This window comes from Microchirus variegatus, assembly GCF_963457635.1.
Source record: "Microchirus variegatus genome assembly, chromosome: 15".
Lineage (NCBI taxonomy): Eukaryota > Metazoa > Chordata > Actinopteri > Pleuronectiformes > Soleidae > Microchirus > Microchirus variegatus.
In genome coordinates this window covers 3,361,581-3,433,669 of record NC_139816.1, presented here as the reverse complement: position 1 = coordinate 3,433,669, position 72,089 = coordinate 3,361,581, and the positions used below count along the sequence as shown (strand labels likewise).

The 72,089-nt window shown below is 41.1% G+C and overlaps 1 protein-coding gene across 1 annotated transcript; it reads right to left on the bottom strand.

Moving 5' to 3' along the window:
• Nucleotides 1-28,965: 28,965 nt before the first annotated feature.
• Nucleotides 28,966-67,070, bottom strand: adgrg2a (adhesion G protein-coupled receptor G2a; the record flags this gene model as incomplete). Its single annotated transcript, XM_083901473.1, has 22 exons — nucleotides 28,966-29,066; nucleotides 31,086-31,196; nucleotides 31,342-31,443; nucleotides 31,522-31,808; nucleotides 33,133-33,232; nucleotides 33,332-33,600; nucleotides 34,338-34,462; nucleotides 34,572-34,678; nucleotides 34,767-34,812; nucleotides 34,914-35,036; nucleotides 35,672-35,830; nucleotides 35,912-36,083; nucleotides 36,183-36,319; nucleotides 51,199-51,272; nucleotides 51,375-51,436; nucleotides 51,555-51,663; nucleotides 55,516-55,655; nucleotides 55,748-55,785; nucleotides 59,603-59,676; nucleotides 63,537-63,798; nucleotides 64,988-65,316; nucleotides 66,980-67,070. 22 exons carry the CDS (start codon nucleotides 67,068-67,070, stop codon nucleotides 28,966-28,968), a joined length of 3,018 nt encoding a protein of 1,005 aa, XP_083757599.1.
• Between the last annotated feature and the right edge of the window lie 5,019 nt (nucleotides 67,071-72,089).

Sequence of the window (72,089 nt, the reverse complement as noted above, 5' to 3'; positions counted from 1 at the left end):
GGTTTTGATGGACGTGACCATGAGCCAGAACTATAACTACAACACAACTATGCAATTTCATTTTTAATAAAGTACCTTTTTCTGGGTGATGAAGCCGCTTTGACGATGGAGTGATACGATAAAGGATGTGTTCCTTGTTTTTTGACAGAAAAATGACAGATTAGTCCAGATTAAAGGTGCATTATGTAATAAATCTAAAGCAACTGAACCATAAAAATCCTCCTAATATGTCACAGAGACTCAGGAATAATGTTCATATAACAAACTGAACTCACCAACAACAACAGTACAGACAAAATATTTGCATTAAAAAAAAATATTTTGCAGACTGCAAAATGTTTATATTTTGAAATCATGTTTTGGCGTCATGTGGCGCTACCTACCGCCGTCTACCAATCGATGCAGTCGGTAGAGTCTCCGCTGCCGAGCAACCACGGGTTGCCAATTACGTGAGGAAACGAAACCCTCAAAGACCTCGGTATTTTGAATTTGAATGTAGTAACCGTTTTTGGCCACATTCTTACATATGGCTCCTTTAACGGTGATTGAGATGATTTGTACGAGGGGAAAATAAGGTTAAAAATGACTTTATACAAGTGTACAAGTAAGAAAGTTGGCAACCCTACTATGGATGTTCCTCTCTGACTGCAGTAAAAGGTCCAGAGCATGAGAATTTAAGGTAACATTGCATAAGAAATGTATTATATTATAAGTGTAAAAGGAGAAAAGGCTAACCTTGCAATATTGCACTTATTGAAAAGATACGGCCTGAGGTCAAAGTGCAAATCTTTGCATTTGTTGAAGTAGTCGCCGCAGAAATTAAAGAAGGAACATTGTCACGGTTCAAGGACATAACCAGACGTTGTACAGCAAGACGTTTTTTTTTTTATCTAAAAACACACTTGTCCTTCACTGTCGTTCGTCGTGAAAAGTCAACCTTGGTTTTTTTTACGAAGCTGCTGCAGCTCAGGAGGTTCAACGGGTCACAGGTGGTTTTGATGGACGCGACCATGAGCCAGAACTATAACTACAACACAACTGTGCAATTTCATTTTTAAAAAAGTACCTTTTTCTGGGTTTGTTATTTAAAGACTGACTTGAGGGAAGAGTTAGTAAACCACCCAGCGTCCTCATTTACATTTATTTAGCTGGACTACTTTAGAAAAACAGAGGAATGTATTCTCCCCTTAAGCTTTTTTTAGGTCCAGCGGTTTCTTCGCGAGGGGGAACTACAGATGCAGGAGGGCTAGGATTTACAGCGCAGACAACGAAAACAACAACATCTGCGCCCTGCGGCCGTTGCCGGCGAGTGTCAAAAGATTAACCAAACACCCACTTAATTCACTCCTCGGCAGCTCGGCCGATTTATCTCGGTGTTTCAAAAGACGCTCGGAGTTCTACAGAGATGCTCCGACACACGGCGTTCGGAAAACACAAGCCCGAATTGTTGTTGCAACGCGGAGTCGTCTTGGAATCAAAGTTCAAATACATGTAAATCTAGTGTTAAAAAAAAAACAAAAAAACTGTGTTATTGTTCATGGAATCACTGCAGATAAAATACAGCAGATATTTTTTTTTGATTAATCAAACTCATGCAACTAATTAAACCAAAATGTTCAAGATTTCCTTTCGTTTGTGACGCGCGCGTAACGCGTAGGCTGCGCGTGCGGCCCAGATTTTGGCGTTAGGTGCGCGTGACTGAACTCAACTTCCAGCCCAAGTTATTGCATCGAAACCTTAGTTATACAAATACTAACGTTTCATACACAATATTAGAGATGGTAAAAATGTGCATTAAAGCTGCATTATGTAATAAATGTAAAGCAACTGGCCGTAAAATCCTCCTAATATGTCACAGAGACTCAGGAATAATGTTCATATAACAAACTGAACTCACCAACAACAACAGTACAGACAAAATAAAATTGCATTAAAAAAAAAAAATTTTGCAGACTGCAAATCATGTTTATGTTTTGGCGTCAAGTGGCGCCACCTACCGCCGTCTACCAATCATTGCAGTCAGTAGAGTCTCAGCTGCCGCGCGACCACGGGTTGCCAGTTATGTCAGACAGAATGACACCTAAAAGACCTCTGTATTTTGAATTTGAATGTAGTAACCGTTTTTGGCCACATTCTTACATATGGCGCCTTTAAAGGGACAATGTGTAGTATTTATGGGTTTATATAACCCAAAATCCACTTTTTTATACATATTATGTGCTCCTGCATTGTCTAGTCGCTGTATAATATTCTTTGTTTCATTTTCGTAGTGTTTCAAAAAGTCATGTAAAATAACATGGTCGCGGGGCCGCGGTTGCATAGCCACTGTTAGCAGCGAGACGCCATGTTTCTACAGGAGCCTGTAAGGACAAACGCGAGAGAACAAATCAAGCGTCTCTTTACTTGTAGCGGAAGTCCCGCCTCCTCTCGCTCTGCTTCGTCTGCTACGGCCGCGGTAGCTCCGCCCTCTCCCTCACCTCACGAACCTCATCTGCTGACACGGAGAAAGACGACGAGGACGACATTTGACCGTCTGAGGACACCGTAGCGCTCAGGGAAGGGAGGGGGTGAGCAGAGGAGCAGTTCTTTGTTGTAAATTTCAGCCTCTCCTCTAGATGGCACTATAAACTACTTATTTCACCTTTAAGTCCCACATATTTGCGACATTTTAACCGAATAATCCGGCTTTACCTCGTCGTTACGCAGCCTTTTCTGACCATAAACTAAACTGAAATCTTTTTTTCAGTTTTCCTGCTCCACACAGAAACTCCTTCTCAAAGCCAGTGATTTTCGCCTCCCAGAACACAAAAGTGTTCTCTCCGTGATTAGAACCATCAATACAACAGCTACTCCACCGGTCCTTCAAGGTAAAAAAAAAAAAATTGTTGTTTTGGTTAATGGAGTCTGGTGCAGGGGAGTGAGCGGTTTACAAAAGTGACCAAAAAAACTTTGGACACCGTCTTCATTTTCCATGTTGGAAACTGCAGCTGCTATAAAACACACAATAAGCCTTAATGATCATCATATTAAAGGTGAAGTAAGTAGTTTATAGTGCCATCTAGAGGAGAGGCTGACATTTACAACAAAGAACTGCTCCTCTGCTCACCCCCTCCCTTCCCTGAGCGCTACGGTGTCCTCAGCCGGTCAAATGTCGTCCTCGTCGTCTTTCTCCGTGTCAGCAGATGAGGTTCGTGAGGCGAAGGGAGAGGGCGGAGCTACCGCGGCCGTAGCAGATGAAGCGGAGAGAGAGGAGGCGGGACTTCCTGCTACAAGTAAAGAGACGCTTGATTTGTTCTCTCGCGTTTGTCCTTACAGGCTCCTGTAGAAACATGGCGTCTCCCCGCTAACAGTGGCTATGCGACCGCGGCCCGTGACCATGTTATTTTACATGACTTTTTGAAACACATTATACAGCGACTAGACAATGCAGGAGCACATACTATGTATAAAAAAGTGGATTTTGGGTCATATAAACCCATAAATACTACACATTGTCCCGTTAAAAGGCGTTTTGGTCCACATTGATGAAGTCATTTCACAGGAATCGATGGAATTCAGTTTATAACATTTATATATCTGCATATGAGCAGCATTTATTATCACTGTTCAATTAAAGCAGCCTGTATTTTAGCTTCCCGCACGCTCTGTGTTAAACTCAGCATCACAGATTAATATTTTCATCCGTTGCCTCGAGCCTTATAGACATTTTTCTCCCCACAATGTTGCACAAAAGATAATAAAAAAGCCCACACGGATGTTTGAAAGCCGGTGGCACCGTCCTGTTAAGTGTAGCTTCAACAAATGCACATGCATTTTTCAATCCAATTTAAAAAAAAAAAAAAAAAAAAAAAGGAGCCAGAGTTTACAGCTCTCCACTGAGGTTTATTTCACTCAGACAAATTGAATATTTTTCCGTCTTCGCCGCCATTATAAAACTCTCCTGGGTAAGTGATAGTAAAGGGTTTGCTATATTGGTGTTTTGCTGCAGTCTGCGAAACCATAAAATGAAGTTATTCGCTAAATAAACGACTCGCAGACAAAAGCGACCGTACGTCTGTACGCCTCCTCGCGGGAATAAGAGGAACTCCGAGAAATCTCAATGAATGTGACAACGGCAACGAGGGAGAAACGGGCATACGTGGGTTTTAGCGAAAGGAAAAATAAAACGGAAACCAAAATGCATTCGGTGCAAAAAGATAAATGATGAACATATTTGAGGTTTCATGAATTCTGCACACTGAGTTACATGGTTATATAGAAACCTCGAGTGGGCTCACATCATCACATTTTTTGAGTATCATACTGTAAGGTGCAGAGGTGTTTCTAGAGTCTGTAGGGGCCCGAAGCAAAAGTTCCCAGGGGCCCCTTCCTTAATCTGACACCAACAAAATATGTATGAGTTCAGAATTTTTTTTTTTTTCAAAATGAATGAAATAACATGGAAAAACCTTGTAATTAAAAAGTATGTGGAAATTTAAATGTAAAGAACAATAAAATACTGTAAATAGCTTTAAAAAAAACTATATAAACTTAGTAAAAAAAATACATTACACAGTAAAGAACCCACATTATAAAACAATATAAATATATTGAACAATAAAATACTGTAAATAACTGAAAAAAACATATATAAACCGAGTAAAAAAGATATGCATTACACTGTAAATAATCCTCTACATTTTCAAACTTGCAGAACGATAACTTCACACAGGTTAAAGTGAGGTGGGGCCCCTTTAGGGGGGGTTTCCTACTGAGATGGCATTGAAAATCGGGCATTGTTTTTTTTTGAGGGGGGACGGGGAGGCGGCTGCTCACTGCACATTTCAGTAAAAACAGTGTCGGGGGGGCCCCCTATCAGCTCGGGGCCCTAAGCAGCCTGTTCACAAGCTGCGCCTCTGGTAAGGCGAGTTTCCATCTGCCTTCTTTTCCCTCATGCACTTGATAAATTTGCCCATGAAAAAATGAACGAAACACAGAGGATTTGACAACAGGGTCTCCGCAGGTTTCAACAAGTCAAATTTAAGACTTTTTAAGACTTTTTTAAGACCATAATGAATACAATTTAATACCCATTTCACATCTATACTGCCAAAAAAGTACAAAATACATGAAGGAAAATTGGTGCCACAAATCGTTGAAATTGCACGTACCCATCTTGTGCAAGCAATTCGGCTCAGCTGTGGGCTTTCTGTTACGTTTTCTCCGCTGCTATGCTAAGCTGTAACACACCGCGGCGCGCGCACACGGCACACTAGCTAGCGGTGCTCGATAAATTTTTCACCGGGGAACACAGGTGACCTACTTTAGTTCCGTGTTGTAGTTCTGTTATCGCGTCCTCAAGAATAGAAACATTTCAAAGCGAGACTGAAGTTTATGCACGTTGTAAATAAAAGTAACGTTAATAGATTTTTAAGACCTTTCAAAATTGTATTAAAGACTTTTTTTGAGATTTTAGGAGAATTTAAGACATTTTAAAGGGACTCTGTGTAGTATTGATGGGTTTATATAACCCAAAATCCACTTTTTTATACATATTATGTGCTCCTGCATTGTCTAGTCGCTGTATAATAGTTTTTGACAAAGTCTTGAAACATCGCAGACAATTTTTTTGTTTGTTTGAGCGACTCCAAGCCCAAAACTCGGTAGCCAATCAGCAGGCAGCTTCCTAAGGCCCGCCCACAAACAAACAAACAAACAAACCATGGCACAAAGAACAAATCAGGGAGCCCCAAGAAATGCATAATGTGTATTTTCAAACAATGATTAAATCAATATTTTAGTTGCTTCTTAAAAAAGTGTCATATCTGCATCTTATGATAGGGAAAAACAACAGTTTCGCTGATGACACACTTCTGTTGACACGTCGTGAACCAGACTCCCCGACAGAACACGTGACGCTCGGTGACATTTCATTCTTCTTCTTCTTCTTCAAAAAAAAAAACAATCATAAAACCCTATTCTCATGACGCCATTGGGAGAAAATGTCAGGGACACCAAAGACATTAGGATTTATCCATGATTGTAAAAAAATGTGAAAAACATCATCACGATCCTTCCAGGTTGGTGCGAAAAGGTCAACGCGAGCCACGAAGGAGGCGTCGTGAGAATTCAACGTAATGCAGGAAATCTTTGTTTAAAAAAAAAAAAAGCCGCATCTGTAACTAAAACCTTCTGCTGCTTCAGCCTCAGCTCTGAGCCTCGAGGACTTTAAACAAAAGAGGAAAAACCCAGAGATAATTGTGGTCTCGGTAATTAAAAGGCTGCGCTGGGGTTGATGTATTGGAAAATGCCTTTGCACCAGCGGCGGCGGCTGCTGCTGCTCGTTTAACCAATCCATAGCACAGGAAATGCAAATGTGTCCCGTCTCGCTGCGGAGAAACTGAAGGAAACTGAAGTGAGCGGATCCTTTTCAGCTACATCTGATTTCTTTTTATTAAAGCTCACATAGAGTGGTCCTGTTGCACATATATGTTAGTTATGGAGGTCTACTTACATACATTCACTTGTTTTTATGCTCAAAAACCTCCTAGTTGCTGTAAACTAGCCGATAGAAATCTGTCTTTTCTGAAGCTGTTTCCCAGCCGCGATATTTCAGACTCAACTCTCGCACCTAGAAGACAGAACTGTCTTGTGATTGGCCAGTACCTGGAAGTGACATATTCAGCACACTCTCGCTCTCAGAAGCACAGCTCCCCCCTCTGGAACGGTGGATGCACTGCTACTCATTATCAAAACGTTGTTTTAACAGTGTTTAAAAAATAGCTTCTTCACGACTCCCCGCCGCAGTCACTTTGACGACCTTTGACCCAGAGTCAGAAGACACTGTCGCTCGTGAAACACCTCCACAACGGACGTTATTCTTCTTCTTCTGCGGTTCAATGTACGCAACCGGATGTGCCCGGACTAGTGCCCGAACTAGTGACCGGAGCAGGAGGATCTGCTGTTCAGGAGAACCACTGTTTACGTAACCGGACCGGGTTTTTTCAGAGATCTCGCTGAGCCCGAGATTACAATAAAACACAGCGTTCTCAGCAGTGGCTGAACTGTTTGTTTAGAACCTTCAGGGCTTCTTAAACAAGGTAATGACGCAGATACACACTAAAAAACAGCGTTAATTGGAACTTCCGGTCTAGGTCCGCTTTATTAATAATAATAATAATAATAAAAGAGGACAGGCCTCGCTTTATGAGACTCAATCTTATTCATAAAGCTATTACAGAGTCAAAAGTGCGGCGCTATTTACAAATGCTACCTCAGTGAAGTTTCAGCGGTGACGGAAACTGCTCTTGAAAGAAAACGAGCTCCAGGGCTGCATACTTTTCCCTTTTTTTTTTAACAAAAAAATCCACACTGAAAAGCCGTACAGAAGTACAATGCCTAATAAGTCGTCAGAAGAAAACTCCCGCGTTATATCCGTGACGTTTGAAGCGTCTCTGCCCCCCCTGGTGTCTGCTTTGTTTGCCTCGGTTACGAACGCAGCCCCCGCGTTCAAACCCGTCGCTGCCGCTCTGTGATGTCTGACCGAACGCTCGACGTAACGCAACCTGTCATCGGCGCTAATTAAAATGAATAAAAATGCTCGAGAATCTCTCTTGTACGCGGCGAGTAACGAGTGGAGCGGTGAAAGGCAGAGAGAGAATGGAGTTCAAAGCGTCGAACTGAAGGTGACTCGCGCTCAGGTTTGAATTCAAAGGAAGAAGAAAAAATCCACGTGGAAATCCTGAGAACCGTGAAGCGTGAATAACCTCACACGTCTGTTTTCATCGTCTGTTTATCTGTTGACGCGTGTGATCGCAACCGTGTCTGCTTTGGTCTTTAATTAACAAAACAACAACAACAACAACAGCATGATAATAAACCTGTGGGCCGTGGTCTGTGCAGCAGCATCAGAGTGAAACATTTAAAGGTGCATTATGTAATAAATCTAAATCAACTGGCCGTAAAATCCTCCTAATATGTCACAGAGACTCAGGAATAATGTTCATATAACAAACTGAACTCACCAACAACAACAGTACAGACAAAATATTTGCATTAAAAAAATATTTTGCAGACTGCAAATCATGTTTATGTCATGTGGCGCCACCTACCGCCATCTACCAGTCATCGCAGTCGGTAGAGTCTCAGCTGCCGAGCGACCACGGGTTGCCAGTTAAGTCAAAACCTAAAAGACCTCTGTATTTTGAATTTGAATGTAGTAACTGTTTTTGGCCACATTCTTACATATGGCAGCTTTAACAATATTACTGGGGGGGAAATGGATCAGGCAAACATGGGGTTTAGTCATGAACGTTTTAAAGCAGGCGATGACCAAATATTTCTCCTTGGAAGGTCAAAATTTGAACTTGATATTGTATTATATTATGTAAGCAGGGAGTGGGACGCCAGGCTTCTCATGCCTATGCCTCAAAATGTCAATTTTGCCTATTTTAACCAGAAAAGGACCAGAAAATGATCCTGTGAGTAAGTGATTTTTGCCCATTTTTCCAGAATAACAAGAAAAACAGAAAGATTTGAGGAAAAAAACACTGTAGTCGTACATGAACACCAGATTGTGTGTGTTAAATTTGAAATGTGTATAGTATAAAACATACTTGAAATAACACTTAAACAGGTCAAAAAAAGAGGAAACTATGCTAACTAATAATTCCGATAGCACAAACTGTCGCTTAATTACAGAAATGCAAAAATGTGCTTACACAAACGTGTCGTCTTCAAAACTCTCTTGAAAATCAAATACTCTTTAAGCTTTAAAATACTTAAACAAGAGCACTCACCGCAGTGTTGCTAACTTATTTTCTCACAATGCCACATATTAACAGTTTCTACAGTATTTTTGACTGATTTTGGTCCATTTAAATTGTTAACGTAGATTATATACAATAATAAAATTGGACCAGAAAGGTCCCAAGGCCGGATAATCCAATCCAATCCAATCCAAACTTTATTTGTAAAGCACTTTAAAACAACCACAGTGAACCAAAACACACATTAAATAAAAGACATAATAGCTCACAGGAGGCGATAAGATGCATCTAAAACGACTAAAAGTAAATGAAGAGACATAAACGAGAATTTTTGAAGTTCTAAACGTACTTTACTCACTTTTTGTCTCTCCCAAAGTGTCCGTGTTCCAGATTAAAACAGTAAATCAGTCCCAAACCAAGTCAGGCAAAAACAACTGGCAAACATGAGCAAACGAGGACAAACTGGCTTTATACACACACACAGGTTGACCAGGTGAAAACAACAAGGACAGGAAGTGGGCGTGGTTAGGGAAAATGGAGGGAAAATCAAACCGAGACCAGGAAGTGGAAAACAAGTACCACAATGAAACAGGAACTGGAAAAAACAAAAGAAAAACACACAATTTATTGAAAAATCTAAGTTACTAATAGAAGGATAATAAAAACTTATTTGGTAATACCTTAAAAAATGATGTTAAATGAAAGTAAAGGAAACTTTAGTGAACTAACGGTGAATTCAGAGTCATTAACGTGACCCCAATCTGCACCAAATTGGTCTGTGAGTGGAAGCTGCAGAACACGGAGGGAAATACAGTGTGAAGAGGGAATTATTATACTTTAAATTATGGCCAAAAGCCTTTGCTCTTCTTACTCGAGGTTAACGAAGCCAAAAACAACATCGCAACACAAACACAGGATGGCATTTAAGTCGCCGTTGCCACGGAGATCATTTTATAATTTTTGTCAAAAAAAATATCAACTAGAACCAAGTAAAAAAAAAAAAAAACGAAGCTCATCAGGACTGAAAAAGACAATCACAAACAGGACGCGTTGTCGGTTTTTCCAGGGATTTGGAGCCGCTGCGATCGCAGTGTGATTTGTTCACCTATTAATCAGCCTCACGCTGAGCTGCACGACTGCCAGATGCCGTGCAGGTGAATCCATGAATAGTTTTGCTCTCAGAAAAGAAAAAAATAGGTCAGAAGTATTTTGTTATGCAAAAACACAGACGGCGGGAAAATGGAAAGGGTCTGTAATCGTTTGTGCAAATGAACAAATCTGTCACAACAAAAGGCGCAATTTCTCCAAAAAAAAACAACACACAACAACTGACATCATTTTCATTTCCTGTGATTCCAGCACCAGTGAACCTCTTTCAAAACCATCACTGCCTTGATTTCAACACCACAAGCAAATCAAATTTCTCCTCAACAAACGTCACAGAAAAAGTTCAGTAACATGTTCAGTTTACGAGCGACGGACGCGTTAAAAGGGAATAAAACAAGTATAAAAATCTGTTTTTTGGCCCCCCGTGAACTCTGCAGTGACCAGAGTTTGTCTTTTAAAGCGGACCTACACCGGAAGTTCCAATGAACGCTGTGTTTTTTAGTGTGTATCTGCGTCATTACCTTGTTTAAGAAGCCCTGAAGGTTCTAAACAAACAGTTCAGCCACTGCTGAGAACGCTGTGTTTTATTGTAATCTCGGGCTCAGCGAGATCTCTGAAAAAACCCGGTCCGGTTACGTAAAAAACAGCGGTTCTCCTGAACAGCAGATCCTCCTGCTCCGGGTACTAGTCCGGGCACATCCGGTTGCGTACATTGAACCGCAGAAGAAGAATAACGTCCGTTGTGGAGGTGTTTCACGAGCTATGCTATTTTTAAACACAGTTAAAACAATGTTTTTGATAATGAGTAGCAGTGCATCCACCGTTCCAGAGGGGGGAGCTGTGCTTCTGAGAGCGGGTGTTGCTGATTATGTCACTTCCTGGTACTGGCCAATCACAACACAACACAACACACGTCTTCTGGGTGAGAGAGTTGAGTCTGAAATATCGCGGCTGGGAAACAGCGTCAGAAAAGACAGATTTCTATCGGCTCGTTTACAGCAACGAGAAGGTTTTTGAGCATAAAAACAAGTTAATGTATGTAAGTAGACCTCCATAACTAACATATATGTGCAACAGGACCACTCTACGTGAGCTCTTTAATGTAAATTCATTTCTGTCTAAGCATCTTAATCAGCGTCAATGAGAGATGATCGATGGTCTGCAGGAGCAGAGCGGAGAGGAATTAGGGCGCAGGAGCCGCAATCTCATGAAAATTCAGTTCGGCCTCGTCTACGCAATGCATTATGCACGAGAAACGAACATTAGCGAGACGATGTCTTTCGTGACTCTTCTTCTCACCAATGAATTTGAAAAATGTGACTTTTTGTTTTGATTTTAATTGAATGCAAAAAAAAAAATGGCCTATACCAATATTACCATGAGCTTTGTGTATTTTAACATCTTTAAAACGTGCTTTTTCTGACAACGATCACTATAAAATACAATAGAATCTTGATTTACTTGAATTCTTCTTCTTCTTCTTCTTCTTCTTCTTCTTCTTCTTCTGGGTTTCTTGAAACTTTTAACATTTTAAAATAAATACAACATTTACAGCCAAATAAGCAGTTGAACTTTGGGCCAAAACATCATAAGTTTATAGGGGAAAAACACATATAACATATCATTTTCTAATCCAAGACGACCCAATCTTGTACAAAAATGACAAATTTAAGAAAAATACGTTGCCACTTGAATCTGCCGCACACTGTTAAGTCGCTGCCAAACTATGAATACGTCACATCTTAACACACACACACAGCACATGTTTAGACTCTAAATGGCCAAATTTCTCGCCTCAAATTATCTCAAAACTGCGTTCCGTGACACAGAAAAGTAACGAAACGGCCACTGTGCCCCCTACTGATCGGGCGGGAAATTGCAGTGACGCGGTCGGAAAAGTGTGACGTGGCCTTGGGTCATGTCTTAAAACTGCTCTTTGGCTCCGTTCGTCCCTTTTTGTCGCCGAATCCCGCACGACTTTTGTCCGAAAATCTGGTTTTTGACTGGTTTTTGGGGCCAGATATGAACGCTGGTGGTCCAGTTTTGGTCCACGCGCCTCCAGTTGCTCACCCCATCATCACCGTGGGGACATTTTTATGGATCTTTTGTTCGAAAACAAATGCCGATTTCCAGCAAAACGCGCCTCAATCGATATCGCGCTGTTGTTTGTTCTACCAGAGGAGGCAGGTTTTGGGGGTCAGAGGCGTTTGTGTCCACGTTGAGATCAGGAAGAGATGAGGACGCTGAAATATGTATGATTTGGCCTTTTGGTCGAACTCCTATGGAAAAAAGGGAAAGGTCGTGAATAATGGATGCGGCGCTGGCACCTATAGATGGATTTATCTGCTTTCTTCTCAAAGGAAAGAAATTTTGTTCGTGGATGTGACACCGGTGCACGCTGGTTATTTCGGTTACTTCTCCTGGAAAAAAATAAAACGCAAGTAAAAGTTCCCGAGTTTTCCTGGAAACTGGCGTTTGTTTGGGTCGTATCTGTTTAAAAATGGATGTAAATGGTTGGACCGCGGTCGTCAATCTTCCGTGATTCAACCTGACACGATTGTCAGAAATTTGCTTTTACCCCCCCCATCAGTCCCGGCCCCGCCCCCTTCATTTGCATACCATTAAGCAGCAGCAGTTAAACTGCCAATCAAAGTAAAAATAAATATACCCGACGTTCTGTCGTCATCAGAGTTGGAATTTCGTCCATTTCTTCACGGATACGCGACCGTGCGTCTCCCGTTGAGACGACAAAATCGAGGGTGAATTCCAATTCCTTGCTTAAAATCCTCAATCTTAACCCTCAATCTCAAAAATGCGCACTCCCTCTAGTGCAAGTGTTGTCCCGATTCTCAGAAAAATTAAGTTGAGTGGCCAAGTTCAAGGGCTGTATCGCCCTCAATATTGACATTTTCCGAGACCACGGGACCTTGGGAGCAAGGGCTATGTCCCAGAATGCATTGCGTGTTTTTGACATAACAAAGATGGGGCGCCGAAAGCTGCGAAACGAGTACGCTACAAATGTAAGTATTTTCTTTGTAAATAGAGATATAAAAATTATGAAAACCATTGTATTATCTTAGTTTAGGCCCATATTATGGATTACTGACGTCATTGCTGCCTAACGTTTATTTTTATTTTACGATCTTTTGTCAATAGCCGATGGTTTGCTATGGTTTACTTTTCAATAAGTCGTGGTGTGTGGTAACTGTCAGCTGAATATTTGTATGAGTATCATCTTATAACTAACTGACAACCTAATAACTTGACTGACAAACGGATCAGAATAAATAATCCTGACGTAAATGTGTTCTTCTTCTTCTTCTTCTTCTTTTTTCGGAGTCGACAGACTGGACGCAGCTTTGGCGTTATTCTGCCCCCTACAGTCTGAAGACGTATCTGCATTTAAGGGGGTGTCCCATTTCTAAGTGACAAAATAACCCTCAACACTTGGTTTTGTTAAGAAAAATCTGATAATTCCAAAATCTGATAATTCCAAAATCTACTTAAATTTCCAAAATCTACTTAAAGTTCCTAAAAATGCTTGTAATTCCAAAATCTTCACCAGGGGGTTGCCAGGTCTGTCCGTGGTTTGGTGTCGCCCCGGTCTTTTTAAAGTCCAGTCCTGCTTTGTCATGCAACCGCTTCAGTGTGGATTTCCCCCCTCGGGCGAGACAACGCCGCAGATAAGAGATGCTGAGATGTGACGTGTGTTTAGTGTGATAAGAGACTCACAGCTTCTCTCTATCTGATATATATATATATATATATATATATATATATATATATATATATATATATATATATATATATATATATATATATAAGTATATATTTATATAAATATAAGTATAAATATAAAGAAGAACAGTGCTGTGGTCGTGTGCCACGCATTTCCCAGGACACTGAATCGGGTCAAGAGTCTGTTCATTAACAGGAAGTAATTATCTCATTAGTGGTTGATTATATCTGTAGTTTTAGCTGTAAATGAGTTCATTAGCAACTCATTATATAGTCGAAATAAATAAATACATTTAAAAAAATGAGTGACAGCTTCTTAAATAGAAACTCCAGGAGATGATGAATGAACCAGTTTCATCTGATTGATTCACTGACACTGTTAACACTCTGAAGCTCACTGTGCTTTATTGTCTGTTTATTGTCTGTTTATTGTCTGTTTATTGTCAGTTTTCCTCTCACAAATTAAACACAATGTTCTACTGAAAAAGACCTAAACATAGTGATTGAGACCATTTTTAACTATTAGAAGCTCATTCTTTTTGCTCGTTCTTCTTGCAGTCAGCTGATTTGCCCCCTGGTGGCCAGACCGCTGTCCTACACTAAAGGCTTTAAACACAGACTGTTGTTATTTATCATTGCCGTTTTCCAGTCACATTAATAATATGCTGTGTTTTCCCTGCTCTTCAAAGCTCTCACCTCCTCCTCCTCCTCTGACCTTTCCCTCTGTTTATTCGTTGCCTTGAATCCACCTCTTTCCAAACACGGCCGTCTCCTCCGCTCTGCTCTGCTCGGCCTATTTATTCAAAACGGCGCTGACGAAAGCGTAGCGCGGCGAGCGGTAAGGGCCTCTGGCATCGATCGGGCGTCATCGATTAGCCTCGAGCGCTCGTCATCGTCGTCGTCGTCGTGGTCGGGTTCTATCTCTGTCACATGCTCGATAACGACGCAGCGCGCTCGCCGACGCTGATGCAAAGGTCATCTGTGTGAAGGTCAAAGTGCGTCTCGCGTTGCTTTGATTCGGTGTGAGGTTACAACCTGGGATCCATACATGACCCAGATTGGGCTCTCAGTCCTAATCTGATCAGCGGCGGTCTGGAAATATATTTTAAAAGCAAGTTCCAAAGGCTTCCTCCGTCCTTTGTTGTTCCTTTCATATACGACAGCCACGCTCTCTCCATCCCATAATGTGCCTGGACTTTAAGGCCAAAACAACACAATTACCAAATTATGCTAGCTTTATTCTAACAGAGCCTATTGTTAATCCTTCATATTATTATTATTACATCCGTGGATTTGCGGTCATTTTTGCACGTGCATAAAAACTCCTGAAACTTGGCATGGAGGTCAGGTGTGGCGAAAATGCGACATTCCCGTAGGTCCCGAACCTGTGCGTTGCTCAAGGGCTCTCTAGCGCCCCCCCCTAAGGTGAAAACAAAGGCAAAATTGAGTTTCGCCGATTTTCACGAAACTTGGTGAGAAGACGTTATCGACCGAGACGAACAAAAAAGTCGATCGTAACCGTGGACTCAACTCAACAGGAAGTGGGCCGTTTTTAATTTTGACGTTTTGCGCCTTACGTAAATGAGCGAACTCATGCGAGCGTGTTTGGCGTACCACCAATTGCAGTGCAGTCCGAGTTATATATATATATATATATATATATATATATTTCTTCAAATAATGACGACAAACATGAAATTATGGAACACCTGCTAGCACGTGAGTGACACCGAGCCTCACTAGGTCATTTTTGCCCAGGTTAACATAGCATAGAAACTCCTGAAACTTGGCATGGAGGTCAGGTGGTGTGGCGAAAATGCGACATTCCCGTAGGTCCCGAACCTGTGCGTTGCTCAAGGGCTCTCTAGCGCCCCCCCCCTAAGGTGAAAACAAAGGCAAAATTGAGTTTCGCCGATTTTCACGAAACTTGGTGAGAAGACGTTATCGACCGAGACGAACAAAAAAGTCGATCGTAACCGTGGACTCGACTCAACAGGAAGTCGGCCGTTTTTAATTTTGACGTTTTGCGCCTTACGTAAATGAGCGTACTCATGCGAGCGTGTTTGTCGTACCACCAATTGCAGTGCAGTCCGAGTTATATATATATATATATATATATATTTCTTCAAATAATGACGACAAACATGAAATTATGGAACACCTGCTAGCACGTGAGTGACACCGAGCCTCACTAGGTCATTTTTGCCCAGGTTAACATAGCATAGAAACTCCTGAAACTTGGCATGGAGGTCAGGTGTGACGAAAATGCGACATTCTCATAGGTCCCGAACCTGTGAGTTGCTCAAGGGCTCTATAGCGCCCCCCCTAAGGTGAAAACAAAGGCAAAATTGAGTTTCACCGATTTGCACAAAACTTGGTGGGTGGATGTTATCGACCGAGACGAACAAAAAAGTCGACCGTAACCATGGCCTCAACTCAACAGGAAGTCGGCCGTTTTGAATTTTGACGATTTGCACCTTACGTAAATTATATATATATACTGTATTTCTTCAAATAATTACAAAAACATTAAATTTCGGAACACCTGCTAGCACGTGAGTGACACAGAGCCTCATTAGGACGATTCCAGTCTTGTGTACGAAGCCAATTATGTTGATAATCACACGCTGTCGTCGCTGTGGACTAAAAACATCACACAAGAAAAAAACTGTTCATCGCATGAAAGCAGTCAGTTTTTGAGATCCAGTGTCTCAGACTCGTGCAGCACAGCAGATTTAAATGTGTGAGAAAACCTTGATGGAAGAAGAAAAGACGACGCATTAACGTCTAAATGTGTGAACGTGTTGTTTGTGATCGTTTACCTCGCCGACAGCCTCCGTCGGCTCGAGTCTTTCAAGTACGTGTGCGAGTTTATGCTGAAGGTTCTTTCTTTCACTTTCGTTCCTCTTCTTCTTTCATCTTGTCGCACTTTTCTGTCGAGAACTTTGTCGCGGTTCAGTTTCTCCAAAGGCGCAGTTTAGCTCAATTACGGTTTAATGAAAGTGGATTAATTTTCCTCGCCCGTGGCTGTAATTTCATCTTGGCTGATGCGAGCAGCCGCATTATTTGCTTCCTCTCGTTCCGTCGTAGCCTGAAAGGTACTTATCGAGACTGTTCTCCCACCTCTTGACTGCTGTGTTTGCCAGTATTCTTGCCAGTAAGTGCTTTCTTGTAGAATACATCACTGTTATTGGGTTCAGCTCCACTCGGAGCACTTGACCCCCGCGATCTGAAGAGGAAGCGAACGCCGTCGCCTTCTCCGCATTTATTTCTTCTTTCTTCTGACTCTATAATAATATTGCTTTGTGAGGAACTTTGACCTCCGAGAAATAGACGATTAATTCATTTAAAACGCACACATTTCCGTGTCTCGAAATGTTAACGGGCCACGGATTCTCCTGCACGTGGAGTTATTTCCTGACTGCAGCTTCACAAACAGCGCAATAATATCTCTGTGATATAATATAATATACATATATATATATACATAATATAACTGGTTTTTTTGGTGCTTGCAGCTCCCGACTTCCCAAAAAAATCTAATCTAAATCTAATCTGGAAATAATTCCAAAATCTACTTATTATTCCAAAATCTACTTAAAGTTCCAAAATGTACCTATAATTCCTAAATTTTCTTATAATTCCTAAACGTACTTATAATTCCAAATTCTATTTATAATTCCAAAATTTACTTTTAATTCCAGAATTTACTTATAATTCCAAAATGTACTTATAATTCCAAAATCTACTTTAAGTTCCAAAATGTACTTATAATTCCAAAATTAACTCATAATTCCTAAATTGTCTTATAATTCCTAAATTGTCTTATAATTCCTAAATTGTCTTATAATTCCTAAATGTACTTATAATTCCAAAATCTATTTATAATTCCAAAATCTACTTATTATTCCAGAATTTACTTATAATTCCAAAATGTACTTACAATTCCAAAATCTACTTAAAGTTCCAAAATGTACTTATAATTCCAAAATTAACTTATAATTCCTAAATTGTCTTATAATTCCTAAATGTATTTATAATTCCAAAATCTATTTATAATTCCAAAATCTACTTATAATTCCAGAATTTACTTATAATTCCAAAATATAGTTATAATTCCAAAATGTACTTACAATTCCAAAATCTACTTAAAGTTCCAAAATGTACTTATAATTCCAAAATTAACTTATAATTCCTAAATTGTCTTATAATTCCTAAATGTATTTATAATTCCAAAATCTACTTATAATTCCAGAATTTACTTATAATTCCAAAATATAGTTATAAGTCCAAAATGTACTTACAATTCCAAAATCTACTTAAAGTTCCAAAATTAACTTATAATTCCTAAATTGTCTTATAATTCCTAAATGAACTTAAACTTCCAAAATCTACTTATAATTCCAGAATTTACTTATAATTCCAAAATGTACTTAAATTTCCCAATTTTACTTATAATTTCAAAAATCTACTTATAGTTAAATAATGTCTCTCTTATAAAATAAAACACAGCTCGTTTTTTTCGTATTTATTTGCCTTTAGTCGTCGCTGCACTACGACTTTAGCAGTAACAGGAAGTAGCTAAAAGTGAATATAATATAGATAGAGGACGTCTCGTTCTCCACGATTATATCTGCATAACAATATTGCTTTGTCAGGAACAGTGTCCTCTCAGAAATGGACAATTAAATCATTAAAAACACATTTCTGTGTCTCTAAAGCGTTAACGGGCCACAGGTTCTCCTGCACGTGGAGCTATTTCCTGACCGCAGCTGCACAAACGGCGCAATAATATCTCTGCTTTTCAGCGTGAAACCATTTGTCTGGATGATCAAATAAAGACACTCACGTAATCTTATTTTTTTTAGGGCGTCCGTGTCTTTATCTGAAGCTGTGGAAATCAAAGCGTGGCCTCGGCTCATGCACGTGCACGCCCGTGCACGCCCGTGCACGCCCGTGCACACCCACCGCCCCCCGACTGAGAGATATTGTATCCGGTTTTGATGATCGAGGATCAAAGAGGCTGAAGAAGAGGAGCTGAGGTGATATCATATTTGTTGCCACCTGCTCTCACAGGAAATCCTGATTTTATCAGCGAGCTTCATAGGATTTCCTTCCCCCCCCCCTCACATCTTTTTTTGAAAATAGCTGCTTCTATAAGATCCGAGATATTGAGCTGGACATGTTTTTCTTCTATCTTCTCTCAGCGATTTCTATCTTCCACCCATTTCTTGATTGAGTTTTCTCGCCTCTCTCTCTCTCTCTCTCTCTCTGTGGTCTATAATCTCTCGGTGAAAATAAGCAGGTGGCGCTCGGTGATGAATGGGAGTTAAAGCCTTCTCGCGTTGGGGCGAAAGTCTGTCGCGTCCGGAGGTAAAACTTGGTGCCTGAAAGTGGAGGGTAGAGGAAAAGATGGCTTCAAGAGCCAAAACATATTAAATATCACGAGAATAAAGTCATTATTAATCAATTAAAGATGATCGGCTGTAGATCTGATCGTCTTTTGTGGCAGATGTTTGACATGTTAAGGTTTAGGTGTTAAAGGGGTATGTTTTTTTTTTGGTTCCTCTTTGTTGCAGCTACACAAGATGAAAGTTTTTTTTATTTTGTTTTTCCCTGATTCCACCTTCACGGGGAGAGTTCGGGCCAATTCCAATTCCCATCTTAACCCTCAAGCTCAACACTTAATCTTAACTGTTTTGGAAATTTAGGTATATTTTGGAACTGTAAGTAGATTTTGGAAATTTAAGTAGATTTTGGAAATTTAAGTAGATTTGGAAATTTAAGTAGATTTGGAAATTTAAGTAGAATTTGGAATTATTAGATTTTGTAAGTAGATTTTGGAAATTAAGTATATTTTGGAACTTTAAGTCCATTTTGGAAATATAAGACTATTCTTTAAATTTAAGTAGATTTTGGAAATTTAAGTAGATTTGGAAATTTAAGTAGAATTTGGAATTATTAGATTTTGTAAGTAGATTTTGGAAATTAAGTATATTTTGGAACTTTAAGTCCATTTTGGAAATATAAGACGACTATTTAAATTTAAGTAGATTTTGGAATTCTAAGCAGATTTTTGAAATTTAAGTAGATTTTGGAATTAAAAGTAGAGTTTGGAACTATAAGTAGATTTTGTAAGTAGATTTTGGAAATGTAGGTATATTTTTGAAATTTAAGTAGATTTTGGAACTTTAAGTAGATTGTCCAACCATAAGAATATCTTTTACATTTAAGTAGACTTTGGAATTATAAGTAGATTTTTGAACTATAAGTAGATGTTGGAACTTTAAGTCCATTTTGGAACTATAAGTAGAGTTTGGGATTATTAGATTTTGTAAGTAGATTTTTTGGAATTGTAGGTATATTTTTGGAATATTATGTAGATTTTGGAATTTTAAATACATTTTGGAAGTAGATTTTGAAATTTAAGTAGATTTTTGAACTTTAAGTCGATTTTTGAACTTTAAGTCGATTTTTGAACTTTAAGTAGATTTTTGAACTTTAAGTAGATTTTCGAACCATAAAAATATTCTTTAAATTTAAGTAGATTTTGGCATTGTAAGTAGATTTTTTTTAACTCTAAGTAGAATATTTAAGTCTTTTTAACTGATCTGCAGCTGGACGCTGTTCACTTTAATTCTTGTGTCTGACGTCGCGCTCACGACTCTTCAGTGACGACGCTCTCTGACGTCACACTTTAGCGTCGGCTCAGCTCACTTGGCACCTGGTGGCCCTTTTTCCTGTGGCTCCCAAACTCCCTTGGCGAGGCCCTGGTGGACGTTTTAAGGGTCTTTTTTTTAATGGTCTGAGCTCAAACACAATCCCGCGCGGTTCGGTGTCGCTGCAGAGAAGCGGCAGGATTAGCGCGGTGGTAGCCGCGTGACGACTGCAGCTCGGAGGATTTAATGAAACCAAACGTTTTAATCGGCCGGAGCCTGTGCAGAAATTGGACGTTAATCAATGGAGAGTCGGTCTGTTATATATTCATTACTCTGTTCCGCGTTGATGAAAGACTCTCAGGTGTGGGTTTCACCGTTTGTACCGGTGCCCTTTTCTATGTCGAGGAAATATCATTAGTTACAATTATGAGCGCGACAGCTGCCACATCGATCCACTTCTTAATTAAAAAATGTTATAAAACCCATTAAGACACAGCTCTCCATTATTATTATTATTATTTTTTTAATATGGCTGAATGAACAGAATAAATCAATGGGATGTGAAACACAGAGGGTGATATTTAAAAGTTTGTTTGGACGAAACCATTTGTGACTTCAGAACTCGGTGTGGTTCTCCTGGTTCCTCCTGACACGGTGTGACTGTGTCAAACCGATGCTCTATTTCTATCACGGCTATATAAGAGGCTGGAGGACAGAGACTCGCTCAGAATCACTTTTTTAAGCCTTTTTCCCTGAAGGTGAAGGTGAAGCTTTCAAGGAACAGATAAAGCAAGTCATCTTTTATTTGCTGCGGGCAACTTCACTTGCTTGTTTTCCTGTAGGGGGGGGATTAGAGCAGCTTTCAGCTCATTTTGTGTGTGTGTGTGTGTGTGTGTGTGTGTGTGTGTGTGTGTGTGTGTGTGTGTGTGTGTTTGAACTTTGTTGTGTCAGAGTTGAACTTGGACTCAGGGCCTGTGCACACACACACACACACGAAAATGAGGTTAGCAGAAGTTTTCTTCTTGCAGGTGTTTTTGGAGTTGTGAAAAAGGCCGTTTTTCTTTTGCAAAAAATACAACCAATCGACACTATTTTGTCGCTTTACCTTCGTTGTCATCGTCTTCTTATTCTTGTTTTTTTGGGGGGCAATTTTAATTTTGTGTTTGTAGGAGCTAAAATCTTTGTTTAATTCGTCCATGTTTCCATTTTCTACCGCTTTATTGTGTCAATCTCAGCTGACATGGGGCGATGGACGGCAAATCTGCATGTTTTTTTTCTCTGTTTTGCTTTTTTTTATTAAAAGATATGATAATATGAAATTAAAAAAAAAAAAATTAGAAATCATTCATGATTTTGAAATGAAATAAATAAATGAATAAATAATAAATAAATAAAATTATAATACTAAAAAGTAAAAAAATAAATTATATTAAAAATCTGCATGATTTTAAGTAAAAAAAAAACTTTATTAAAAACTAAAAAAATAAGATAAAATTTGAAAAATGTAAATAATTAAAAAATAAAAATAATTTCTGCATGTTTTTGGACCATGGTAGGAAACCTGAGAACTGGTTTTTCCCATTCTGATTTGAAAACTTCAGGCAGATTCTTATCAAACTTAACTGAGAGAAACCCTATGTCTATACACTCTTAGAAATAAGGGTTCCAAAAGGGTTCTTCTACGAGTGCTGAGGTTCTACCTGGAACCCTTTCTTTTACCGAAGAAAGGGTTTTTCAAGGGTAACACTAATGGTTCCAGTAAGAACCATTTTGATCCAGAGAACCCTTTAAAACCCTGTTCCTGAATAAAGGGTTTTAAAAAGGTTCTACCTGGAACCATTTGCTTCTGAAAAACCCAAAGAAATGGTTTTAAAAGGATTCTTGGTGGAACCCTCAAAAAGGGCTCTCCTAAGAGGACAAGCTGAAGAACCTTACATGGTTCTACTTAGCACAACAACAACAACAACAACAACAACAACAACAACAACAACAACACATAACCGGCATTTTCATAAATCTCCACTATGGACAGAGTTTTTAGAAAGAATGTTTTTCTGTGATAAAAACAGGGTTTTTCATGTAAACCAGAGGCCAAAGCACTTGGAAATATTGGCGTTTTGCCTTCGCGTGAACGTGGCCTCGGAGAACGTACAGAATAAACACACACTGATGAAAACATGAAGCGGCTCAGTGCAGGTAACAAATGACAAGGACACTTACTGAGTGTGTTCACGAGGCTCAGGTGTGCAGGAAGAAGGGAAGAAAGTGACATTTTGGTGGTAAAAGTGGTATGTTCCACGTTTGCACAGCAGCCATTTTGACAGCCTGTGTTAGCCTGTCAGAGTCAGTGTGACACAGAAACAGCATGCACCCCCCACACAGCTGAGGCCACTTAATGGAACTCAGCCATCGTTAATTGCATTATTTTGCACCTGTGATTTGCTCTGATTTCACCCGTCAACATGAAGCAAACACAGGACACAACATGGACGCCAGCCAAGTTTAACACTTTACACCTGAGATTTTTATCGTTTTTATATTTATTTATTTAGGAGGATAGTTTGGATTAAATACAAGTAAAGTTTTTGTCCTATCTTAGCTTACAAACAATTAAAAATATGACAGAAAAACTGAAAATAATTATAATTTTGCATGTGTAAATATATGCGTTTTCTATAACTGGACTGTTTTAGGTCATTTTCCATATTTAAGTAAGTACTTTTTTATGTTTATTGTGAAAGAGTTAAAAAAAAAAAAAACTACACACAGGTACTTGTACATGTTTTTACTTCAAGTACCTCAGTGAATGCAGTATAAACACCTGGATAAAAGCACTTTACGCATGTTTTACAATGAAACTAAAGGGAAAATCTCACAAATTCAAACTGTGGTGCGTGTAATAATAATAATAATAATAATAATAATAATACTCTGCAGATTAGCGAGCGTATTTTTCACGGATTCTTACGAAAATGATAAAATACTTTAAAAGCGTCATGTGCAAATATATATATATATGTGTGTGTGTATATATACTGTAAATAAATATATATATATAGAGAGAGAGGTTATTGTTATGTTTCCCTGCTGTGTGATTTTGTAAATGTGTTGAATTTATATTAATTAAAAGCAGTTTTTTTTTTTACTTTTTCCGAACTTCAAACTTCAAACAAAACCACTTTTTTTCCACATTTTCTTTCTTTTCAACTTGTTTCTACAGATTCTACAGCGAGGGTCAGTGGATTTAATTAGTGTATTTGTGTGTGTGTGTGTGTGTGTTTTTAAGCCACATAATTAACCACGACCACATTTGCGTCGCCCGCTCACGGCACAAAAAATCTCACACCTTTGCTCCGATTGCAGCTCATTAAAAGTCAGATTTTCAGCAGCTCGTGTTAAAGTTTCCTTACATTTTCATAGAAACTAAATTAAACACGATCTCCCGCCGAGCTGAGATCGTGAGTTTGGCTTGATTTCAGCGCTCTGATTGTAGGTGTCGTCGTCCCGCTCTCGCTGTTACACCAGTGATTATTTGTAGAAAAAACAGCAGAGAAGTAAATGCTTCACAGAACATGAAGGTCCAGGTTTGGTTTGTTCTGTTGTGGGGGGTTTTTTTGCCTCTGGCTCCTAAAAATCCCCCTGAAACGCCCGCGAAGCATCGCCTCTGTCGACCGTTTCCCTTAATTACAAAGGTAAAACATGTCATTTGCCGTGTTAATCTCTTTTAAATGTGACCTAATGGTCGTTCGCTCGCCTTTAAACATCACGGCCGTGGCGATGGACCCGAGGACAATGAGCCCACGAGCGAAAAAAGGGCTTTAACATTTTCCAATTTGCCAAACAATAAAGATCCTGCTGATTCAGTGACTCCCTTCAATCGGCGTTTGATTGAGAGGTCTGAGTCATTGATCCGACGTCTTCCCAGAGGAGCCTTTTGTTCCTGCCGATGCCGCGGGGGGGGGAAGAGAGAACGTCATTATCCATTCTGTTTGGTCTGAAAACACAGCAGCTACTTCACTGAATTACACTTCACACACGTTCACGTTAAAAGACGGAAATCGAGCGTCTGCTACGGTGATATGATTTACATGCTCGTGACAAACGGCCCAGAACAATCAGGAGAGAAGCTCTTTGACGGGTTTGTGAAGAAGAGCTTTCAATGAAAACGGTCTCTGAGACCTGAGCCATGTTTTAATTCAAAACATGAGAACTTTAGTTTTTAAGTATTAAAGCATTAAAGTCAGAGTTTAACTTATGTTGTGAACCAATGAACAGCTTCCATCTTAAATGTCAGTAGGACGACTTTGACCTTTACCTTGGGTGACGTGGACAATCTGCTATTTTAGAATTGAGGATTATTTTTCAAAGAGAGTAATCCTAATCTCTATTTTTTTTTTTTTTAATTAATCAAGTTTTCTTTTGACCATACAATGTAGGAACATGTTGAAAAATGACGAGCAGGGTTTACCAAACCTGTAAATCACATTCTGAGATTAGAAAATGTTCAAATTCAGAGATTAGAAAATGTTCACTTTCAGAGATTAGAAAATTTTCGCATTCACATTCTGAGATTAGAAAAATATTCACATTCTGAGATTAGAAAATATTCACCTTCAGAGATTAGAACATTTTCGCATTCAAAGATTAGAAAATGTTCACATTTAGAGATTAGAAAATGTTCACATTTAGAGATTAGAAAATGTTCACATTCTGAGATTAGAAAATGTTCACATTCTGAGATTAGAAAACATTCACTTTCAGAGATTAGAAAATGTTGGTATTCTGAGATTAGAAAATGTTCACCTTCAGAGATTAGAACATTTTCGCATTCACATTCTGAGATTAGAAAATATTCACATTCTGAGATTAGAAAATGTTCACATTCACATTCAGAGATTAGAAAATATTCACATTCTGAGATTAGAAAATATTCACCTTCAGAGATTAGAAAATTTTCGCATTCAAAGATTAGAAAATATTCACATTCTGAGATTAGAAAATATTCACATTTAGAGATGAGAAAATGTTCACATTTAGAGATTAGAAGATATTTGCATTGTGAGATTAGAAAAAAATCACTTTCAGAGATTAGAAAATGTTCAAATTCAGAGATTAGAAAATTTTCACCTTTGAGATTAGAAAATGTTCACCTTCATACGTCAACACAGAAGCTGCTAAAATACAACATTAGAGGTAAAAATCACTACTTTCTCTTTCTTCTCTCACACCCTCTTTGTGTAAGACTGTGATGTTTGGGTAACTCCTCACACGTCCACAGGGGGGCGATAGAGGCTCAGGCTAATCTTTTATCAGGTGAGTCTTTTTGTTAAGAGGCGTTTTCCAGCAGCTGTGATGCCGCTGTGACAGCGAGCGTCCAGCTCTCTCGCAGCAGGACGACCCCACACACGCACTATTATGGTCTGTCAAGGCCTTATTGACAACGTGTCATGCAAACCACACTTTAAAGAAGCTAAATTATCCCCATTAAACGTCCCCGCGGCACCTGTTTGTGGCAGAAAACGACCATGGCCTCCTCCATCACCACCATCACCACCACCACCACCATCACCTGCTACAGACGGCACACGCTGTTCCACCTCAGAAGTTCACTGTGCAAAGAGTTCTTTCAGCTAAAATAGAAGAAGAAGAAGAAGAAGAAGAAGTAAAGGTTGGTGCTGTGACCGGCATCAGATGTCGAAGCTGCAAAATGAAAAACCCTGAGGGAGACTCAGACCTTTGATTTGACCCGGATTACATATTGATGGGCTTGGATAATAGAGACGAGAGCGTGCGTTCCTTCTGTCACGGCGCGGTCGATGCGTTGTTAATGAACTTTAAGGACAGGACGTTTATTTATCAATGTTTTCCCTCGTGGGCTCAGGTCGACACCAGCCACCGAAACGTTCTTTTTTTTTAAAGAAATGAAATGTTAATCGATTCCAAAGCTCTTGTGGATTCATCTTTTTATCTCTTTAACGCTTTGACTGACATCGAACCATTTTAGTGAGGCTGTTTCAGCTTGAGAGATTTGAGATTAGAACATTTTCGCATGCCGAGATTAGAAAATGATCGCATTCAGATTAGAAAATATTCACATTCTGAGATTAGAAAATGTTCACATTCTGAGATTAGAAAGTATTCACATTTAGAGATTAGAGAATATTCACATTCTGAGATTAGAAAATATTCACATTCAGAGATTAGAAAATATTCACGTTCTGAGATTAGAAAATATTCACATTCAGAGATTAGAAAATATTCACATTAAGAGATTAGAGAATATTCACATTCAGAGATTAGAAAGTATTCACATTCTGAGATTAGAACATGTTTGCATTCAGAGATTAGAAAGTATTCCAATTCCCAAGATTAGAAAATGTTGGCATTCACATTCTGAGATTAGAAAATTAATACGTCTACACAAGCTGTGTGTGTGTGTGTGTGTGTGTGTGTGTGTGTGTGTGTGTGTGTGTGTGTGTGTAATCAAGACTGTGATGTTTGGGTAGCTACTTAACCGTCCACAGGGGGCGATAGAGGCTCAAGCTAATCTCACAGCTCTTGTTAAATTTAATAACACTCTGCGACAGCTGCACTAAAAGTTAACCTTCAATCCTCATTAAAGCTGAAAGAGAAAACACAGCCTTCGTCTCCTTTTGACTGATGTATGATTAGTGAGAGTAAAAAAAAAGAATCTGACAGAAAATGAGTCGAGTGAACTCCAAACACGAGTCTGACAGATGAATAAAGACGTGTTACGCATAATATGAATAATCTGCATGTAAATTAGCTGTGAGGGATTAGACAGGTCAGTCGTATTTTTGGGTCTTTCTGAGAAAACAAGTGAAGCTTCTCGCTGGACAGAAATCAACAGGAAGTACAGGATATTAAACAATCTGCAGATGTTCCTGCTCCCTTTCATGTGGGAGGACACTGACATCTAGTGGAGGATGGGTGACATTGCGACAATGACAACATGTAAGATACCCTACATGATAAAATGAGATAAGAGTGCAGACATAAAATGTAGACTTTTTTTATCAAATGGAGGAGAAAAACATAGACAATTGGCAAAAAAATTTGGGCCAAATTTTTTTTATCATTTTTCAATTTTTTTTAATCATTTTTCCCAAAAAAAATCATTTTTCAAAAAAAATATAATTTTTCAATTTTTGTAAATCATTTTTCAAAAAAAAAATATATTTTCAAAAAAAATTAGTCATTTTTCAATTTTTTTCAATAATTTTTCAAAAAAAATTATAAGAATTGTTCAAAAAAATTATAATTGTTGAAAAAATTATTTTTTTTTGAAAAATTTAAAATTATGAAAAAAACGGGAAAAAAATCATTTTTTTTTTCATATTTTTTTGGGAAACCTGAGATTTCCCAGAAAAAATGTTTTCGAAATGTTTTTTTTTTTTTTTCTCATGTCACTTCGGGTGCTCCGTACTCATCAGCCATGGTGTTTCAAACTGAAATCTCTCCCCCAGAAGACAGAACTGTGTTGTGATTGGCCAGCCAGCGTAGAGCTTTCCCAACTGTCTTGTGATTGGCCGATACCTGGAAGTGACGTAATCAGCACAAAAAAACAGCGTTAATTGGAACTTGGAACAAAAACACACATAATAGCGACGTAAAACAGCTTATAAGTCGTCATCGTTGACAATGCTTTCGTTGAGTCTCTCAGACTTAGTGGCTTAAACTTATTCTTAACAGTGAACTGTAAACTTCTGCTCACCTCACGCCCGACGACGACCTTCAGCGCTGGAAAAACGGAAACCGCTCGGCTGAACGATGACAGAGCGCCGCGGTGATGATGAGTGGACTGTAAGAGAAGAAGAAGAGAAACTCTCCGACTCTAAAGAGACTCGAGTGGACGACTGATGAATTGAATGTTTTTATTATTATTATTATCATTATTTTCCTCTTCTTTCATGGCACACAAGGACACATTTGTCCTCAGTAATACAAAAAAAAAAATAAACAGCTAAAAACTATTTTCCTTCTGCCTAAAAAAATATATTTCATAAAATCTAACAATAAAACACTGTACAGTAGCAAAAATAAAGCGGTTTCTGACAATAAACGGAGGAACGAAGCTCCTAAAAAGACAACGTTTTCCTTCGAGGCAGAGATTCCTTCATCAAAGTGCTTAAATAATCCCTAACTTCTAAAAAAACGGATAAACTCTGCAAGTGTAATAATGTCTCCACATGTATTAATATACATATATATACATATATATATATATATATTTGTACAAAGACATATTGTTATTCTCTTCACACAAGGAAGAAACAGAGACGCTTTTAAATTGTCCCACAGACGAGAACGAATGCAGTGAACGTTTGACACTGTGGTGAAAACAAATGATTCAGAAATACTGGTGGAGTCTTCCTCTTCCTCCTCCTCTTCCTCCTCCTCCTCTTCCTCCTCTTCCTCCTCCTCCTCTGTGCGTCAAGTATAAATGTGAGGAACTTCAGTCTTCAGTCAGTCCTCGGACAATCCCGCGTCCTGCATCAGGAATTCTTTGAAGCCTGCAAAGATTCACTCCTGTAATTATAGTTTTTTTTATAGTTTGTTTGTCCACCTCCCGTCTCTCTCTCTCTCTCTCTCTCTCTCTCTCAGTGTCTCTCTCTCAGTGTCTCTCTGTCGTCTTCTTCTGGGGCTCAGTGAGTGTTTGGATAATCACAGTCATCACAGGAGATGAACGTTGGTCACTCCTCGCTCTCCTCTGACAGCGTTCGTCTGTGGAGCTCGTTCTGGACGACGTCGCTGCTGGAGCCCGAGGAGATGCCGCTGTCTGCAAACACTGAGCCTGAAAAACACACACACACACATATATAAATATATATGGTAACGCTTTCTTTTACAGTCCCCTAATTACCAGGTATTTACCTGGTAAATTCATGGTAACACCAAAGTGTTACTAGGTAATTACCAATGGTAATAAGAAAGTAAATACAGTGAAACTGTTGCCAAAATACTGGGCATTTACCTGGTAACTATATAGTTAATTGTAGCGTGTTATTACTGCTGTTAATAAGAAGGTATGTACAGCTAAACTATGGCAAAACTATGGTAAATGTAAGTGTATTATTGGGTTATAAACTGGTAATAAGCAGGTACCCACAGTCCCCTAATTACTAGCTATTTACCCAAGGGGTAATCTAACAAACCTAACCCTAAAAATGTGTGTAATTACATGGAAACAAGCTTGGCTTTCTTTTACAGTACAGTTTTACTTTACTTACCGAGTACATTACCGTGCATTACCCAGTATTTTGGCAACGGTTTCACTGTATTTACTTATCTTATTACCCTTGGTAATTACCGAGCAACACTTTAGTGTTACCATGAATTTACCAGCTAAATACCAGGTAATTAGGGGACTGTAAAAGAAAGCGTTACCATATATATATATACATATATATATATATACCAGGGTATAGGGTCTCTACCAGGTTTCAACAAGTCAAATTTAAGACTTTTTAAGACTTTTTTAAAGACCACAATGAAGACAATTTAAGACCCATTTCAAATACATACTGGCAAAAAAGTACAAAAGACATGAAGGAGAATCGGAGCCACAAATCTTTGAAATTCGGCTCAGCTGTGGGCTTTCGTTAAGTTTTCTCCGCTGCTATGCTAAGCTAAGCTGTAACACACCGCGGCGCGCGCATAGGAATTTTGGACATAAGACCTATTTTCCAACTCAGCCGGTGTGTTGGAGACGTCTGGAAACGTTTTCAAGAAATTTCATTCAGTTCTTCTTGTTGCCAAGTTCGCTGATGCTATGGCTAGCGCAAGTCAATGGTACAAGTTAGCATGGCATTAGAAACACTCATACCGACTCCACAGTGCACCCGAGGCAAATCGATTGTAACGGCAGACTATCGACGTACATATCTGTGTTGATAGAATGTTTGAAATAAAACCAACCTTGCAATTTGAAGGATTTTATGTCTCAGCAGCAGCAGCAGCAGCAGCAGCAGCGCGTCATACTTCCTGTTAGGCTACGGCAGCGGCGGACTGATTCCGCTGCTGCTGAGAAAGTAGTCCCTCAAAAATGGATGATTCATGCGATGCGAGGTTGTTTCAAATGTTTTTCTATCAACACAGACATGTACGTCTGTAATAGTCTAGTGATTTCATTGACTTGCCTCGGGTGCACAGTGGAGTCGGTATGAGTGTTTCTAACGCCATGCTAACTTGTACCATTGACTTGCGCTAGCCATAGCACCAGCGAACGGGGTCGTACCTATGTTCCCCGGGTCCTCTGCGCCCCGATTTTCCCAAAAAAGGTCCTATGTTCCCCACTTTGTGGAAGCCTGGGTGTGGAGCTCCAGGGTAAAGGGTTAGGGTTAGGGTAAGGGTGAGGGTCCTTTGTTCCCCGGGTCCTTTTGGGTAAACAGCGGGGAACATAGGACCCTTTTTTAGAGAAAGGGTCCTATGTTCCCTGGTCACATACAAAGCGGGGAACATAGGACCCGGGGAACATAGGACCCAGGGAACATAGGACCCAGGGAACATAGGACCCGGGGAACACAGGACCCGGGGAACATAGGACCCAGGGAACATAGGACCCGGGGAACATAGGACCCGGGGAACATAGGAATTTCGAACTGTCCCTTAAATCAGAGTTTCTTTAATTGATGGCAGGTCTGAATCCAAGAAGTCTGAACGCTGAAATTAAACCAAAAGGTGCTTCAACAAAGTATTAGTTTGAGGGTGTGCAGCCAGCCATTTCCCCCCCCCCCTATTGTTTGTCAGTTAAATTGTCCCATTAAAGGTGTGTGTGTGTGTGTGTGTGTGTGTGTATCATGTGCAAACATACCATTAGAGTCGGTGGTGACGGAGGAGCTTCGAGAGGTGGAGAAAGCAGCTGAGGTGATCCCCGTGTTCAGAGACACGTTCCTGTGGTTTTGCGTGGCCGTTCGACTCCAGTCTGCAAAAGAACATCGATGAAGATGTGACACAGAGTTCAAAAACAGACACAATACACACATTTTCATGATGGTTTTTTTTAGTTGAATTCTTATTTGTTTATTCACCAATTTAAAATATAAAAAAATAAGGAAAAAGGTTCTGACCTGAGTTTTCGGCCAATCGCAGCCTCCCACAGCAGAGGTAAGTCCTCCACTGCCTGCGCACCGCCTCCTTCATAGCGCAGTGGAAGACGAAGATCAGGAAACCTGCGCACGACAAATAAAAAATTACTATAAACACACGTCATGTGATAACGGACATGGAGTCATTTTTCAGATTCAAACCTTGAAAAGAGTTGAAGATGGTGAAGAGGTAGACGAAGGCGATGTAGACGGGGCCCCAGGCGAAGAGGGCGAAGCCCCACGTGAGGCCGAGCAGCACCACGAGGCCGGTGACGCTGCGCACGTCGGCCAGCAGACCCCTGTTGGCCGCCTGGTTGTGAGGGTTCTGCCTCTTGACCCGGTGCAGCTGCACCATGACGACCACGAAGACCACGAAGCACAGGACGAAGATCAGGAGGAAGTACGCCACCACGCCCACGTAGAAGGCGATGTCGTTACGCAGCCAGCAGCTGCAGGAGCAGAAACGGGACAATATTGAAATATTAAAAAGATACTTTTCGACTTAACTAGACGATACAATGTGTTATGATACTATGAGATATGTATATGAAATGATACGATGCATATGTACTTATGCCACGATACAAAACAATTATATACTACAAAACAGGATGATACTATGCATATCTATCATTATGATACTATACGATACTTAGCATTATGCTATAATACAAAATGATACAATATGTAATTATATAATACAAGACAGGAGGATACTATGCATATCTATAATATTATGATACTATACTTAGCATTATGCTATGATACAAAATGATACAATATGTAATTATATAATACAAGACAGGACGATACTATGCATAGGTATCATATTATGATATTATACGATACTTAGCATTATGCTACGTTACAAAATGATACAATATGTAATTATATAATACAAGACAGGAAGATACTATGCATAACTATCATTATGATATTATAGGATACTAAGCATTCTGCTACAATACAAAATGATACAATATGTAATTATATAATACAAGACAGGACGATACTATGCATATCTATCATATTATGATGCTATACGATACTTAGCATTATGCTACGATACAAAATGATACAATATGTAATTATATAATACAAGACCGGACGATACTATGCATATCTATCATATTATGATGCTATACGATACTTAGCATTATGCTACAATACAAAATGATACAATATCTAATTATATAATACAAGACAGGATGATACTATGATGCTATACGATACTGAGCATTATGCTACGATACAATGCGAGGCGACAGAACACGATACGTAGCCATACAACAGGATATGATATAAAATGATACAAAACAATACGTAACATGAGGACAAAATTTGATATGATGTGATAGTTAGTCAAATGAAATAATCTACAACAAAATCAAATGGTATTAATGTGTTATTATTTGTTTTCAGTTGAGGCCAAGTTATGAGGAAATTCTGTGGAACTCAAATTTGCCACCGTTTTCACCTTAGGGGGCGCTATAGAGCCATTAAGCAATGGGAACTATGCCAATATCACACTTTCGCCACACCTGACCTCCATGCCAAGTTTAAAGAGTCTTTATGCACGTTAACCCCCTCAAAAATGACCGCAATGGTTCCTACCATTTTGGCCCAAGCCATTCGAGACTTGGGCCTTGATTAAATAAAATGAATGGCCTTATAGTTATCTAGTGTCAAATGTGCAATGATATACATCAATAATGTACATGAACATAAAATCTGTATTCACATAATCGTAAATAAGATGGAAATGTCCCTTACAAGTCATCTGTAGTGCCATCCGTGTATCGTCCATATGTGACCACGCCGTAGTTGTCTTTATTCACGGCTATTATGATGATCACGATGATGAGAGGAATCCCTGTAAACAGCAGCAGATCACGTCACAACAGACACACAACAAACAAACCAGACATCATCATTGATTTAAACAGTCACCGAGGTTTTAAAAAGCACTGACCCCAGCCCATCAGCGAGAACTTGAGCATGTATCTGCTCATGTACGGCGTGAAGACCTGCACGATGGTCAGGTACATGTGCACCGCCTCCAGGCCGGTCCACGTGAACGACGTCAACAGGAAGTAGTGCAGGAAGAAGGCGGTGCTTATGCACAGGCCGACCGCCGGGTACAGCGCCAGCCAGCCGTCCAGTAAGAAGACCAGGTTGAGGAGCAGGTGGGACGTGCAGAGCTGGACCAGGATCTTGGACGGAATGTCCCGGAGCAATTTACTGCCAAGGAAATTTTTTTGAAATTTTAGCACTATTATCGTTTTTTTCTGTGATGACGGAAATCACGGAGCCCCCGAAGTGACATGAGAAAAAAAAATAAAAATTACGATAAAAAATTTTTTTTGGAAATCTCAAGTTTTAAAGTTGAGATCTCGAGTTTCCAAGAAATTATGAAAAATGAAGAAATATATTTTTTTTTTTTCATCATTTTTTTGGAAATTCGAGATCTCGACTTTGAAACTTGAGATTTTTTTTTTTTTTTTTTATCGTAATTTTTTTTTTTTTTTCCAAAAAAAAGTTTTGGAGTTTCCAAATTTAATATTCAAAAAAATTGAAAATCTTTTTTTTTTTAAGTCGAGATCTCGAGTTTCCAAAAAATGATTAAAAAAAAGATTTTTTTTTTATTTTTTTTTTGGAAAGTCGAGATCTCGCCTTTGAAACTGGAAAAACAGACAAAAAAAAAAATTTGTTTGTTTTTTTCATCATTTCTTGGAAACTCGAGATCTCGACTTTAAAACTTGAGATCTAAAAGAAATATTAAAAAAAAAATTTTTTTAATTTTTTATATTTTTGGGAAACAAAATGATGAAAAAAAAAATTTTGTGGATAGTCGAGATCTCGCATTTGAAACTTGAGAACTCGACTTCGAAACTCGAGATTTCAAATTATTCTTTTTTTTTCGTCATTTTTTTTTTTTTTCTCATGTCACGCTCCGTAAAAAAGTAAATGTTTCTTACTCGAATAAAAGGTACGTCAGCAAAGTGAAGGCGAGGAAAATGGCGGAGATCCCACAGCCGATGTAGGTGATGAAAGTGAGGATTTGTGCGTGCTCGCGGCTAAGGATTCCTTCTCTGGGTAAATCCTGTGTTTTGTTTGAAGACACAAATATATTTCACCATTTCAGTTTATTCAATAAACAACTTTGTGACTGCGTTTCGAGCGGGTAAATAAAATAAAAAACCATCACTGACCAGCAATATTGCAAATGAAGTCAGATGGTTGCAGCTGCAGATTGTTTCCTCCGCTGTGGCGTTGACAACAAAGCACCCGGCGGTGCTCCAGCCTCCTTTACCTTCACCTAAACAACGAAAAAATCTCAAAACATGAGACATTCATCCGTGAGGCGAAACTCTGCGTTTAAGCGACTTCACGTGTCGCAGACTCACCGTTCAGAGAGACGTCCCAAAACACGCAGGACGCCGAGCGGTTTTCCTGGAAAACAAAAAGTAAGGGTTTATTTTCAAATGGAACGGAAGAAAATATATTTATACGATATATACAACAGTCATTTTGGCCCGTAAGCGCAAGCTCACCGGTACTGGGTCGATGTTCCGGATGGTAAACTGAACGTCCTCAGACAAGTTGCTTATGGACAAATTGGCGACACTGGAGCCCAGAACTGCACTGACGAGCGTTGTGTTGTCCAGGGATTCATCCTGCAACGTGAATATATACATTTTGGAAGGAAATAACCGATATTTGCGACAATAATGCACATCATTTTTCACCTTGCATGTAATAATGCAATGTACATACATCAATACAAACAAAGCTCAGTAACGAAACTTGCGAAATGCCAAAAAATACGCCAAATCCAAGATGGCGGACTTCCTGTTGCTTTGAGGTCATGGTGTCAAGTGGATTTTTTGTTCGTCTCGGGCCGGGCAATATACCCACCGAATTTCAAGAACTTCGGCGCAACTAAATTTCTGCACGCTCCATAGGGACCTGACCTGTGGGGGGCGCTACTGAGCCATTTCGCGTTGGTTTTCCACAAGTACATTATTTTATCTAATTTTTGCTGCTGAGACAAAAGACCTTCTTAAATCCAAAGGAAGGAGTGCATTCATGGAACATCACCACCTTTTTTTCCCTCAGCATGTTAATTCTGTTTCTGTCAACAACATAGATACAGCAAAGCAGGACTCTTCTTTCAAATAAAAGACCTGTAAAATGGTTCTTGCAAAGTTCTCAAGTCAACCAAGATGATTGAATCTTCTCGAATACCACATCAGTGTTCAGGAAAGCTTTAGAAAAGCGCATTTTCTGCAATTCAACAGGAATCCTGTACCTGGAACAGGGTATTTTTGGTGTAGAAGGTGAACTGGACCCTGCTGGCCTCCTTTTGCTGCTCAGGACTAAGACCTGAGGTGAGGGTCGCCGGCAAGACCACGGAGCCCAGAGCAGGAGAATCGGACCTCTTGAACCGGGTCCTGCTGACGTCGCGGATCTGTAAAAACCAAAAAATGTTAGCAAACGTTAGCTAGGTAAGGCGTTTATATTTGAGCCTTAATTAAACCTTCTGTACTACCTGGACGTTATCGGTGTTGAAGATGTCCACAGACGTTCCCGGGAAATTGGTGCCGTCCACCGTCATGACAGCCAGAACCAGTGAATCTGCAGAGAGGACCGCTCTGTCTCCAGATGCTCGGACTCCAGACACAACCAGCTTTAGCCCCACAATATCCACTATTTGAATTAGTCTGTCAACAGGAAACAGTAAAAAAAAACAAAAAAAAACTCTCAGTTGTATGAATATAATGTATGTGAAATGGACTTGGTGGTTGCCCTGAGAGCTTTACCTGTCAGCAGAAGAAGAAACAACTGCTGAGTCTACTTCCAGGAGGTTGCTGATAATGCCGATGACCTTTTGTCCCACTGACTGAGAGATAGTGGGGCCTTCGATGAGCTTCTCCAACTCCCCGACCAAATCCCTCACCTGGAACAACCAGTTTGATTTCAGACTGTACCTCCAAAAATGTCACGTTTACAATTCAAAAGAAACACTATAACGCAGGGGTTCTCAAAGTTTTGATACCTGAGGGCCAATTTAGGAACCCAACGTTGGACTGAGGGCCGCCAAAGGAAAAAAAAACCCATTTGTAATCATTTTAATGACCAGATTGCAATTCTACAGTTTAGCGTTAAGTAATATAAGCGCTAATATAATGTAATTTAAGCGTTAATATAATAACGCTTTATAATTTACTGGGTAATTACCCAGTATTTTGGCCATTGTTCTTACCTTCTAATTACAGGTTAATACCATATATTTACTGGCTAAATAGCTAGTAATTGGGGGGCTGTAGCTACCTGCTTATTACCAGCTTATAACCCAATAATACACTAAAATTCACCATATAGAAACCAGGTAAATACCCAGTATTTTTGTTTACACGTATTGGTCTGTATCCAGTAATGTCCAATAAACATTTAACAAGCTTAGTCGCTCCTGGATTAAAACTATCAACTGTAATTCACTGCGGGGCCACCAGAAATGTTTCTGTGGGGCGCCATTGGCCCCCGGGCCGCACTTTGAGAACCAATGCTCTAACGAATGCGATGAAGGAAATTGGCGGCGCTTTACCCGAGAGGTGGTCAGCTGCGACGCGTCCTGCGTTTCGTCCAGCAGCTCATTTGCTAGCGTTTCGCGCTCCGCTTGGGATAAAGTTGTCTGTGCAACGGTTGTGAGAGTAGTTCCTGTGCCTTGGAAAGAGAAATAAATCACGACTGAACACTGAACGTGCCGTTCAAACGGTCATCTCTGTACGTTCTCCTCAAAGATTATTGAGAAAACTAAGAAGAATCCTGAAATATAACCCTTTACATACCTGTCACTGTTGTTGCTGTGGTTTTTGTAGTGGTGGCAGACGTTGTGGTTGTCTCAGAAGATGTGGTTGTAGTTGTCCCGGTGGTGGAAGCAGCGGTTGTTGTAGAAGAAGTTGTGGATACCTCAGAAGATGGGGTCGTAGTTGTCCCGGTGGTGGAAGCAGCGGTTGTTGTAGGAGTTGTGGACGCCTCAGGAGACCCGGTTGAGGTTGTCCCGGTTGTGGTATTAGTGGTTGTCCCGGTTGTTGTAGACGTTGCGGACACCTCAGCAGTCGTGGCGTTAGTATCAGTAGTAGTTGTAATAGTGGTGGTTGCGGTTGTAGTTATGTTCTCGAGAGAAGCATTAGAGGCTGTCGTTGTAAAATTAATAAAAATCGGGTTTGTTGTCGTGAGAGTGGAGTTGGTGGTGGATCTGCTCGCTCCTGACGTAGTGTGATTTGTGGTTTGGTTGTTGAGCGGGGCTGTTGTGGGTTTTGTGTGTGTCGTTGCGTTGGTTACGGTTACGTTGACCCAAGAGGCGGTAGACACAGTTGTGTTTTTGTAAAGAGCTGTTGTGTTCTGTTGTGTTATCGTGGTGGGCACGACAGCGACTGTAGTTGTCACATTCTCAACCGTTGTGTGGTTGGTAGACACTGTAGTTAGATTGTTCAGTGTTGTGTAATTGGCGGAGGCTGTTGTGTAATTTTTGGTGGCCGTGGTGTAATTGTGTGTGACTGTAGTTGCGTTGTTCCCTGTTGTGTAATTAGTGGAGGCTGTTGTGTGATTGTTAGAGGCTGTTATTACAATGTGTCGTGTTGTGTTCCTGATGGAGGCTGTTGTGTAATTGCTGATGGCTGCAGTTGTGTTGTTCTCTGTCGTGTAAGTGAGAGAAGCTGTTGTGTAATTATTTGTGACTGTTGTGTAATTATTTGTGACTGTTGTGTAATTATTTGTGACTGTTGTGTTCCTGTTGGCGGCCGCAGTTACATTGTTCCCTCGAGTGTAATTGGCTGAAGCTGTGAAATTGTTGGCAGCTGTAATAACATTGTTCTCTGTTGTGTAATTAGGAGAAGATGTTGTGTAACTGTTGGTCATTGTAGTTGTGTTGTCTGCTGTGTAATTAGGCGAGGCTGTTGTAGAATTGTTGGTGGCAGCAGTTGTGTAATTGGTAGAGGCTGTTGTGTGATTGTTAAAGGCTGTTATTACAATTTGTCTTGTTGTGTTGCTGTTGGGGGCTGTTGTGTAATTGCTGATGGCTACAGTTGTGTTGTTCTCTGTCGTGTAAGCGGGAGAAGCTGTTGTGTAATTATTTGTGACTGTTGTGTTATTATTTGTGACTGTTGTGTTCCTGTTGGCGGCCGCAGTTACATTGTTCACTCGAGTGTAATTGGCTGAAGCTGTGACATTGTTGGCAGCTGTAATAACATTGTTCTCTGTTGTGTAATTGGGAGAAGCTGTGTAACTGTTGGTCATTGTAGTTGTGTTGTCTGTTGTGTAATTGGGTGAGGATGTTGTGACATTGTTGGCAGCTGTAGTTACATTGTTGTTTGGCATGAAATTGGTAGATGTTGTGGTGAAATTGTTGGTCAGTGCAGTTGTTGCGTAATTATTTGTGACTGTTGTGTTACTGGTGGTGGCTGCAGTTACATTGTTCCCTCTCGTGTTATTGGGTAAAGCTGTGAAATTGTTGGCAGCTGTAGTAACATTGTTCTCTGTTGTGTAACTAGGAGATGCTGTTGTGTAATTGTTGGTGGCTGCAGTTGTGTTGTTCCCTGTTGTGAAAACGGGAGAGGTTGTTGTGTTGTTCCCTGTTGTGTGATCAGGAGTAATTAATGTTGTGGAATTGTTGGTGGTATCAGTTGTGTTGTTCCCTGTTGTGTAACTAGGAGATGCTGTTGTGTAATTGTTGGTGGCTGCAGTTGTGTTGTTCCCTGTTGTGAAAACGGGAGAGGTTGTTGTGTTGTTCCCTGTTGTGTGATCAGGAGTAATTAATGTTGTGGAATTGTTGGTGGTATCAGTTGTGTTGTTCCCTGTTGTGTAATTAGGAGAGGTTGTTGTGGAATTGCTATTTGCTGCAGTTGTGTTGTTCCCTGTTGTGTAATTGGGAGAGGCTGTTGTGGAATTGTTGGTGGCTGCAGTAGTCATATTGTTGATTGTTATGTAATTGGTAGATGTTGTGGTGTAATTTGTAGTGGCTGTAGTTACATTGTTCCCTGTTGTGTAACTAGGAGATGCTGTTGTGTAATTGTTGGTGGTAGCAGTTGTGTTGTTCCCTGTTGTGTAACTAGGAGAGGTTGTTGTGGAATTGTTGGTGGCTGCAGTTGTGTTGTTGCCTGTTGTGTAATTGGGAGAGGCTGTTGTTGAATTGTTGGTGGCTGTTGTTGTGTTGTTCCCTGTTGTGTAATTGGGAGAAGATGTTGTGTAATTGTTGGTGGCTGCAGTTGTGTTGTTCCCTGTTGTGTAACTAAGAGAGGTTGTTGTGGAATTGTTGGTGGCTGCAGTTGTGTTGTTCCCTGTTGTGTGACTAGGAGAGGTTGTTGTGGAATTGTTGGTGGCTGCAGTTGTGTTGTTGCCTGTTGTGTAATTGGGAGAGGCTGTTGTGGAATTGTTGGTGGCAGCAGTTGTGTTGTTTCCTGTTGTGTAAATGGGAAAGGCTGTTGTGGAATTGTTGGTGGCAGCAGTTGTGTTGTTGCCTGTTGTGTAATAAGGAGAGGCTGTTGTGGAATTGTTGGTGTCTGCAGTTGTGTTGTTCCCTGTTGTGTAATTGGGAAAGGCTGGTGTGGAATTGTTGGTGGCTGAAGTTGTGTTGTTGCCTGTTGTGTAATTGGGAGAGGCTGTTGTGAAATTGTTGGTGGCTGAAGTTGTGTTGTTCCCTGTTGTGTAACTAGGAGATGAAGTTGTGTAATTGTTGGTGGTAGCAGTTGTGTTGTTCCCTGTTGTGTAATTAGGAGAGGTTGTTGTGGAATTGCTATTTGCTGCAGTTGTGTTGTTCCCTGTTGTGTAATTGGGAGAGGCTGTTGTGGAATTGTTGGTGGCTGCAGTTGTGTTGTTTCCTGTTGAGTAAATGGGAGATGAAGTTGTGTAATTGTTGGTGGTAGCAGTTGTGTTGTTCCCTGTTGTGTAATTAGGAGAGGTTGTTGTGGAATTGCTATTTGCTGCAGTTGTGTTGTTCCCTGTTGTGTAATTGGGAGAGGCTGTTGTGGAATTGTTGGTGGCTGAAGTTGTGTTGTTCCCTGTTGTGTAACTAGGAGATGAAGTTGTGTAATTGTTGGTGGTAGCAGTTGTGTTGTTCCCTGTTGTGTAATTAGGAGAGGTTGTTGTGGAATTGCTATTTGCTGCAGTTGTGTTGTTCCCTGTTGTGTAATTGGGAGAGGCGGTTGTGGAATTGTTGGTGGCTGCAGTAGTCATATTGTTGATTGTTATGTAATTGGTAGATGTTGTGGTGTAATTTGTAGTGGCTGTAGTTACATTGTTCCCTGTTGTGTAACTAGGAGATGAAGTTGTGTAATTGTTGGTGGTAGCAGTTGTGTTGTTCCCTGTTGTGTAATTAGGAGAGGTTGTTGTGGAATTGCTAGTTGCTCCAGTTGTGTTGTTCCCTGTTGTGTAATTAGGAGAGGCTGTTGTTGAATTGTTGGTGGCTGTTGTGTAATTGGGAGAAGATGTTGTGTAATTGTTGGTGGCTGCAGTTGTGTTGTTCCCTGTTGTGTAACTAAGAGAGGCTGTTGTGGAATCGTTGGTGGCTGCAGTAGTCATATTGTTGATTGTTATGTAATTGGTAGATGTTGTGGTGTAATTTGTAGTGGCTGTAGTTACATTGTTCCCTGTTGTGTAACTAGGAGATGCTGTTGTGTAATTGTTGGTGGTAGCAGTTGTGTTGTTCCCTGTTGTGTAATTAGGCGAGGCTGTTGTGGAATTGTTGGTGGCTGAAGTTGTGTTGTTGCCTGTTGTGTAATTGGGAGAATATGTTGTGTAATTGTTGGTGGCTCCAGTTGTGTTTTTTCCTGTTGTGTAACTAGGAGAGGTTGTTGTGGAATTGTTGGTGGCTGCAGTTGTGTTGTTGCCTGTTGTGTAATTGGGAGAGGCTGTTGTGGAATTGTTGGTGGCTGTTGTTGTATTGTTCCCTGTTGTGTGATTAGGGGAGATTGTTGTAGAATTGTTGGTGGTAGAAGTTGTGTTGTTGCCTGTTGTGTAATTGGGAGAGGCTGTTGTGGAATTGTTGGTGGCTGCAGTTGTGTAATTAAGAGAGGCTGTTGTGGGACTGTTGGTGGCTGCAGTTGTGTTGTTCCCGGTTGTGTAATTAAGAGAGGCTGTTGTGGAACTGTTGAAGGCTGCAGTTGTGTTGTTCCCTGTTGTGTAACTAGGAGAGGTTGTTGTGGAATTGTTGGTGGCTCCAGTTGTGTTGTTCCCTGTTGTGTATCTAGGAGAGGTTGTTGTGGAATTGTTGGTGGCTCCAGTTGTGTTGTTCCCTGTTGTGTAATTGGGAGAGGCTGTTGTGGAACTGTTGAAGGCTGCAGTTGTGTTGTTCCCTGTTGTGTAATTGGGAGAGGTTGTTGTGGAATTGTTGGTGGCTCCAGTTGTGTTGTTCCCTGTTGTGTATCTAGGAGAGGTTGTTGTGGAATTGTTGGTGGCTCCAGTTGTGTTGTTCCCTGTTGTGTAACTAGGAGAGGTTGTTGTGGAATTGTTGGTGGCTGCAGTTGTGTTGTTCCCCGTTGTGTAATTGGGTGAGGATGTTGTGGAATTGTTGGTGGCTGCTGTTGTGAGGTTTCCTGTTGTGTAATTGGGAGAGGCTGTCGTGTGAATGGATGTGGCTGCAGTTGTGTTGTTTCCTGTTGTGTAATTGGGAGAGGCTGTTGTGGAATTGTTGGTGGTTGCAGTTGTGTTGTTCCCTGTTGTGTTATTGGGAGAGGATGTTGTGGTATTGTTTGTGGCAGCAGTTGTGTTGTTCCCTGTTGTGTAATTGGGAGAGGCTGTTGTTGGACTGTTGGTGGCTCCAGTTGTGTTGCTAATTGTTGTGTATATAGGAGTGGCTGTTGTGGAATAGTTGGTGGCTGCAGTTGTGTTGTTCCCCGTTGTGTAATTGGGAGAGGTTGTTGTGGAATTGTTGGTGCCTGAAGTTGTGTTGTTCCCAGTTGTGTAATTAGGAGAGGCTGTTGTGGAACTGTTGAAGGCTGCAGTTGTGTTGTTCCCTGTTGTGTAACTAGGAGAGGTTGTTGTGGAATTGTTGGTGGCTGCAGTTGTGTTGTTGCCTGTTGTGTAATTGGGAGAGGCTGTTGTGGGACTGTTGGTGGCTGCAGTTGTGTTGTTCATTGTTGTGTATATAGGAGTGGCTGTTGTGGAATAGTTGGTGGCTGCAGTTGTGTTGTTCCCCGTTGTGTAATTGGGAGAGGTTGTTGTGGAATTGTTGGTGGCTGAAGTTGTGTTGTTCCCGGTTGTGTAATTAGGAGAGGCTGTTGTGGAACTGTTGAAGGCTGCAGTTGTGTTGTTCCCTGTTGTGTAACTAGGAGAGGTTGTTGTGGAATTGTTGGTGGCTGCAGTTGTGTTGTTGCCTGTTGTGTAATTGGGAGAGGCTGTTGTGGGACTGTTGGTGGCTGCAGTTGTGTTGTTCCCGGTTGTGTAATTATGAGAGGCTGTTGTGGGACTGTTGAAGGCTGCAGTTGTGTTGTTCCCGGTTGTGTAATTAGGAGAGGCTGTTGTGGAACTGTTGAAGGCTGCAGTTGTGTTGTTCCCTGTTGTGTAACTAGGAGAGGTTGTTGTGGAATTGTTGGTGGCTGCAGTTGTGTTGTTCCCCGTTGTGTAATTGGGAGAAGATGTTGTGGAATTGTTGGTGGCTGCAGTTGTGTTGTTGCCTGTTGTGTAATTGGGAGAGGCTGTTGTGGGACTGTTGGTGGCTGCAGTTGTGTTGTTCCCGGTTGTGTAATTAGGAGAGGCTGTTGTGGGACTGTTGAAGGCTGCAGTTGTGTTGTTCCCAGTTGTGTAATTAGGAGAGGCTGTTGTGGAACTGTTGAAGGCTGCAGTTGTGTTGTTCCGTGTTGTGTATCTAGGAGAGGTTGTTGTGGAATTGTTGGTGGCTGCAGTTGTGTTGTTCCCCGTTGTGTAATTGGGAGAGGATGTTGTGGAATTGTTGGTGGCTGCAGTTGTGTTGGTCCCTGTTGTGTAACTAGGAGAGGTTGTGGAATTGTTGGTGGCTGCAGTTGTGTTGTTCCCCGTTGTGTAATTTGGAGAGGTTGTTGTGGAATTGTTGGTGGCTCCAGTTGTGTTGTTCATTGTTGTGTAAATGGTAGTGGCTGTTGTGAAATTGTTGGTGGCTGCTGTTGTGTTGTTCCCTGTTGTGTAACTAGGAGAGGTTGTGGAGTTGTTGGTCGCTGCAGTTGTGTTGTTCCTTGTTGTGTCATTGGGAGTGGCTGTTGTGGGACTGTTGGTGGCTACAGATGTGTTGTTCCCTGTTGTGTAATAAGAAGAGGCTGTTGTGTAATTGTTGGTGGCAGCAGTTGTGTTGTTCCCTGTTGTGTAATTGGGAGAGGCTGTTGTGGAATTGTTGGTGTCTCCAGTTGTGTTGTTCCCTGTTGTGTAATAAGAAGAGGCTGTTGTGTAATTGTTGGTGGCTGCTGTTGTGTTGTTCCCTGTTGTGTAATTGGGAGAGGATGTTGTTTGACTGTTGGTTGCTGCAGTTGTGTTGTTTATTGTTGTGTACATAGGAGTGGCTGTTGTCGAATTGTTGGTGGCTGCAGTTGTGTTGTTTCCTGTTGTGTAACTAGGAGAGGTTGTGGAATGGTTGGTGGCTGCAGTTGTGTTGTTCCCCGTTGTGTAATTGGGAGAAGTTGTTGTGGAATTGTTGGTGGCTGCAGTTATGTTGTTCCCAGTTGTGTAATTTGGAGAGGCTGTTGTTGGACTTCTGGTGGCTCCAGTTGTGTTGTTCATTGTTGTGTAATTGGGAGTGGCTGTTGTGGAATTGTTGGTGGCTGCTGTTGTGTTGTTCCCTGTTGTGTAACTAGGAGAGGTTGTGGAGTTGTTGGTCGCTGCAGTTGTGTTGTTCCTTGTTGTGTCATTGGGAGTGGCTGTTGTGGGACTGTTGGTGGCTACAGTTGTGTTGTTCCCTGTTGTGTAATAAGAAGAGGCTGTTGTGTAATTGTTGGTGGCAGCAGTTGTGTTGTTCCCTGTTGTGTAATTGGGAGAGGCTGTTGTTGGACTGTTGGTGGCTGCAGTTGTGTTGTTCCCTGTTGTGTAATTGGGAGAGGCTGTTGTTGGACTGTTGGTGGCTCCAGTTGTGTTGTTCATTGTTGTGTAATTGGGAGTGGCTGTTGTGGAATTGTTGAAGGCTGCCGTTGTGTTGTTTCCTGTTGTGTAATCAAGAGAGGCTGTTGTGGAATTGTTGGTGGCTGCAGTTGTGTTGTTCCCTGTTGTGTAATTGGGAGAGGATGTTGTGGAATTGTTGATGGCTCCAGTTGTGTTGTTTCCTGTTGTGTAATTGGGAGTGGCTGTTGTGGAATTGTTGAAGGCTGCCGTTGTGTTGTTTCCTGTTGTGTAATCAAGAGAGGCTGTTGTAGAATTGTTGGTTGCTGCAGTTGTGTTGCTTCCTGTTGTGTAATTAGGAGAGGATGTTGTGGAATTGTTGAAGGCTGCAGTTGTGTTGTTCCCTGTTGTGTAACTAGGAGAGGCTGTTGTGGAATTGTTGGTGGCTCCAGTTGTGTTGTTTATTGTTGTGTAATTGGGAGTGGCTGTTGTGGAATCATTGGTTGCTACAGTTGTGTTGAACCCTGTTGTGTAACTAGGAGAGGTTGTTGTGGAATTGTTGGTGGCAGCAGTTGTGCTGTTCCCTGTTGTGTAATTGGGAGAGGATGTTGTGGGACTGTTGAACGCTGCAGTTGTGTTGTTCCCTGTTGTGTAATTGGGAGAGGCTGTTGTTGGACTGTTGGTGGCTCCAGTTGTGTTGTTCATTGTTGTGTAATTGGGAGAGGCTGTTGTGGAATTGTTGTTGGCTGCAGTTGTGTTGAACCCTGTTGTGTAACCAGGAGAGGTTGTTGTGGAATTGTTGGTGGCAGCAGTTGTGTTGTTCCCTGTTGTGTAATTGGGAGAGGCTGTTGTTGGACTGTTGGTGGCTCCAGTTGTGTTGTTCATTGTTGTGTAATTGGGAGAGGCTGTTGTGGGACTGTTGAACGCTGCAGTTGTGTTGTTCCCTGTTGTGTAATTGGGAGAGGCTGTTGTTGGACTGTTTGTGGCTACAGATGTGTTGTTCCCCGTTGTGTAATTGGGAGAGGCTGTTGTGGAATTGTTGGTGGCAGCAGTTGTGTTGTTCCCCGTTGTGTAATTGGGAGAGGTTGTTGTGGTATTATTGGTTGCTGCAGTTGTGTTGTTCCCTGTTGTGTAATTGGGAGAGGCTGTTGTTGGACTGTTTGTGGCTACAGATGTGTTGTTCCCCGTTGTGTAATTGGGAGAGGCTGTTGTGGAATTGTTGGTGGCAGCAGTTGTGTTGTTCCCCGTTGTGTAATTGGGAGAGGTTGTTGTGGTATTATTGGTTGCTGCAGTTGTGTTGTTCCCTGTTGTGTAATTGGGAGAGGCTGTTGTTGGACTGTTTGTGGCTACAGATGTGTTGTTCCCCGTTGTGTAATTGGGAGAGGCTGTTGTGGAATTGTTGGTGGCAGCAGTTGTGTTGTTCCCTGTTGTGTAATTGGGAGAGAATGTTGTGGAATTGTTGGTGGCAGCAGTTGTGTTGTTCCCCGTTGTGTAATTGGGAGAGGTTGTTGTGGTATTATTGGTTGCTGCAGTTGTGTTGTTCCCTGTTGTGTAATTGGGAAATGATGTTGTGGAATTTCTGGTTGCTGTAGTTGAGTTGTTCCCTGTTGTGTAATTGGGAGAGGCTGTTGTTGGACTGTTGGTGGCTCCAGTTGTGTTGTTCCCTGTTTTGTAACTAGGAGAGGTTGTTGTGTGATTGTTGTTGGCTGCAGTTGTATTGTTCCCTGTTGTGTAATTGGTAGAGGTTGTTGTGGGATTGTTGGTGGCAGCAGTTGTGTTGTACCGTGTTGTGTAACTAGGAGAGGTTGTTGTGGAATTGTTGGTGGCAGCAGTTGTGTTGTACCCTGTTGTGTAACTAGGAGAAGTTATTGTGGAATTGTTAGTGGCCCCAGTTGTGTTATTGTCTGTTGTGGAATTGGGAGTGGCTGTTGTGGGACTGTTTGTGGCCGCAGTTGTGTTGTTCCCCGTTGTGTAACTGGGAGCGGTTGTCATTACAGTGTGTCTTGTTGTGTTGCTGTTGGCAGGTGTCGTCACATTGTTGTGTGTTATGTAATTGGTCGATGTTGTGGAGTTGTTGGTGGCTGCAGTTGTGTTGTTCTCTGTTGTGTGACTGTTAGAGGTTGTCCTTACAGTGTTTCTTGTTGTGTCGCTGTTGGCAGCTGTCGTCACATTGTTGTTTGTTATGTAACTGGAAGATGTTGTGGTGTAATTGTTTGTGACTGCTGTTTGTGTGTTGGTGGATGTAGTGTAATTGTTGGTGGCTGTAGTTATATTGTGTCCTGTTGTGTAACTGGGAGAGACTGTTGTGTGATTGTTGGTGGATGCAGTTGTGTTGTTCCTTGTTGTGTAATTGGGTGAAGATGTTGGAAAGTTGTTGTCAGCTGTCGTAACATTGTTCTCTGTTGTGTAATTGGGTGAAGTGGTCATGTGATTGTTTGTGGGCGTTGTGTAATTGTTTGTAACTGTGGATGTATTATATGTTGTTTGATTGTTAGAGGCTGTAATTGGAATGTGTGTTGTTGTGTTTCTGTTGGAAGCTGTTGTCTCATTGTTGTGTGTTATGTAATTGGTCGATGTTGTGGCGTTGTTGGTGGCTGCAGTTGTGTTGTTCTTTGTTGTGTAATTGTTCGAGGTTGTCATTACAGTGTTTCTTGTTGTGTTGCTGTTGGCAGCTGTCGTCACATTGTTGTTTGTGATGTAATTGGAAGATGTTGTGGTGTAATTGTTTGTGACTGTTGTGTGTGTGTTGGTGGCTGTAGTGTAATTATTTGTGGCTGTAGTTGTATTGTGTCCTGTTGTGTAACTGGGAGAGGCTGTTGTGTAATTGTTTGTAACTGTGGGTGTATTATATGCTGTTGTTTGATTGTTCGAGGCTGTAACTGGAATGTGTGTTGTTGTGTTTCTGTTGGAAGCTGTTGTCACATTGTTGTGTGTTATGTAATTGGTCGATGTTGTGGCGTTGTTGTTGGTGGCTGCAGTTGTGTTGTTCTCTGTTGTGTGACTGTTGGAGGTTATCATTACAGTGTTTCTTGTTGTGTTGCTTTTGGCAGCTGTCGTCACATTGTTGTTTGTTATGTAACTGGAAGATGTTGTGGTGTCATTGTTTGTGACTGTTGTGTGTGTGTTGGCGGCTGTCGTGTAATTGTTGGTGGCTGTAGTTATATTGTGTCCTGTTGTGTAACTGGGAGGGACTGTTGTGTGATTGTTGGTGGATGCAGTTGTGTTGTTCCTTGTTGTGTAATTGGGTGAAGATGTTGGAAAGTTGTTGTCAGCTGTCGTAACATTGTTCTCTGTTGTGTAATTGGGTGAAGTGGTCATGTGATCGTTTGTGGACGTTGTGTAATTGTTTGTAACTGAGGATATATTATATGTTGTTGTTTGATTGTTAGAGGCTGTAATTGGAATGTGTGTTGTTGTGTTTCTGTTGGACGCTGTTGTCACATTGTTGTGTGTTATGTAATTGGTAGATGTTGTGGCATTGTTGTTGGTGGCTGTAGTTACATTGTTCTCTGTTGTGTGACTGTTAGAGGTTGTCATTACAGTGTTTCTTGTTGTGTTGCTGTTAGCAGCTGTCGTCACATTGTTGTTTGCTATGTAATTGGAAGCTGTTGTGGTGACATTGTTTGTGACTGTTGTGTGTAAGTTGGTAGCTGTCCTGTAATTGTTTGTGGCTGTAGTTACATTGTGTCCTGTTGTGTTACTGGGAGAGGCTGTTGTGAAATCGCTGGCAGTTGTCGTCACATTGTTCTCTGTTGTGTAATTGCCTGAAGTGGCCATGTGATTGTTTGCACCTGTTGTGTAATTGTTTGTAACTGTGTGTGTATTATATGCTGTTGTTTGATTGTTAGAGGCTGTAATTGGAATGTGTGTTGTTGTGTTCCTGTTGGAGGCTGTTGTCACATTGTTGTGTGTTATGTAATTGGTAGATGTTGTGTTGTTGTTGTTGTTGTTGGAGACTGTAGTTACATTGTTCTCTGTTGTGTAAGTGGGAGAAACTGTTGTGAGATTGTTGGAAGCTGTTGTCACATGATTTGTTCCATAATTAGCAGATGTGGTGTAATTGTTGTTGGTGGCTGCAGTTGTGTTATTGTTAGAGGTTGTCATTACAGTGTTTCTTGTTGTGCTGCTGTTGGCAGCTGTCGTCACATTGTTGTGTGTTATGTAATTAGAAGATGTTGTGTTGTCATTGTTTGCGACTGCTGTGTGTGTGTTGGTGGCTGTAGTGTAATTATTTGTGGCTGTAGTTATATTGTGTCCTGTTGTGTAACTGGGAGAGGCTGTTGTGTAATTGTTTGTAACTGTGGGTGTATTATATGCTGTTGTTTGATTGTTCGAGGCTGTAACTGGAATGTGTGTTGTGTTTCTGTTGGAAGCTGTTGTCACATTGTTGTGTGTTATGTAATTGGTCGATGTTGTGGCGTTGTTGTTGGTGGCTGCAGTTGTGTTGTTCTCTGTTGTGTGACTGTTGGAGGTTGTCATTACAGTGTTTCTTGTTGTGTCACTGTTGGCAGCTGTCGTCACATTGTTGTTTGTTATGTAACTGGAAGATGTTGTGGTGTAATTGTTTGTGACTGCTGTGTGTGTGTTGGTGGATGTAGTGTAATTGTTGGTTGCTGTAGTTATATTGTCTCCTGTTGTGTAACTGGGAGAGAGTGTTGTGTGATTGTTGGTGGATGCAGTTGTGTTGTTCCTTGTTGTGTAATTGGGTGAAGATGTTGGAAAGTTGTTGTCAGCTGTCGTAACATTGTTCTCTGTTGTGTAATTGGGTGAAGTGGTCATGTGATTGTTTGTGGGCGTTGTGTAATTGTTCGTAACTGTGGATGTATTATATGTTGTTTGATTGTTAGAGGCTGTAATTGGAATGTGTGTTGTTGTGTTTCTGTTGGACGCTGTTGTCACATTGTTGTGTGTTATGTAATTGGTCGATGTTGTTGCGTTGTTGGTGGCTGCAGTTGTGTTGTTCTCTGTTGTGTGACTGTTAGAGGTTGTCCTTACAGTGTTTCTTGTTGTGTTGCTGTTGGCAGCTGTCGTCACATTGTTGTTTGTTATGTTACTGGAAGATGTTGTGTTGTCATTGTTTGCGACTGCTGTGTGTGTGTTGGTGGCTGTAGTGTAATTGTTTGTGGCTGTAGTTGTATTGTGTCCTGTTGTGTAACTGGGAGAGGCCATTGTGTAATTGTTTGTAACTGTGTGCGTATTATATGCTGTTGTTTGATTGTTAGAGGCTGTAACTGGAATGTGTGTTGTTGTGTTTCTGTCGGACGCTGTTGTCACATTGTTGTTTGTTATGTAATTGGTCGATGTTGTGGCGTTGTTGTTGGTGGCCGCAGTTGTGTTGTTCTCTGTTGTGTAATTGTTAGAGGTTGTCATTATAGTGTTTCTTGTTGTGTCACTGTTGGCAGCTGTCGTCACATTGTTGTTTGTTATGTAATTAGAAGATGTTGTGGTGTAATTGTTTGTGATTGATGTGTGTGTGTTGGTGGCTGTAGTGTAATTGTTTGTGGCTGTAGTTGTATTATGTCCTGTTGTGTAACTGGGAGAGGCCGTTGTGAAATCGCTGGCTGCTGTCGTCACATTGTTCCCTGTTGTGTAATTGGGAGAGACTGTTGTGTGATTGTTGGTGGATGCAGTTGAGTTGTTCCTTGTTGTGTAATTGGGTGAAGATGTTGGAAAGTTGTTGTCAGCTGTCGTAACATTGTTCTCTGTTGTGTAATTGGGTGAAGTGGTCATGTGATTGTTTGTGGCCGTTGTGTAATTGTTTGTAACTGTTGGTGTATTATATGCTGTTGTTTGATTGTTAGAGGCTGTAACTGGAATGTGTGTTGTGTTTGTGTCGGACACTGTTGTCACATTGTTGTGTGTTATGTAATTGGTTGATGTTGTGGCGTTGTTGTTTGTGGCTGTAGTTGTGTTATTCTCTGTTGTGTTATTGTAAGAGGTTGTCATTACAGTGTTTCTTGTTGTGCTGCTGTTGGCAGCTGTCGTCACATTGTTGTGTATTATGTAATTAGAAGATGTTGTGGTGTAATTGTTTGTGACTGCTGTGTGTGTGTTGGTGGCTGTAGTGTAATTGTTTGTGGCTGTAGTTGTATTGTGTCCTGTTGTGTTACTGGGAGAGGCCGTTGTGTAATTGTTTGTAACTGTGTGTGTATTATATGCTGTTGTTTGATTGTTAGAGGCTGTAATTGGAATGTGTGTTGTTGTGTTTCTGTCGGACGCTGTTGTCACATTGTTGTTTGTTATGTAACTGGAAGATGTTGTGGTGTAATTGTTTGTGACTGCTGTGTGTGTGTTGGTGGCTGTAGTGTTATTGTTGGTGGTTGCAGTTGTGTTGTTCTCTGTTGTGTGACTGTTAGAGGTTGTCATTACAGTGTTTCTTGTTGTGTTGCTGTTGACAGCTGTTGTCACATTGTTGTTTGCTATGTAATTTGAAGATGTTGTGTCTGGAATGTGTGTTGTGTTTGTGTCGGACGCTGTTGTCACATTGTTGTGTGTTATGTAATTGGTCGATGTTGTGGCATTGTTGGTGGCTGCAGTTGTGTTGTTCTCTGTTGTGTGACCGTTAGAGGTTGTCATTACAGTGTTTCTTGTTGTGTTGCTGTTGGCCGCTGTCGTCACATTGTTGTTTGTTATGTAACTGGAAGATGTTGTGGTGTCATTGTTTGCGACTGCTGTGTGTGTGTTCGTGGCTGTAGGGTAATTGTTCGTGGCTGTAGTGTAATTGTGTCCTGTTGTGTAACTGGGAGAGGCCGTTGTGAAATCGCTGGCAGCTGTCGTCACATTGTGCTCCGTTGTGTAACTGATACTTGTGCTAACTGTTGTTGCGCCGGCTGTTGTGACTGTGCCGTTTCCGCCTGAAAGCGAAGACAAAAGACACAACAAAGGTGAAGCGGCTGAGGCAGCGGCCGTGAATTCAAGAGCACAGACATGGGCGTGGGGCGGCTTTGAATGCTCACCGGCGCACGGTTCCACCGCGGCGCGTGGATCCGGTCTGCTCGAGTCCAGGTCTAAGATGGAGCTTGTCGATGCACGGTAAGAAGTGAAACAGTCAGAATGCACGCACATACATACACAACACAACACAACACAACACAACACAACGTGAACATCGGGAATCGGAAAAAAAAAATCCTCACCAGTCAAACATGGAGCTTGTGTCGTTCTGACAGACGTGATCCAGCGACGACGTGAAACTGCACCTCACAAAGTTGTCGCCGGAATTCAGGTCCACGCACAGATTTCGACCTGAAAGTGACAAAAAAAAAAACTGCTATGAGCTAACGCGGCTAACACTGTATCCTCTGTACACTCTTAGAAATAAAAGTGCTAAGTAGAACCATGTAAGGGTCTTCGGCTTGTCCTCATCGGAGAATCCTTTTTGGCTCCAGGTAGAACCTTTTTATAAAGGTTCCACCAAGAACCCTTTTAAAATGGTTTATTCAGGAAAGGGGTTTTAAAGAACCCTTGAAAAAACATTTATTTGGGTTTTTCAGAAGCAAATGGTTCCACGTAGAACCTTTTTAGAAAGGTTCCACCTGGAACCCCTTTGGAGGGTTCCACCAATAACCCTTTTAAAAACCCTTTATTCTGGAAAGGGTTTTTTAAAGGGTTCTCTGGATCAAAATGGTTCTTACTGGAACCATTAGTGTTACCAAGAACCCTTTAAAAAACATTTCTTTGGGTTTTTCAGAAGCGGTTCCACGTAGAACCTTTTTAGAAAGGTTCCACCTGGAATCCTTTTGGATGGGTTCCACCAAGAACCCTTTTAAAACCCTTTATTCAGGAAAGGGTTTTTTAAAGGGTTCTCTGGATCAAAATGGTTCTTACTGGAACCTTTAGTGTTACCAAGAACCCTTAAAAACCATTTCTTTGGGTTTCTCAGAAGCAAATGGTTCCACATAGAACCTTTTTAGAAAGGTTCCACCTGGAATCCTTTTGGATGGGTTCCACCAAGAACTCTTTTAAAACCCTTTATTCAGGAAAGGGGTTTTTAAGGGTTCTCTAGATCAACATGGTTCTTACTGGAACCATTAGTGTTACCAAGAACCCTTAAAAACCATTTCTTTGGGTTTCTCAGAAGCAAATGGTTCCACATAGAACCTTTTTAGAAAGGTTCCACCTGGAATCCTTTTGGATGGGTTCCACCAAGAACTCTTTTAAAACCCTTTATTCAGGAAAGGGGTTTTTAAGGGTTCTCTAGATCAACATGGTTCTTACTGGAACCATTAGTGTTGCCAAGAACCCTTGAAAAAACATTTCTTTGGGTTTTTCAGAAGCAAATGGTTCCACGTAGAACCTTTTTAGAAAGGTTCTACGTGGAATCCTTTTGGATGGGTTCCACCAAGAACTCTTTTAAAACCCTTTATTCAGGAACGGGGTTTTTAAGGGTTCTCTAGATCAACATGGTTCTTACTGGAACCATTAGTGTTGCCAAGAACCCTTTAAAAAACATTTCTTTGGGTTTTTCAGAAGCGGTTCCACGTAGAACCTTTTTAGAAAGGTTCCACCTGGAATCCTTTTGGATGGGTTTCACCAAGAACCCTTTTAAAACCCTTTATTCAGGAATGGGTTTTTTAAAGGGTTCTCTGGATCAAAATGGTTCTTACTGGAACCGTTAGTGTTACCAAGAACCCTTTAAAAAACATTTCTTTGGGTTTTTCAGAAGCGGTTCCACGTAGAACCTTTTTAGAAAGGTTCCACCTGGAATCCTTTTGGATGGGTTCCACCAAGAACCCTTTTAAAACCCTTTATTCAGGAATGGGTTTTTTAAAGGGTTCTCTGGATCAAAATGGTTCTTACTGGAAACATTAGTGTTACCAAGAACCCTTGAAAAACCATTTCTTTGGGTTTTTCAAAAGCAAATGGTTCCACGTTGAACCTTTTTAGAAAGGTTCCACCTGGAATCCTTTTTGATGGGTTCCACCAAGAACTCTTTTAAAACCCTTTATTCAGGAACAGGGTTTTTAAGGGTTCTCTAGATCAACATGGTTCTTACTGGAACCATTAGTGTTGCCAAGAACCCTTAAAAAAACATTTCTTTGGGTTTTTCAGAAGCAAATGGTTTCACATAGAACCTTTTTAGAAAGGTTCCACCTGGAACCCTTTTGGAGGGTTCCACCAAGAACCCTTTTAAAACCCTTTATTCAGGAAAGGGTTTTTTAAAGGGTTCTCTGGATCAAATGGTTCTTACTGGAACCATTAGTGTTACCAAGAACCCTTGAAAAACCATTTCTTTGGGTTTTTTCAGAAGCAAATGGTTCCACGTAGAACCTTTTTAGAAAGGTTCCACCAAGAACCCTTTTAAAACCCCTTATTCAGGAACAGGGTTTTAAAGGGTTCTCTGGATCAAAATGGTTCTCACTGGAACCATTAGTGTTACCAAGAACCCTTGAAAAACCCTTTCTTCGGGTAAGGGTTTATCAGAAGCAAATTGTTCCAGGTAGAACCTCAGCCCTTGTAGAAGGACCCTTTTGGAACCCTTATTTCTAAGAGTGTACGACCGTGTGTGTTCTTGTGTTTTAATTTAACTTTTACTGCACCAGGAAGTCATTTTGAGATTAAAATCACGTCTCAACGGTGTCAGTTGGCACCGTCTCACACCTAATGAGCCCTTTTATTATTATTTTTAACCGTTTTTACTGTCTTTTTTTTTTTTTAGTTTTTAATGTTCTCGATTTTTAAAGTATTGGCCAAGTTATAATTTTTTATGTTCACACATATTTCATAGAATTGGTATTTGGAAAAAAAAAAAAAGTGTCATTGAGGAATCGATATTAAAGCACAGATGTGTATACGTATACAGTCCTGAACAGGTTCGGAAAAGAGGATTTTTCAGTTCATGCAAAATTGTACGATGTGAGTGGAGGAAGGATCTGAGTGAAACGACCTTCAAACGTTGAGAAGTGCAGCCGTGTTTGTGTCACATTCTGTACTTTGGTGCTATTACACATAACTACAACAAAGAAACCTTGACAGTGAAAACTCAAATTCCAGTTAATAGCGTGTCTCTTACACACACACACACACACACACAGACACACACAGGTCTGTGCATTCCTGTTTCCTGTTTTGCATACGTGGACAGGTTCAGGTATATTTGAATAAATGTCTGTCTCTGTTCACAGTTACATAAACAGTCTTTGTAGCATAAATACATGCAATTTAAATAACTTTAATTCTCCTTATTGTATTGTTTATATATATTTGCTCACTAAGAAGTTCTTCTTATTCTCAATGGAATCATTTACTTTATCATCATGTTCTATATTTACACACTTATTGCTTAAAAAAACGAATACTTTTCTTATGTAACACTGCGACATTGTTCAAGTATAATGAGTTTACACAGTTTACCAAGGAATGAAAAATAATAATAATAATAATAATAAATAATAATGATAATAAAAGATTTAAATAAATAAATAAAATAATTAAAAGCAAAGGTTTAGAGGTGTAGAATATAACTGTCAATATATGGGTCAGAAATAAATAAAAAGACAAGGTAACAAGAACTCCAGTCCATATAAATTGGTTTCAAGAAGTGATTTTTTTGATTATTCTCCTGTAAAATCCAGTACGTTATTTCATAAAGTGAGTTAAAGGCGCCATATGTAAGAATGTGGCCAAAAACGGTTACTACACTCAAATTCAAAACACCGAGGTCTTTTAGGTTTCGTTTTCTGACGTAACTGGCAACCCGTGGTTGCTCGGCAGCTGAGACTCTACTGACTGCAATGATTGGTAGACGGCGGTAGGTGGCGCCACATGACGCCAAAACTTGATTTCAAAACATAAACATGATTTGCAGTCTGCAAAATATTTTTTTTTTAATGCAAATATTTTGTCTGTACTGTTGTTGTTGGTGAGTTCAGTTTGTTATATGAACATTATTCCTGAGTCTCTGTGACATATTAGGAGGATTTTATGGCCAGTTGCTTTAGATTTATTACATAATGCACCTTTAAATCCTCCTGAAAACAAAATAATCCATCTCACTGGGTTTTTCGTGCGAAAATGCTGCCTCACTTGTGTCTAAATGTTCTGCTGACACTTGTGATACTGGTGTTCTGCACAGCGACTGACGTCACAAACACTCACCGACTCTCTCCACCGCTCCCACGATCCGGATCCCGATCCTGACTCTCGCAGTTTGCTGCAGCGCAGAAACCGCGTCCCGCTGCATTTCGCACGGCGAGGCGGCGCGGCCGAGCTGCAGCAGCACGCCGCACGTCGTGTTCCTGGAAACATGAAGTTTTACACACACTCTGTGCCGCTGAGACAGTAAAAAAAAAATCTCACAGCGTTGTTTTCACTCAGGCTGACACGTTACCTTATGCTTGTTTGGACGCTGCAGGAAACCTCCACGACCTGCGGAGATGAAGAGAGGAAGAGTCGCGGTTACATTTCGTCGTCAAAGGTGGGATTGTGGGGAAATCAAAAAACACAAACGCAAATCAAAAAACACAAACGCAAATCGAAAAACACAAACACAAATCAAAAAACACAAACGCAAATCGAAAAACACAAACGCAAATCGAAAAACACAAACACAAATCAAAAAACACAAACGCAAATCAAAAACACAAAAACACAAAAACATTAACTCAAAACGGAAACACAAATCACACAACACAAACACAAAAGCAGAAAACACAAAAACATTAACTCACAACACAAACACAAATGCAGAAAACACAAAAACATTAACTCACAACGCAAACACAAATCACACAACGCAAACACAAAAGCATTAACATACAACGCAAACACAAATCACACAACACAAAAGCAGAAAACACAAAAACATTAACTCACAACGCAAACACAAATCACACAACGCAAACACAAAAGCAGAAAACACGAAAACATTAACCCACAACGCAAACACAAATGCAGAAAACATGAAAACATTAACTCAACGCAAACACAAATGCAGAAAACACAAAAACATTAACTCACAACGCAAACACAAATCACACAACGCAAACACAAAAGCAGAAAACACAAAAACATTAACATACAACGCAAACACAAATCACACAACGCAAACACAAAAGCAGAAAACACGAAAACATTAACTCACAACGCAAACACAGAAGCAGAAAACACGAAAACATTAACTCACAACGCAAACACAAATGCAGAAAACAAGAAAACATTAACTCACAACGCAAACACAAATCACACAACGCAGACACAAAAGCAGAAAACACGAAAACATTAACTCACAACGCAAACACAAAAGCAGAAAACAAGAAAACATTAACTCACAACGCAAACACAAATCACACAACGCAGACACAAAAGCAGAAAACACGAAAACATTAACTCACAACGCAAACACAAAAGCAGAAAACAAGAAAACATTAACTCACAACGCAAACACAAATCACACAACGCAAACACAAAAGCAGAAAACAAGAAAACATTAACTCACAACGCAAACACAAATCACACAACGCAGACACAAAAGCAGAAAACACGAAAACATTAACTCACAACGCAAACACAAAAGCAGAAAACAAGAAAACATTAACTCACAACGCAAACACAAATCACACAACGCAAACACAAAAGCAGAAAACACGAAAACATTAACTCACAACGCAAACACAAATCACACAACGCAAACACAAAAGCAGAAAACAAGAAAACATTAACTCACAACGCAAACACAAATCACACAACGCAAACACAAAAGCAGAAAACACGAAAACATTAACTCACAACGCAAACACAAATGCAGAAAACACGAAAACATTAACTCACAACGCAAACAGAAAAGCAGAAAACACAGAAACAACTCTGAGTTAATGTTTGTGTTTTTGATTTGTGTTGTGTTTTTGATTTGAGTTTGTGTTTTGCACCTCAGGGCCACCGTAGAAACATACTGACCACAACACTTTGGACTTTCTGACAGAAATCTTGTCTCTCGGAGGCCGGATTTTGGCAGCTCAACGCTCTTGACACCTGAGTGGAAAGACGGGAAGATTAGAACAAACAAGCAAACCTGAGCAAAAACTGAGCTTTAACTGGAAGATATTTTCATTATTATCAGACGACAGCGTAGCAGAATGGTGGCTTGTTTTCACATACTGTAATTCATACCCACTTCTCCACTGGCAGACGCCTGCAGTTGGAAATCTGTTGGAAATTCTGCACATGGCGCTTACAAATCTTTTTAGTTTGCTGGCTGCAAAACTGCAAACTAAAACTGTAGGAGTTCCTCTGAGCGCAGAGAAAACATATTGTTCTCAATATTCAAGCAGTGATCGTTCCTGCCCTCTATTAACGCGAAGATGATTTAATTCTTTAAGCTGACAGAGATTTAAAATGGATCTCCGTGTCAGTCCAAAAAATTCACCGACCTGAATTTCAACATACTTCCGTTGCTGCCGTTCTTATTCTCCGGTGTTATTTCTGGGTATCGGCCAGGGGTGGGAACCCTGGGAACTGTGACGCATGTGCTGAGCATCAAGGGAGACTCGACTCGTCCAACTCAAAGTTCCATATGCAGTAAAAGCTCGATTCAGTGGCGGTCACTCGTCCATTCTGCTCGTCCATTTTATACAAAAATGCTTTTGGACTTAACTGCGGTGTCGTGTATATTTCTATAACACGGTCAATCCAAAAGTTCCTGCCTTTCAGACAGTTTCTCCAATCAAGAACCAGCATCTGCACCCAATCACTGCTCCACTGACTGCCAGAGACCCCGAGCTTCCCTGGAAGTCATGATCGTGCCGGATTTATCTATAATCCGATCACCTGATTCTGAACGAACCATTCATGCACTTTTAGTTATGACAAGTAAATACAACAATGCATATTTGACCGTTTGTTTTGAAGCGGACCTAGACAGGAAGTTCCTATAAACGCTGTTTTTTAGTGTGTATCTGCGTCATTACCTTGTTTAAGAAGCCCTGAAGTTTTGAACCAAACAGTTTTCAGCCACTGCTGAGAACGCTGTGTTTTATTGTAATCTCGGGCTCAGCGAGATCTCTGAAAAAACCCGGTCCGGTTACGTAAACACCGGTTCTCCGGAACAGCAGATCCTCCTACTCCGGGCACTAGTCCGGGCACATCCGGTTGCGTACATTGAACCGCAGAAGAAGAATAACGTCCGTTGTGGAGGTGTTTCACGAGCGACAGTGTCTTCTGACTCTGGGTCAAAGGTCGTCAAAGGGACTGAGGCAGGGAGTCGTGAAGAAGCTATTTTTAAACACTGTTAAAACAATGTTTTGATAATGAGTAGCAGTGCATCCACCGTTCCAGAGGGGGGAGCTGAATATGTCACTTCCGGGTATTGGCCAATCACAAGACAGTCTGTCTTCTGGATGTGAGATTTATGTCTGAAATATCGCGGTTGGGCAACAGCGTCAGAAAAGAGGATTTCTATCGGCTCGTTTACAGCAACTAGGAGGTTTTTGAGCATAAAAACAAGTCAATGTATGTAAGTAGACCTCCATAACTAACATATATGTGCAACAGGACCACTCTATGTGAGCTTTAGAGTACATTTAAAATTAACTACTTTTACTTCTACTTGAGTACAATATTTTTTAGTACTTTTTCCACCTCCGGTTGGACGTACAGCCACAAAACTTTACCGTTACCATAACAAACCGTACCACGATGGAAACAGGGCGACAGAGCCGAACACCTTTAGCTCTATTCCCATACGGGGTTTATGTCATGTAAAAGTACTGAATGTTCATTTCCAAAGCCAAAGTACTGACGTTTCGAAACGAGACACAATTAAAGCCGCCGCCTCAGCTCTACTTTGTGTTTGAGCGGTCAAATTCTCGACATTCTGCTGAAATTATGACGCTCGCTGCCCCTTCAGAGTCATCGCTCGGAGCCATCGCCACATCCGTTGCCAGCGAAACGGATAAACAACGGAAAACTTGTTAACTTGCCACCGTCATTTAATTACGTTAAATTACACCAACACAACAGGGACTGTCTGTGTCACCGACGTCGCGTGATTTCAATAGTGTACCGGTTCAATTCAAAATTAATTCCTGGTGCATCATGGGACTGGAATGTACCAGCATTTTGGGGCAGGAATTGGCCGGCGAAAAAATGCTTCCGTGCCGGAAAGACTCGTTTGTGACGAGTGGAACAATTGAAGTCATATCAACAACAACACGCGGGTGGCGAGAGTTAATTAAACTTTTATCCCCACCTGGTTTTGCACACGTGTTTCATCTACGTCCGTCCTGGTGGTGTCGACGCGTATGAACATCCAAAAGAAAGCAGCTGGAGAAAGAAAGACATCGAACTGAAACTTAGACCAGTGTGAGAATACACACATCATAATGGCACAAAAGGGGTGAATATTTCTTACTGTTGTTGGAGCAGAGTTGGCTGACGTCGCAGCTTATGAGCGAGGGATCTGAAGAGGAAAGAAAACATTATTTTTGGCTCCAGCGACGCAAAATTCCAAATGATATTGCTCACTGTTTTGGCTTCTCTGTGAAGTAGGGCTGGGGCGCTAATACGCTAACAACACATGTCGCGATATCAAATACGGAAAAAAACGTTTCGAAAAAGGACACACCGTGCCATTTAGTGCTGTGTCGGTCACGAGCGACTCGTTCGGGTTAGTACGAATCATTTGAGTGAACGAACTGACTGGGATCACTTCGTGAACCGATTCGTTTCCTTTCTTCGTTCACTTGAGCTCAGCAGCGATCGTGGCGGCCCGGGGGCGGAACTGACGCGTTCTGTGATATCACTCGTGAAGTCGTTCGCCGACGCCGTCGCTCACTCGTGAATCTCTAAGAAGAACTGTGTCTGCCGTGCTGCTGTGATTCGTTCGCGAACTGACACACAGAGAACTGGTGAACTGTGGCTGAGGAACGAACTGACACAGAGAACTGGTGAACTGCGGCCGAGGAACGAACTGACACACAGAGAACTGGTGAACTGCGGCCGAGGAACGAACTGACACACAGAGAACTGGTGAACTGTGGCTGAGGAACGAACTGACAGAGAGAGAACTGGTGAACTGTGGCTGAGGAACGAACTGACACACAGAGAACTGGTGAACTGCGGCTGAGGAACGAACTGACACACAGAGAACTGGTGAACTGCGGCCGAGGAACGAACTGACACACAGAGAACTGGTGAACTGCGGCCGAGGAAGGAACTGACACACAGAGAACTGGTGAACTGTGGCTGAGGAACGAACTGACACACCGAGAACTGGTGAACTGCGGCTGAGGAACGAACTGACACACAGAGAACTGGTGAACTGTGGCTGAGGAACGAACTGACACACAGAGAACTGGTGAACTGTGGCTGGGGAACGAACTGACACACAGAGAACTGGTGAACTGTGGCTGAGGAACAAACTGACAGAGAGTGAACTGGTGAACTGCGGCTGAGGAACGAACTGACACACAGAGAACTGGTGAACTGCGGCTGAGGAACGAACTGACACACAGAGAACTGGTGAACTGTGGCTGGGGAACGAACTGACACAGAGAACTGGTGAACTGTGGCTGAGGAACGAACTGACAGAGAGTGAACTGGTGAACTGCGGCTGAGGAACGAACTGACACACAGAGAACTGGTGAACTGTGGCTGGGGAACGAACTGACACACAGAGAACTGGTGAACTGCGGCTGAGGAACGAACTGACACACAGAGAACTGGTGAACTGTGGCTGAGGACGTGAATCTCGTTCGCGCCGTCGCTCGCTCTATGACCCGCGGCGCGAACGTACTGCACTCGGGGAGGACGCGAGTCGCGTAGCAGGGCACTGGGCTCCTGCTAAGCACCGAACGATTCGGTGAACGAATCTTTCGAACGAGTCATTTAAATGAACGAACTCCAGTGATTCAGTACACTCAAATGAACTGCCGATCCCATCACTAATGCCATTGCAAATCAAGTGTAGTTCAGAAGTTAGATGACTGAAAAATCAGATGGAGGTTAGTTGAGTTTAGAATAAAAAGTGTTGATATCGCCCAGCCCTACTGTGAAGAGAAGACCCCTGATGTAAACAGATGCTTACCAGTTGACGACGACAACGACGATCGTCCAGATGCCGTCGTGATCGCTGAAACAACACGTTTAGTCAGTGAATACAGTCTATCTTCAGTGGGAGAGCTTTAGAAAATCTTGTATGTTAAAGACTCAATCCAGTCAGATCTTAAACCCAACTAAATACGTGTTTAATTAAACACACGGACAGTATATACAGTATTTATCAATGCAATGCAAAATGTCACCTGAGGTCACAGCATTAGGGTCCACTCGAACAGCGACACGTCTCAGTCGTCTATGTTCTACAGAGCAAACGGAAAAACATGCAACATTCAACATGCTCTACGTACAGTACATGCAAAACTACTGGTGGAAAAAGAGGCTGAATTTGAACGTTGATATGGATACATTTAAATTCTGAGAGTCATCACTGGACGAGTCACGAGTCATCGATCTCCAACATTCGGCAAAGGAAATGTCTAACATCTCAATATTTAACAGAGGAGTCTGCTGTATTTACTGCGACAGCACTGCCGGAAGCCAAGAGCGCCACCATTTTTCATGTATGGGCTGTGCAGAGGGACATCATGCACTCGCTAATGTCTTAGAACATGCTAATAAGGAACATTGTGACTGAATAACATTGGATTATTTTAGTCTGAATGAAGTTTTCAAGACACACAGACAAACGTAAAGGGTTTATGAGGAACATAACTGAAGCCAAATCCATCTGCACCTAGCTGTTAGCCGCTACAGGTAGCTATTAGCAGCTCCAGCTAATTTCTTAGCTGCTATAGCTATTAAGTGTCTTGTGTTTGCCTTTTAGAGAACTCAACAAAGGACAATTGGACAAACAAAACTATTGCTACTGGTTTCTGTTTGAATAGAGAAGGTATGGGCTGTGCAAGAGGAACGTAATGTACTCGCTAATGTCTTGGAACACGCTAATAAGGAACATTGTGACTGAATTACATTGGATTGTTTTAGTCTGAATGAAGTTTTCAAGACACACAGACAAAGGCAAAGGGTTTGTGAGGAACATTACTGAAGCCAACTCAAGCTGCACCTAGCTGTTAGCCGCTACAGGTAGTTATTAGCAGCTCCCGCTAATTTCTTAGCTGCTATAGCTATTAAGTGTCTTGTGTTTGCCTTTTAGGGAACTCAACAAAGGACAATTGGACCAACAAAACTATTGGTACTGGTTTTTGTTTGAAAAGAGAAGGTATGGGCTGCGCAAGAGGAACGTAATGCACTCGCTAATGTCTTGGAACACGCTAATAAGGAACATTGTGACTGAATTACATTGGATTGTTTTAGTCTGAATGAAGTTTTCAAGACACACAGACAAAGGCAAAGGGTTTGTGAGGAACATTACTGAAGCCAACTCAAGCTGCACCTAGCTGTTAGCCGCTACAGGTAGTTATTAGCAGCTCCAGCTAATTTCTTAGCTGCTATAGCTATTAAGTGTCATGTGTTTGCCTTTTAAAGAACTCATGGAAGGAGTGTTTTTCTTATAACATGATGACAATTGGACACTAAAGACTCTTGGCACTAGTTTCTGTTTTAATAGAGAAGGCGCTTGACCAGATTCTTTTTCTATTTGTGTATCTAATGACGTAGTGTTTCCTTTTGTTTAAATCTTAAGGGAGATTGAAGCAATCGATTGTTGACAATGAGTTATGCGGGTGCACACGTTATGCGTGCATGGCTTGCACATTAAGTCGAAGCTCAGTCAATGAGCCCCCAATTAGCTTTAGCATCGAAGGCACAGTGCAAGATCCCACAGTCCACTACTATCTCATGCAACATTAAATTTGAATAAAAAGAGAAAACAAAAGCTTGAAAAACAGGTTAACAAGTTACATGCTCTAGAATTCCCTTTCAGCAGAATGCAAACATGCCATTACGTTATAGCTATAATTAGTCTTTTGCATTCATTCAGGAACATGTAATGGTAGGATGCAAAGGTTTACCCTGCATTGTTTTGTTAAATGCAGTCAAGGGTTAGTTACACGTAAATGGAAAGGCATCCAGTGCGACGAAAGCCGACATAGCTGCATGTGCTAATTAGACCGAGATGTACTCGCGGCAATACGTGGGATCCGCGCACGCACGGCTTTTCTCACCACACGAAAGGCCGGGATCGATCTTCGCGGCTCTGTAGCTGCTCGCGCGCCAGTACTGAGCGTTCCAGCCGATCACGGTGCCGTCCTCGCAGGCGCCGTGCTTGCCCGCGTCCGCCCACATCCGGAAAAGGTACAGCTCCACGTTTGCGCGTTTGCCCCCGCGGGGTCTGTTTGCGGGACCGCAGCCCAGCCGGAGGGGGCCGGCGGGGGGTCGGAAGGCCCGGGCGATAACCGTCCTCTCTGCCACCACCGTCCCGTTCACCTGGAGACAATCAAAGACGTCAAATAGGAAGAGCTATATGAGGTTATTAAAGGACAATGGTCACCAAAATAAGACTTCCTTGAAATTGTTGTGATGATGCAAACATTATTGTACTTTCTTCTTTGTCTTTGAAGGAAAACACGATTTTAATCCTTATTTGGGACATTGTACCACCACCTCTACATTTATACTATTGGATGGATGCACAGACGGACTCTATTTTTTAATCCCAGACTGGGAAACTGTTCAATTACTTAAGACGGTTTGCATTCAAGATGTGTTTGCAATGCCCTACTTTCACGATGCTGAAAGTACTTTAACAGGGTATCCGCGGGGTCTTAAAAAGTCTTAAAAAGTCTTAAATCAAATTAAATAATTTGAATTGAAGGCCTTAAAATGTCTAAAATTCTCCTTAAATCTCATAAAAGGTCTTAAATACAATTTTGAAAGGTCTTAAAAATCTATTAACGTGACTTTTATTTAAAACGCGCATAAACTTCAGTCTCGCTTGGAAATGTTTCGATTTTTGAGGATGCCGATAACAGAACTACAACAAGGAACTTAGGTCGCACCACTAGCTAGTGCGCCCGCCGCGGGGTGTTACTGGTTAGCATAGCAGCGGAGAAAACATAACGAAAGCCCACAGCTAAGCCGAATTGCTTGCGTAAGATGGGTAAGTGCAAGTTCACCGATTTGTGGCTCCAATATGCCTTCACGTCTTTTGTACTTTGTGGAAGTATGGATGTGAAATGGGTCTTAAATTGTATTCATTGTGGTCTTAAAAAAGTCTTAAAAAGTCTTAAATTTGACTCGTTGAAACCTGCACAGACCCTGTTTAACCAGGTGCTATGCTACGTGGAACTATGGAACCATAACCTCGATCTGCAACCTCACAATACACATATTGTCAGCGCCACCGTTCCCTCACAGTAGCTTTGCTGATTGTTGCGTACGCAGGGCGTGGATTCAGGAGCTTTGTCTGAGGAGTCGGAAATACCAGTTTGACCTACTTCTTTGGCCCACGTATCAAAGAGAGGCTCAAAGCACTCACCGCATTCCAAAGAGTTTAGATAATGTCATTTCAGTGCACCCGCAATCGCTATTGCTTTGATGTCTTTGTGCACTTTTGTGATTTACGTGTACATTGAAAAAAAAAAAAAAAAAAGTGCTAATCAAACAGCAATATTACCTCCAGACTGAAGGAGTGGCGCGTCGTGTCCCTCCTGAGACAAACCCTGTGCCAGTCGTTGAGTGACAACCGCACGGGAAACTGATGTCGGACCTTTAGCAGCCACCCGTACAGCGCCCGCTCGTCTCCCTCCAGACCCAGCTCGGGCTTGGGCGCAAAGACGGAGCTGTAAGAGAAGGCCACCCAGGCTCCAGGCTTCACCACGCGGACGTCCACGCACACCGTCATCCGTCTGAGCAGCGGCTTGGCCGTCCGGTCCTGCAGGGTCCAGTGGTCCTTGCAGCCATTTAACACCGCCTTGGTGTCCCCGAAGAAATAGCTAAGTGCTGCTATGACAGCAAAGGAGCACAGGGGGGGAGGGTGATAAATGTGCCAAGTCCCAGAAAGCACAACAAATTGATCTTAAGGTATGACAAAGGGTGAGAGTGCAGAGGTGGATACAAGTGCAGGAGAGGGTGGGGGTAAAGTCAGTGCTAGGACAGAAGACCCAGCTCTTGGAAGAGTTGGGTCTTCAGGAGCTTCTTGATCCCATGTTCTGGTAGCGCTCGGTCGGTCATTCAAGAGTCTGGATCGTCTTGTGCGGGGCGTTGGCACCGCCAGACGATTGATGAACAGGAGCAGACCCATGACGCACTTTGTAGGCTAGCATCGGTGTCTTGAATTTGAGGCGGACGGCTAAGGGTAGCCAGTGGAGTTAGAAAGATCTTGTTGATCTGGTACAAAATACAAGGTAGCCATGAAGTTTGCAATTTTGGACATAAGACCTATTTTCCAACTCAGCCGGTGTGATGGAGACGTCTGGAGACGTTTTTTTCGAGAAATTTCATTCAGTTTTTCTAGTTGCCGAGTTGGTGCTGGTGCTATGGCTAGCGCAAGTCAATGGTACCTGCTAGCATGGCATTAGAAACAGTCACACCGACTCCACAGTGCACCCGAGGCAAATCAATTGTAACGGCAGACTATCGACGTACATACCTGTGTTGATAATATTCTAAACAAAACTAACGTCGCATCGCATGAATTTTTGAGGGACTACTTTCTCAGCACTATCCTTCCGGCAGCGGCGGACTGATTCCGCTGCTGCTGCTGCTGCTGAGACATAAATCCTTCAAATTGCAAGGTTGGTTTTATTTCAGACATTCTATGTGCACAGTGGAGTCGGTATGAGTGTTTCTAATGCCATGCTAGCAGGTACCATTGACTTGCGCTAGCCATAGCATCATCGAACTCGGGAACTGGAAGAACTGAATGAAATTTCTTTAAAAAAACGTCTCAAGACGTCTCCATCACACCGGCTGAGTTGGAAACTAGGTCTTATGTCCAAAATTCCGAACTATCCCTTCAACTCCTAAATTGCCGCAGGAAACCCCAAACTACACCTGGGGCCTGTAACCGCATGCATCCCTATGTATCGCTGCATGTCATTCTGTATTAATTGGCACCTGTGTGATCCCCTAACTGGAACCCAATTACACTTTCAAGAACTTTATACCGTATGAAGCTCAGTTTGGGTGCTGTGCCTATCTCAGCAGACACTGGGCGATAGGTGGGGGTCACACCCTGGACAGTTCGCCAGTCCATCGCAGGGCCACATATAGAGACAAACAACCATTCACTCACACTCTCACACCTACGGTCAATTTAGAGCGTCCAATTCACCTAATCCCCATATAATATCGCATGTTTTTGGACTGTGGGAGGAAGCTGGGGGAACCCGGAGAAACACGGGGGAGAACATGCAAACTCCTTGCAGAAAGGCCCTTGTTCCGAAGTTGTTCCGAACGGGGCTCGAACCCAGGAACCCGGTGTCTTCTCGCCGCAAAGCGTGGGCCCTCGGTTTATCTCTTTGGACGCAAAGAACGTTTGAAATCGGGGAAAAAAAAGCGGTCACCCAAAAGTTTGTGCCGGCGTCAAAACGCCCCCTATCTCGCAAAAGGCCCAAAAAACACTGAACGCCTCTTTTATAAAATAAAACTTTTTGATGGTAATCACCTGTGGATGGAGCCGCCGCTGCCAGCAGCAGGAGCCAGGCGATGAGATGGAAACTGCGCGCCCACGTCCAACGTCCGTCAAAGCCATACATCCTCCTGGAAACACGAGGGCGATGCAAATCCAGGTTAACTTCGCTCTGACACATTTACTCACCTGCAGGGCCCCTGTGGCAAAACATTCAAATTTCTCTCTTTGCGCCAGCTTCCTCTTTCCACAGTTCGTGCGACAGACAGACAGACAGACAGCATCCTCCCTCCCTTTCTTTCTTTCTTTTATGTCGTCTGCCCATGGGATTTCCACGTAAAACTCTTCCCTTCACAGCCGGTAAACTGAAACGATCTAATTTTATCTCTCTGGCTTTTGTCTGGAAACACAGGGATTTGTCTGCAGGGCGGGGCCCAGACACAAGAGCGGCGTGGGGTTACACTTCCCGACACCTTTTGCCAGTAACGCGTTATTGTTGCGTGCGTTTTTCGTTTTTTTTCACGGCGATAAAGCTAGCTAACAATGGCGCACAACACGATACCGGGAAAGAAAAACGCTCGATTCCGAGGGATGGCGAGGACGCGGAAACAATACGTTGTTTTTGAGCTGAATGCTCTCTATTGTGTAACGTTCGCTGGTAAATCTGAAAAAAAAAAGACGACGATGTAAAGAAGATGTGACCTGTTAACCAAATTAAATGTGATACAATGGAAAGCAAATGGATAACGTTTCATTGAATTTCCCCCTTAAGGTGTTTGTATGTAATAATGAGTATTAAAATACGTAGAGTCCATATTAAAAAGAAAGAAAAATCTATCATTTAAACTAAAGAAATGTTCATTTCTGTGCAGAAATATACAATAATTTAAAGTTAATAATTTTTAGAATTGACAGGACTTAACTGTAATAGTTAACAATACTGTATTTTTTGTTTTTTTTACTGTGAAATTACTGTATTTATTATATATTTTTTTTTTAAATACAGCTATATACTGTATTTCTATGGGAAAATACTGTTGTATTATGTAATGCTGCGTTCCATTCGTAGTCCCCTGAAATCAAATCCACTTAAACTGGGATTTCCAACTCAAACGTAAGGAAACCGAAAAAAAACTCTGCTACTTTTAACATTAATTAAATCAACTGGACACAAACACTGAACTGTTTTTAAAATTTTACCCGTAGACGTGTTGCAACACTATCACTCACAATCTGTGAAGATCTGTTGAGCTGGCGAATGATTAGGAAACGATGCGGATGATGTGTTTATGTTTGTTTATTTAAATACAAGAGTATCATACGAGGCTTTACATAATATCTGCCACGTAACATATTTGCCTGCACTTCACAGTAAGTCACAGTAAGGTGGTTTTCGGTTATCATTTCCTGGAAATCATCCACGTGATTTACCTATAATTAAAAGTTAAAGACAATTTAAAATAACTCTTCATTTTCTTTTTCTGTAGTGATTTCTTTTTCCTGTGTCCCCTCCTTAGTTTACTTTGTTACTCGTTCACTTTACTTAGTTTACAGAGAGTTCTTCATTTGGCTTTTTTTTTGGTTTTACTCTGTTTAGGTTTTCTGTCCAATTCATTATGATCGTAATTCTGATGATCAACTATGAGGTTTTTGACATTTTTAATTCATGTTTAGTTATATTCACTGACGACAGCATAGAGCTTGAAGTTTAAATACTTGTTGGAAATGTTCAGGATAATATATATATATAAATACATATACATATATATATACACATATATATATATATACATTTATATATATATACACTTATACATATATATACACATACATATATACACACATATACATATATATACAAACATATATATATATATATATATATACACATATATATATACATATATGCACATATATAAATACATATATACACACACATCTATATACATATATACACATATATACATATAAACACATACATATATACACATATACATATATACACATATATATATGCACACATATATATGCACATATATATATATATACACATATACACACATATATACACATATACACACACATATATATACATATATACACATATATACATATATACACATATATACACATATACACACATTTATACACATATATATATGCACATATATATATATATATATACACATTTATATACACATATATACACATATATATACATATATATATATACATATACATATATCTTCTCGATTACGCCGTATGAACGGACAGAATCCCTCTTCCTCCAAAACATATTCAGCCTCAGCTTTTATCTACTGATACAAGTGTTTACATACGTAAGTGAACAACGTGTGCATGTGTTTACACTTTACTTTTCACATGATTAAAACAATGTTGACGGACGGGGAGAGTAAGTCCAGTTTACGTAAAAATGTCAAAGTTAAATACGACGATCGAAAGATAACTTTTTCGGACCCTAATTAAAGCATCTTTTTCTTCTTCTTCTCGGCGTTACCACAGTGTGTCATAATTGCGTTTAAATAATAATAATGATGAATATTTTAGCACAGTTTAAGTCTCTCATTTGTCTCTTAGCCGATGACTTTTTGTCTGATGTGTCAGCTCAGAACAAAGGAACGCAGTCTGTCTAAACATTGTGACGACAACAACGAGCTTTTGTGGCCATTTTTTTTCATTCTTGAACATTTTGTTCCCACGGTCACAGACTTTCACAGATGTCACGATATCATTAATACGGGGTCGGTTTTCTTTACTTTGCACAATTCTTTACTTTTTCTTTACAATTATACGAGGAAAAGGAAAAAAAAAAGTATTTCGACGACTCACCTGATGCTTTTCAAACGCATCTGCGGGGTTTAACGGTAACCGTTTGTGTGTGCGAAGCGAGTCCTACGGAGGACTGATCATCTTCAGTCTGGACACACATCGCCCGCATCTCACGATCATCCTGGTGTCCTCATTCGCCGAGTTTCCAACTTCGAAGCAGTTTTCTTCTTCTTCTTCTTCTGTTTTTTTTTTTTTGTCCTCGTCTCCTTCCCTTGCTTCCTTCTCCCCCTTCAGTTGATCCACATTGTTCCTTCGGGCCGAATCCACCCGTCCTCTTTCATGGAAGCACGACTCGCAAAAAATCGGGAGATGTGATTTCTGCCCGAGGCGAAAGAACAGTTAACCAAATAATGACACACCTCCAGCAGCAGCAGGAAGGAGGAGACGGGCGGATAGAGAATAAAAGTTATAAAGGTTGTGCCGACACGGTTGGACGTATCTGAAAAATCCTACCTTTTTACACGTATAGTATATACTACTCTACCACCATCTACTCTCAGTATTATTAGTACTTTATCTAAAGTGTGACTGCATGTGTTTGAACAAATGCACGGTTCGACGTGGTGAATGTAAGTTGACAAACTGGTTGGACATCTCCCGTCCTCTCCTTTTGTGTCGTACACACACGCACACAGACACACACACACACACAGACACACACACAGACAGAGTTGTGAATTTGAAGAATGGCATCCGAGGGTGGACATTAATTGAGACAAGACGAGAGAAGCAGGGTGCAGGACTCAGACTTCGCTTCCCAAACACAGCGTCTGTCTTCGTTTGCCTTGTCGTCCACTTGACAGTTGGACTCGTGTTGGTGACCTTGTGGGGACCGGCGCTCACCGCCACTCAACGGGGGACACGTGTCAATCTTCACAACATGAATCATCGAATATGTGGGGTCTTTGTGGGGACTAAATTGTTTAGAAACCATGCAAAGTGAGGACCTTTTTGTGAAAATTAGGACATTTTTGGCAGCTTTTATATGATATTTTTAGGGTTAAGACTTGGTTTCAGGGTCATAAATAAATCAAATGAATTTCTTTTTAGGTATATTAGGTTTATTTGAATTGTAAGTTGTGTTTTTGAGTGTAGTTTTTGCAGATTTTATCATATTCTATTGCACTGACTATGTTGTAAATGCATAATTTCATAATTACTATTGCGCGTAATGTACTTTAGCTTGTAGCTGTTATGTATATGCATTTACATTTTAATATGTTGTGTCATTTTAGCATGTAATTCTGCGTAATTCAGTGTTAATGTCATACATAAACTCTATGTAAATTGGAGTTGTAATTTTTATATTGGAACTATGTTAACTGTATTGTCCTTATTTTCATACAATTCTATTTTATTCTGAGTTAGGCTTAGTTAAGTTTAACGTTAGACATTATTGATATCACTGTGAGCTGTGCTATGTATGTGTGTGTGTGTTTGTGGGAGTTGGCCTCATTACTGCCACAAGGGGGCAATAAAGGCTTCAGTGAATGATATATTTTCCTTGCCGTGGCTCAAGTGTCAGCCTTTGTTCTTTTTTACAGAGGGATGACAAACAAGTATCAGTTGGTCGTAACAGCTGCAGCACGTTGTTGCTGCTCTGCCTCGGTGACGCAGCACTTTCAGATATGTGTGCTTGTGTGTGTGTGTGTGTGTGTGTGTGTCAGTGTGCGTTAGTTACTGTGTATGAACCACACCGACACAATCATCATCATCCTCAATGATTTCTCACTGCGCCACAAACGCCTGCACAGGCTCAACCCGAGGACGAAGGAGTTAACCCGACGAGAAGCTCGCTGTGGTTTGGCAGGAAATGGTAAAAGTTTAAAAAAAAAGAGGCGTGGCCTTGATCGAGTTCATGACAGGAAGTGGGTCATGAACCAGATTTGACCTGGATTTCCTTTGCTCTCACGTCAAATCTAGTCCAAATCTTCATCCTCCATTGGAAAAAAAACATATTTATGTCAGTATTCAATTAAAATATTAATTCACGATTTACGGTATCTTGAATTTGATTTTTGAGGATTTATTTTACCATAGTTTATTTTCTTTGTTGTGGCATATAAGCCTCTATAGGTGTTTTATACGGTGGGTGGCCGCCAGGGGCAAAAGCATTGCAAATAAGAAAACACCAGCAAATAAGAAAATACCAGCAAGTGAGAAAACGCCAGCAATTAATAAAAGCCAGCAAATAAGAAAACGCCAGCAAATAAGAAAACGCCAGCAAGTGAGAAAACGCCAGCAAATAAGAAAACGTCAGCAAGTAAGAAAACGCCAGCAAGTGAGAAAACGCCAG